Source organism: Tenrec ecaudatus, chromosome 14 (assembly GCF_050624435.1).
Source record: "Tenrec ecaudatus isolate mTenEca1 chromosome 14, mTenEca1.hap1, whole genome shotgun sequence".
NCBI classification, from domain to species: domain Eukaryota; kingdom Metazoa; phylum Chordata; class Mammalia; order Afrosoricida; family Tenrecidae; genus Tenrec; species Tenrec ecaudatus.
In genome coordinates this window covers 33,759,570-33,831,658 of record NC_134543.1, presented here as the reverse complement: position 1 = coordinate 33,831,658, position 72,089 = coordinate 33,759,570, and the positions used below count along the sequence as shown (strand labels likewise).

At 46.1% G+C, this 72,089-nt stretch overlaps 1 protein-coding gene across 1 annotated transcript; it reads left to right on the top strand.

The window, feature by feature from the left end:
* Window positions 1-24,091: 24,091 nt before the first annotated feature.
* On the top strand, window positions 24,092-62,625 carry TTC9 (tetratricopeptide repeat domain 9). The gene is made up of 3 exons (XM_075531521.1): window positions 24,092-24,633; window positions 55,771-55,953; window positions 58,300-62,625. The coding sequence occupies exons 1-3, from the start codon at window positions 24,249-24,251 to the stop codon at window positions 58,377-58,379; spliced, it is 648 nt and encodes a 215-aa protein (XP_075387636.1). The 5' UTR covers window positions 24,092-24,248; the 3' UTR covers window positions 58,380-62,625.
* Window positions 62,626-72,089: the final 9,464 nt, after the last annotated feature.

The window sequence follows — 72,089 nt, the reverse complement described above, 5'->3', positions numbered from 1 at the left end:
TCTTTCTCATTATCTGTGTTTTTGTCTTTATACTGAGATGATTTTAGCCTTGCCACCTTAGTATGATTTTGTTTTTTATTGATTTCTGTTGGGTTTCCAAGCTGTGCAGCACAGGAGGAGCAGATACATAAGGAGAATCACTGATAGAAGCGGGCACAGGAAATGCAGGGGTGGGAGTGGGTGATAGGAGGAAAAGAGGATTTGGGGAGTAAACAATGAGGCGGAAGGAGGGAGGGAACACTCGGACTGATGGTGCCTGCACAACTCATGTGAAAGGCGATTATCCAATATGGGGTGGGGGGATGCTCTAAGATTGATGTGGGGGTGACTGTACCTTGAACGATTGAATTGTATGATGTGTAAATTAAGTGCCAATAAACAGTTGGGGGCGGGGGAGAAGAGTTGTGTGATCTGAAGCACCATGATCAGTTTTCACTTCATTCCTGTATTCATTTTTATGAGCTCCCTATGTCCCCCACCCAACTTCTCCTGCCAGGCCTTCAAGGAACCCATTGATTGATGGTTACTTTCTGGATTTACCTATCTTTGATTTCATATTCGGAAAAACATTTTAAAAAAGAAAAGTAAACAAAACAACAAAGTAAAATAGAGGAAAATCTCAATGGAAAAGAAAAAAAATATTATCAACTAGAACAAAGTTAAAATGGGTCAAAAAGGAGATCAGATGTACCGGCAGCTGCAATAATCCACTTTCCAATGCGTTCTGCAGGATTGCCAGACTGGTCTAGGGTCAGAGGAAAGTCACCAGAGGCTTAATTCCTGTGATTGCCCCTTCACTTCTTACTCCTCCAGTGGAAAGAACCTTTAAGATACTTAGTGGGACAGCCCACTAAGCAGTCTACATAACTTGCCCTCATTTCCACGCTAGCAGAACTCCCGAAAACCCCAATGGTGGAAAAAGCATGGGCTTTGGAGCTCGCAGACCTGTGTCCTGCTTTCAAGCAGTGTGATCTTCAGCAAACTGTCTAAACGCTAAACTCTTCGGGTTTCTTCTTTGTAAACTGAGCATAGTAATCACAGTCTTGGGGCCTTGAAGTGCAGCAGCATTGGGAGACTGGCCTCTCCTAAACAGTGAAACTGCTGGCATTGCTTGGATCAGTGGTTCTCACCCTTCCTGTTGCCACAACCCTTTAAGACCGTTCCTCATGTGCTGGTGACTCCCAGCCATAAAATTATTTTCGTTGCTACTTCATCACTGTCATTTTGCTACTATTATGAATATGCAGGATGTTTTTTCATTGTTACAAATTGAACATAATTAAATCATAGTGATTAATCACAAAACAATATGCAATTATAGATTGTGAAATCTGTGTTTTCCAATGGTCTTAGGCGACCCCTGTGAAGGGTCACCCGCCCCCCCCCAAGGGGTCGCGACCCACAGGTTGAGAACCGCTGGTTTAGATTCAGAGTTTTTATGTACCAGATTCATACTGCAGCCTGACTTCTCAACTAATTAAGAGTTCATCAGACATTTCCATTACTATTTAAATCTCTATCAGCTGAAACCTTGCAGAATACATTCTGATACAGAACACAAATATATCAATGCATAATTTGTTGGTATTAGTATTTTTAAATTATCACTCTCCAGTGTTCTCTTTTATGATTGATGTTTCAAAATCCTGCTACGTAAATTTACTTTGTTCAACTACCTCAGGGACTTCAGTTATGACAAACATGTCTCAAGTACTGATAGGCAGACTCAGGAATCTGTGAGTTATTATCATGAAATTCATGAAGGAAAAAGGCAAAAGATCATAGAGGCAACTCTCACTAACTGTCTGACGAGAAACACCACCCCATTCGCAGGGTAATCACGGTGATACAGACCTTCCACAACTGGAGTGACCACCCCTGGATAAAACACAGCGACTGTCCACCTTTTGTTCATACCAGTAGTACATTTTTAACTCGGTGAAGGTTTACAAAAGTAGATCATTAGTTTTACAGTCAACAATTCATACACATTGGGTTTCAGCTTATTCACCGGCAATCTCCCCAATGTCTCCCACCTTCTGTGCTTTCTGTTTCCATTCTGCCTCCTTTTCTAAACCTTTGAATTTTGCCCCAGGGTAAATGCTGTCACTTTGGTCTTAAATCGTTGGTTATTCTGACCTGAAGGTGACTTGCAGTCCAGGCCTAAACGGCACAGGCCATACCCTCGGGAGTCCTACCAATGTCTACCCAACCAGTAAGCCTGGTCTCCGGCTACTCACATTCTGTTCCACATCCTGCTCCCATTCTGTCTTGGACCTGCGAATGCAACCCTTTTCAGGGTAGTTGGGGATGGTAGTTAGGCATCATCTAGTTCTTTTGGTCTCGAGCCTAGGGAGACTGGGGTTTGCACGGTCCACTAGAACAGTGGATTAAGTGTATTCAAATGACTTTTGATTTTCATTATTCTTTTTTTTAACCTCTGGCTACTTTTGAGCTTTTAAGACCCCAGTCCCCACGCAATGAAGTAGCATGTAGAACACTGTCTTTGTGAGCGATGTTATTTCAATGGAACTTGTTACTGCCTAAGATCATGGCCCTGGTGCCCCAGAAGCAAAGCCCCATTCCCTCCAAGTGTTTGGTTATGTCTAAGGAGGTTTTGTATCTTTGCCCCTGTGTTCTCTATCATATTAATGGATATACTTAGAGCAAAGGTCAATGCATATATACAACTATCCTAGGTCAAATCTATATATATGCATGTGAATACTTCCGCTCTCCCTCAAACCTGTTTAGCCAGATTATTGATCTAAGCGTCTACTTGCAGCTACCATTATTGCAGGATGGCATGCATATCAGTATTTGCCTCGATTGCCTTTAACCCTTGCAGACCCTCCAGTGTCTTGCCTTGCCTCCATCTTTTTGGATCCTTCTGACTTCCCTCTTGTTGTGCAGTGGAAGGTCAACAAAGACGAGGGAGATGCCAACCAGAGGACTGTGACACTGAGCAGTAATTGGGAGGATGGCGCCGGACGGGATAATGTTTCAACCTGTTATGCAGACGTAGGAGTGCTATGAGTTGGGACCACCGCAATCGCACTGAACAAGAACAATATTGGCGTTTCAGCCCCAACTTTTTGAGGAAGCGCGACACTGCCACGCACAGTGGCTGCACCATTTCACGTTCCCACAGTGGAGGAGGGTTCAGCTGTCCACGCCCTCCCCAAGATGTGCTGCTATCTGAGTTTTTGAACATGCTCTCCTCAGTGTCCTCGCCAAGGTCTAACGATCTTGAGCGTTTCCTCATATGATTATTAGCCATAGGAATGTCTTCTTGGGTGAAGTATCTGCTCATGTCCTCTGCCCATTTTTAATTGGGTTATTCATCTTTTTCTTATTAAGGTATTGAAATCTTCTATAAATTTTAGAGTAGTTCCATTTCTGTAGTCATTGCCAAATTTTCCCCTCAGTCTGTGAATTCTATTTTTACTCTTTGGTGAAATCTTTTTATGCACATAAGTGTCTAATTTTTAGGAAGTCCCAGTCATCTATTGTATCTTTGGCTGTGGGTATATGTTTGATAATGTAGTTATTATTCCCCTATTTGGCTCTATTTTTTCCTTGGTGATCTTTATGGTTTTACATTTAGGTCATTAACCCACTCCGAGTTCATTTTTACATCTACTGTGTTTTGTTTCATCTTTCTGAAAGTGGATATCCACTTTTGCCAATACCATTTGTTAAATAGGTTATCTTTTCCCCCATTGAATGTTTCAGCCTCTTGTCAACTGTCAAGTAACTGTGGGTAGGTCGGCTTACCTGTAGCTAGGTGCACAATGATGTTCCATTGGCTTATGCATATACGGTTGTACAAGTACCAGGCTGTTTGACTACTGTGGCTGTGGAATCGGTTTGGAGATCAGGAAGTGGGACGCCTCCTACTTTGTTCTTCTTTCGTAGTGCTCTGATTATCCCGAAGCCCTTATGGCATAGTGGTTGCTCATTAGATCTACAAGGTTAGCAGTTCGAAAGTACTAGCCAACTCCTTGGAAGAAAGACAGCTTTCCTGTCACGCGCCAGGTCTCGCCAGCAAGAAAAGACGCACCACAACAGGATTCTTCCACAAGCATTTAATTTTTCATAATGCGGTAAAAGACCCCGAAACCCCAAACTACTGCTGCTTATATATGCTCTATGGGGACGTGCTGTGCCTTGATTGGTGCATTTGCCAAAACCTCATGCATAGATTGGTGAGTTCGCCAGAACCTTCGTTTGCATACTCCAGGGTGGAGTTATGACTACGTCATCTCAGCATCACGCATGCGCTAAGTGGTTGTTTACCACTTAGCTGGGCCACCGCCCTGACTGCCCGGCGCCATCTAGTAATGGCGGCGAGAGCTGCAGCTACCCACATCACGAGAGCTGTGGCTTCCCACATCTCGCGAGAGCTACGGCTTCCCACACTTTCCACTCCCGTAAAGAGTTCCAGTCTCAGAAACGCACAGGGGCAGTTCTACCCTGTCCTACAGGGTTGCTGAGAGACAGCTTCAACCCGATGGCAGTGAGTTTGATTTTCGTTTTTAAAAGAACAATGGTTGAAGATTGGATGGGGATAAAACTAGCGACAGAATGTTATACTTGTATAAGGTAAATCGTGGAATTTGATGCAATTGGGGAAACCTCCCCCAAATAGCTCTATTTGGGTTGGCATTTGACCAAATCCTGAACAGCTTAGATAAGTAGAAAAGAGATTCAAGTATGTGTCTTTCACGTATGCTTATGACTTTGAGCTGAGGGAAGAGACGAGGGAGCACAGGCCGTCTGTTTAGGGGGTATGCAAGCTCCAGAATGTCTTTGGACAGAAAGCGTTCTTCAATCTTCTCCAACTAAAGCCAAGGCAAACTCACTGCTGTCAAATCGACTCCAAGTCACAGTGGCCCTACAGGACAGGGTAGAACGCCCCCATGGGCTTCTGAGACTAACTCTTCAGGGAGTAGAAAGCTGCACTTTTCTCCCAAGTAGCAGTAGGTGGTTTCAAACTGCTGGCCTTGTGGTTAGCTGCTTAATGGATACCCACTAAGACACTAGGACAAACTTCTACAACCAGTGGGAAGTAAGCCAGGGGGACACAGAAGCAGAACCAGTCCACAACCAGGACAGAATCAGGCCGGAGCCCCATAAAGTCAATAGGCGCAGTGTGCCTTCTGCTGTTGACCACACTGAGTTCTTTTCTCCAAAATACTTGCACATACATCTTTTCAAAGCAACCACCTAGCATAGCTCAGCAATCGTGAGTCCTTCCACTTGTGAAACACGTCCTCAGGGATTTTCTGTTAGGGATACAGGAAGAGGATTTGATGAAGCGGGGACACAGGCCCCACAAGTAGTACTAGCAACCCGCTATGACTAGCTCATCTTTCTCCCTGTTGAGGTCCATGAGGCGGTAATATATCCTAAGGCCACCAACAGATGAGAAATCAAGATTCCACTTTGTTTTCACCCCAATAATGCTCAGTTTGTTTCTTTTTTAAAAAACATTTTATTAGGGACTCATACAACTCTTATCACAATCCATACATACATCAATTGTGTAAAGCGCACCTGTACATTCATTGCCCTCATCATTTTCAAAGCATTTGCTCTGCACCTAAGCCCTTAATGCCCAGTTTCTTAGTGCAGGCCTCGTGCGCCCCCCACTCCCATCCTCTCTCAAACAATCTATGTTAAACTGTGAATTAGGTGGGCGTGTTACAGTTCAGATAATCAATTTTGTATTCACCAGTTTAACTGACATATCAACCCCACCCCCACCCCGTAGCTTACTAAGCTCCCCTCCTTTGAGTGTCCTTCTTCCTGTTGTGTGTTCCCGCCTTCCCAGTGGAGGCCTCTGATGAACACGGGTCAAGGCAGAAAATCTCCTCTCCCACGTCCCTTTATGGCTTCTCCATCTCCACTGCTCCTACCTGAAGCACTAAAATCTATTTGCCTTCTGACCTGCCACATTAGACAAGAAATAGAAGCGGTAAAAACTTTTATTGCCTATGTTTTTAAGGAAGAAAAGACTCGATGGCTGGATCCCAAGAGGCGGTTCTCGCTCAGGTTATTGATTCCTGCTGCGTAAAATAGAAGGGAAAGCTTCAGGGAGGCCCCTAACCCCACTGCTGAAACCATTTCTGGAATCTGACCCATCAAGGGAGCACCTCCTTCTTTCTGGCAGAAGGCAGAGGCGGGATGGGGGTGGGGGGTGGTGTGGGGAGTGGGAGGGATACGGAGCTTCTCTTTCCACTAAACACCATCACCCAAATGTGGGCCTGGGAGCAGCAGCACCTGCAGCAGTGTCATCATGACCGACAGGCACAAGCTTGAGCCCGGCCCAGCACTAACAGGGACAAAGAGCTGCCGTTGATTTTTAATTATTCATGTAACTTTTTTCTTCTGAATTAGGCCAAGACCTACAGAGCAGATCATCAGGGTTTTTAAGGTTTTTGGGGTTTTTTTTACGTTTTATTAGGGGCTCATACAACTCTTACCACAATCCATACATACATCAATTGTGTAAAGCGCATCTGTACGTTCATTGCCCTCATCATTCTCAAAACATTTGCTCTCCACGTAAGCCCTTGGCATCAGGTCTTCTTTTTTTTCCCCCCTCCTTTCCCGCTCCCCCCTCCCTCATGAGCCCTTGATAATTTATAAATTATTATTTTGTCATATCTTGCCCTGTCCGACGTCTCCCTTCACCCCCTTTTCTGTTGTCCGTCCCCCAGGGAGGAGGTCACATGCAGAGCCCTGTAATCGGTTCCCTCTTTCAGACCATCAGTTTTACATGCAAAAACACAGACATTTGATTTCAACTCAAGTGCAGTCCCCTCCAGGTATCATCTCCTATTCTGCTTTCTCACTGCGTTTCCTATTTCTGTTCCTCTTTGTTTGCTAACCCTGTGAACTTTGACCTTGAGTAATGCTGTACTGCTGATCTTCAAGGGTAGGTCATTCTATCACAGTGGTGGCTTCTGTTACCGACGTGAAAGGTGACGAAGGGCCATCGTTCAGGAGGTCTTACTTCTCTCTGACCAGTAAGCCTGGTCTCATGGTTTTGATGTGGTTTTTAATGTTTCTTAAGTAATATTTCTATTTATTAATTAACACATCAGCATTATGCTTATCCTGCAGTTCAAAAAAATCACATAATTAAGCCAACCTGCATCTGATAAACTCTGAAGGATTGCAATTTCTGTTTCTGCAAAATCAAATATCAAGCATGGTCAAGGACCATCAATTCACCTACATCTGTTAACACCCTATACTTCCCCATGTTGCTGTTAGCAGCTACTGAGTCGGCCTGCCAACTCATGGGGAGCCCAGGCACAACAGAAAGAGGCTGGTTACAGGTCAGACTGCGTGAACCACAGGGTTTTCATTGGCTGATTTCTTTCTTCATAACCTGTTGCAGCCTGAAAATTTCGCTGAAACCTATTGAGCTTCATAGCAACATACAAGTGTTCACTGACAGACAGGTGCTGGCTGCACTTGAAGTGCATTGGCCAGGAGTCAAACATTGCCCCTACACTTCTCCTTAGACTTAAAAAAATTATTTCATTTAATTTAACTTTCAATCACCTTATTGGCATATCCTTCATGTATATGTCAATAGTTTAAGCTATTGAATTGTACAACCATGAAGAGCGTTTTCTTCATTCTTATATCCATTGTTACTTGCTCCCCATTTCCCACCAACCTCCTTTGTCATAACCCTAAGGATCTATTAATCTAGTTACTGTCTCTATACATTTACCTATCTTGAGTTTCATGTAAAGAAAGTCACACACAAACCCCATTAGTAACAATAAAATAAAACACAAACTTGAATCTAAAAGAGAGCAGAAAGTAATAAAAACTAGCACAAGTTAAACATGGGTCAAAAAGGACAACAAATGGTAAGATGCTAGATTTTCAGTTAACTATATCTGCAGTAATCCATTTTCCACCCGCTATCTGAAGACAAAATGATTCCTGTATCCAGTCAGTGGTCCGAGGGCGCTCACTGCAGACAATCCACATGGGGACTCTGAAAATGGGTTTGGGGATTTCACTACCACCCATAACCTTCTGCGAACTGGCCTCTCTGGATTTAAACTCAAATACAATTCCCTTTTCTGGTCTTCGATGTTATGATTTCTAGTCCTGTATCAAACAGGCTGGTAGGCTTCTTCCATGGGAACTTAACCGACCTTACTTAAATGGCAGCATCTAATGAATGAGATCTTTTCCAGAGAAGTTGGTGAGGAGAGCTGAATGCCGTCTAGTTCTTCTGGTCTCAGTGTTGTGGAGACTCATGTTTGTGTGGCATGGTCCATTAGTCCATTGGGCTAATAGTTTCTATAGGTCTTTCTATTTTCATTGGTCTTCTCTCCTCTGACCCCGGGGAGATCAATGGTTACACCATAGATGATTGCTCATGGGTATTAAGGATCTAGTTGCCACTCACCCAAGTAGGACATAGAGCATGGTCCTTGTGAACTATGTTTGGGATTATGGTCTTGATCCCCCAGGTCCTCTGAGCCATTTCTCAAGGGGTTTGGGGATAGCTAAGAAGTATTCATAACTTTGCTTCCTGTGGCTTATGCCACATTCATGGGTATATTTGTAACAAAGATAAATACACATATACAAATATTGTCTGTCAAGTCTACGTATATTGCGTTCACACTCCCAGGCTCCCTCCCAAACTTTTCTGCCTCCATGTCCGCCAGATCGTCTCCCATAGATCACCACGATTGCCGGATGGGGTAAACACGAGTGTTTGCCTTTGTGACCTTTATAGCCTTCAAATCATTTTTTTTACCTCTCTCTCTCTTGTTGACTGTTCTCTTCCCCTTCCCCCAAGTTAGCACCTGTCCACCCTCTAGCCTGTGTCTGCCTTTAAAGAGCAGTATTTTAATGAGCTTTCCAGACAACAAGTTAAAGTCTGGGAAGCACTGGGATGCTGACTCATAAATCCGTGCCCCTATTTTCTGTCATTTGAATTTTACTCGGTTCCTAAAATAGTGCTCTGCACCCAAGTGGAAGGCGAATTTTGAGAGTAATGAGGGCAACGAATGTATAAGGGTGCTTTACTCAATTGATGTATGTATGGATTGCGATAAGAGTTGTATGAGCTCCAATAAAATGACTTATTAAAAAATAGTGCTCTGCGTATGACCAATAGTTAATAAAAAGATTTTTGTAATAATCTTATTGGCATGAATTTCTATTCCATTTGAAAGCAGGAGAAACCAGGACACAGTTACCATTGAGTGGCTCAGACAGATGGAAGTAAAGACAAGCAAACAAAACCATTCTAGACAAATCACACAGCTCTGCAGAACAGACAGATGGGCATAGTAAGCCTCCACCCAATCTACACCCCTAGAACTCCCCCTCCCTTTCTCATTCATGGTTTCTTTCATCTGAGCTAGTATTTGAGCTCTTGTGTGGGGTTCTGTGTAGTGGTTACAAGTCAGGCCACCTACCCATAAGGGAAACCACCAACTGCTCAGCAGGACAAGGACGGAGCTTTCTCCCCTAAGTCAGCTCTTTGACTTCATCAGCTCGTCCTTTTGCTTTGGCTCCTCTGTGGTTAAGGCAAGTGTCAGTCTCTTCACATCCAGTCTGATCTTCTCTTTTTCCTACCTTTTTAATGACATTTTGCTTTCTCTCATGAATGGTGTTCTTGATGTCCCCCACAACTCATCAGATCTTCTGTCATTAGTGTTCACTGGATCACATCTGTCTTTGGACTGGTTTTAATGTTCTTCATCTTTATCCTGAACTTACACATGCGTAATTGATCGTCTGTTCTAGCCAAGTCAGCCCAGCACAATTTTAGCTGCCGATATTGAGCTTCTCCATAGTCTCTTCCCACCAATGTAGTCAGTTTGATTTTGGGATATTCTGTTTAGAGAAGTTCACCATCTTCTATAGGTTACCCTCTGTGTTGTTGAAAAAATATATTTGCAATGAAGAAGCTGTTGTTCTTGCAAAAATCATGCAATCTTCAGCTTCGTGGATATGACCAAGACCATGTTTTCCAATAACTGTTTCTTCCTCTTGGTTTCAAACTTTTGCATTCCAATCGCCAATTATTATTAATGCATTTTTATTCCGTGCTTGATCAATTTCAGACTGAAGACATTTAAAGAATTCTTTAATTTCAGAATCACTACTTTTAGTGCTTGATGCATAAATTTGAATAGTAGTTGTATTGATTGGATTTCCTTGTGTGCGTTTAGATGTTATCTTATCACAGACATCATCATACTTCAGAATAGACCTTGAAATGTCCTTTTTGATGATGAATGCAATGCTATTCCTCTTAGTTGTGTCATTCATTGCATAGAAAACTATACCATTTTCTGAGTCAAAAGAGCCATTACCAGGCAACGTCAGCTAACACCCGGAATATAAAGTTTTGTGCATTCCATTTCATTTTTAATGACTTCCAATTTTCCTAGATTCATACTGCATACATTTCAAATTGCAATTTTTAATGATAAAATATACTTAAAAATAATTTTACTAGGGGCTCATACAACTCTTATCACAATCCATACATACATCAATGTGTAAAGCACATTTGTACATTCATTGCCCTCATCGTTCTCAAAACATTTGCTCTCCACTTAAGCCCCTGACATCAGGTCCTCATTTTTTCCCTCCCTCCCCGCTCCCCCTCCCCCCTCTCTCATGAACCCTTGATAATTTCTACATTATTATTTTGTCATATCTTGCCCTGTCTGACGTCTCCCTTCACCCACTTTTCTGTTGTTCGTCCCTCAGGAAGGAGGTCACATGTAGATCCTTGTAGTCGGTTCTCCTTTTCCAACCCACCCTTCCAGTATCGCCACTCACACCACTGGTCCTGAAGGGATCATTGCCCTGGATTCCCAAGTTGAAATTTTAATGGGTATTTGAAACTGTTTTTTGTTTTGTTTTTCATTTGAGTCTTGCTTCATCAGCAAATGAAGGACATTTATGATTTATAGATAGATAGATAGATAGATAGATAGATTTATACATGATCCACGGGTTGGCTACACTATTCAGGAAGTGTAGCTCACAAGTTGAGGCAGAAAACTAGCTAAAGCAGCCACACGATGATCCTATAACCAGAGAGCAAGAATGAGGGTGGCATGCCTTGCCGAATCATTTATCAATTTCAACTCCAATAAACCGCGACCTGATGAATCCCATATGTTCCTATTGGCCCGGTTGGCACAATAAACCTACCTATCGCAGAAACCCACAGGGGTCACCATGAGTCCGCATTGTGGCATGGCAGTGAGTGTGGTTTTTTTTGGTTAAATCACCAGGGTGGTTTTAGCCTTCTGTCATATCACCACCATCTGGGATAAGCTATGGCCATCAGGTTGTTTCTGATTAAGCCAAATTAACAGTAACTTTTCAACTCTTTGATGGTCAAGGTCTAGGTTCTTTGTTTCATGGTTAACAATTTCATACTTTCGCTGCATTAGCCATTTTAATCACACACACCCTCCCCCAAAATATTGATAATATAGATTTTACCATGTTATATCCAGCTACTAAATTAGACAAGCGGAGGGGTGTCTCATTAAAATTCCTCAATGACTTATTTCTTTCACTCTGTCATGGTCCTGACAGTTTTCCTCTTAACTTTATTGCCAGTATCACTAACTTTTTTTGGAGCCATGGTTACATTATTTTATGAAAATAAAGTGGAAAACAAGGCACAGTAATGACTGTTTTAATGTGCTGACATAAGCACTGGGTGTTGTCTGAGCAAGAGTGGCTGAAGCGTCACCTCCCTATGGCCACAGCAAGACTCCATGTGTGACTCGCTCTCCACTTGCATAGGTTTATTTCGAATTGGATTTTCGATTTGACTATCAAGCAAAGTTATGAACAACGAGCAGAGTTTTTATGAAACTGTCTGGGTAGTACAAAATTCAAGCTTGGAGTCATTCAACAACTGAGGTATCACAGTATATCAAAACCGTGTGCATATCTTAGTCCAGTAGGCCTAGCTCTGCCTTTGTGCATGAGTGTCATTGAAACTTTGGCCCTATCTCCAGCCCTCATTGTCTGTGTAAATAGTGTCCAGCCCCTTAAGTTTAGTTTACACAAGTCAACAATCCATGTAGTTCAGTCTAAAAGCTGTCCTATACATGCATCTTTCCTTTTCTGAACAGTATTTTTAATTCTTTATTGCAGTGAATTATCTAATGTGGCTCTTCTCTCCAAAGTCTCTAATTCCCACCAAAAGACGTTTTGCATAAGTCTGGTAAGGTTTGGAAAGCTATTGACAGGATTTACCTGTGAGTAATTGTGAACAGGTTCCCTGGAATGCCATCCTGCTGTGTATCAAACAAGCCTTCTGAGAGGCAGGAGGAGGGACCTCATTACCAGCAAGAGCCTGGAGTGGAGCGTGTCTTCTGGACCCGAGATCCCTGCACAGTGAGCCTCCTGGATCCAGAAGACACTGAGAGGAGCAGCAGCAAAATCTGGAGCCAGACCGTGAAACAGTGATGGACTTCCCAACCCAGAGGTTGCATTGCGGGCTGGGGTGCCTCTGGGCACTTAATTGGGGAAGTTGGACTTTCTGACACGCAGGAACAGAGCTGAGTGTCTCTGGGAACTTAATTCAGGGAGCTGGGTTTGCTGGTCCACAGAGCTTGAGCTGAATGCCTTCTGGATGAGACTTACAGCAGAGTGGTATGCCCCTTTGCACATTTATTAGCAGACCTGAAACTTTGAAACATGACACAATACATATAATTGGTTAAATTAATAATACTAGCAATAGAATTAATATGACCCATGGGGATGACTTATAATATTCCCCAAATAAAATGATAAGGATGTCTCTAAAGTGAGTCAGACACGTGTACAGACAATAGATAGATGAATCAATGTTGTGCTCCCACTTAATTGTAGCCCTAATCGATGAATAATTAATTCTTGCAATATGGCCCTACTGGATTCTTACTCTTATAAAGAGATCACTGAAGATATGGGTGCTATAGCAAAGTGTGGTGAAGAAATCTGGTGGTTTCCAGCCATCAGAAAGCATAGCATCTGAGGTAGCGTCTGAGGTCTCACAGGCTAGTCTTAAAACAAGCAGCCATCTAAAGGAAGTTTCAGGTGAATCCACCAAGAGGAAGCACACCAGCCTGTGTGATCCAAGGATTGTAGATGATAAAGTCAGACCAGAGGAAGGAATGGTGTTGGAATTTAAATTCTGTGTTTGCTGAAGGGTATGGATTACAGAGAATGCCCACAATCCATTTCCAAGGTCCTCACACAGATTAAGACTCCAGGAAACCCTCTCTGACCATAGATTAGGGGTGTGGATAGCCTTGCTGTCAGATGAAAATGGATCAGTGAAGATATATTAGGTTGTTGTTAGATATCCTTGAGTTGGTTACAACTCATTGCAACCCTATGTACAACACAACAAAACACTGCCCAGTCCTTTGTCATCCTCACAATTGCTTGAGTCCATTGATGTAACCACTGTGTCGATCCATCATGTCTAAGACCTTCCTCTTTTCTCTGCTCCACTGCTTTATCAAGATATCCTCCAGGGGACTGGTCTCTCTTGACAACAGTCTTGCCATTCTTACTTCTAAGGACCATTCTGGCTGTACTTCTTTTAAGGTAGATTTGTTTGTTCCTTTGGCAGTCCATGATACTTTTGAGATTCTTCACAGATACCAGAATTCAAATGCACTGATTCTTCTTCAGTCTTCCTTATTCAATGTCCAACTTTCACATGCATATGAGGTGACTGAAAATACCATGGCTTGGGGTTAGGTGTACAGTAGACCTCAAAGTAACCTTTGAAGATGAAGGTTAATATGGTAGTGACATAATTTCATGTCAACTTGAAGATATATCAAAGTGTAGGAAAAATAAAATAAAATAATGAAAGTGTAGAGGTGGTATTCAAACTGTTAGTCAGGTCACAGCCTAACAGTGACTCTTGTGGGCGCTGCCTTCTCATAGGAGGGCCCTGGGAACCTCCTCTTCCATCTCCGGTGAAGACCTTCCTGCTGGCTGACACTGATGGCTGCCAGAGCCACCATCATTGTGTGCACACGGCTTTTTACCCACCAGCCTGTTGATCTTCCTGCAGTTTTCATTGTGAGTCTGAAAAGGGATTTATATACCGTACTAGTATTTGACTTCAGGACTTGGTCTGGACTGGGCTGGGATGTTTTCCTGATATACAATTACTTCTTGATAGAAAGCTCTTTCTTACACATAGATGAGTGTCACTGGATTTCCTTTTTGACTCATTTCCAACTGGCTCTTGTTTTTCACATTTTCTGTTTTATTTTAGATTGGGATTATTTTCTGTTTTATTTTATTATTGATGATTTGTTGTTGTTGTTGTTTTGTATGTTTTTCCATATATGAACACAAGGACAGGTAAATCTACAGAGACAGTAACTGGATTAATAGTTCCTTTGGGTTACGGCAGGGGAGGTTGGGAGGATGTGGCAGGCTAACAATAATACAAGAAGGAAGAAAATGTTCTAAAATTGATTGTGGTGATGATTTCATAACTGTTTTTAGTATGATTAAACCATTGAATTGGATAGTATTCAAATTATGTCAATAAAACTGTTAAAATATATTATTCCTACTTCTTTATTGTAGTAAATTTTCATTTTTTATTTTTAAGTTTAAGAGTTTGCTATTTGGATTCATGGACCTATATATTTATGAATATAGGGATTTGGCATTGGAATTTGATTAGACATTATCTGAGTTTAGTAATATATATAGTTATGAATGAAATTAAATTGAACCACAATTTGATCATTGATAATGAGTAGCTTTTGAAGTTTTGTAATGGGTACCTAAGAATAAAATATACTATTGTATGTATTTTCTCCATATGTTTGAATTTTTTCAGAGTGGTTTAAAAATCAAAATAATATACACTGATATTTTAAACAGTTTGCATTTTGTTTTTTTGCTACATTGAAAAATATATTAATCTTTAAATACTGGCCAGAAGTGAAGAGCAAATAAATGATTTCATTTTTTCCTAATAAATAAGTTCCAGAGATTACACAGATGTCTCTAACAACTTTGAAATATTCATGATGATAAGTTTTCTGTTTCTTTTTAAAAATAATGATGTAAGTAGATTCTTGATTATAGGCAAAATTTTAGGATTTTTTTTTCATTTCAAACCTTTAACATATATTTTTAACTTGCCTGTTGAATATCTGTATCGTACTATTCAAATTGCTTTTCAATATTAATTTGTTCACTCAATCTTTAAAAGAAATAAAATAAAAGTATGTAGAAATGGAAAGCCTTAAGTATTACACAAATGACAACTAAACGTGAAAAATTTTCACGCTCGCTGATATCTAAAGAAATCACACTTAGCTCAATATAGAGTCTTTATGTACCAAGTTTGAAAATATCTTTTAAATGCTAAATTTCAATGCTTTCAAGAATGCTTGGGGAAAGCATAAGTTGATAAAACTTTCCCCAAAGAAAACTGATATCATTCAAAAATTTAAAAAACATGACTTATTTCTTGTAGGGAAAAGTCAGACAAATTTTTAGATATAAGGATAGTTAAGAGCATTGAAGCTAAACCCAGATTGCTTAAAAGTTAAATCCCACCTCTGCTTCTTACTAGCAGTGTGACCTTGGTGAGTGTTTCTGACTCGATGTCCATCATCAGCATAATAGCACCTTCTTCAGCAGGTTGTTATGAGGATTAAATGCATTGGTATCGATAAAGCAAACATAATGCTTAATTCATATAATTATTTTTATTATTTCAGTGTGACTTAAAACAACAACAAAAAATGGAGTTCAAGTTGGCCTGGCCATGGGAAAATATGGGTAAGTACACTATGATATAGACACACAATGAAATATTATGCAGCCATTAACAATAAGGACTTAACATTTTTAACTATTATTATAAATATTCAGCCATTTCTGAAACCCATGGCATTGAAGGGTGAAGGTAGAGCTACATAAAGACATTCAGGGAAAACAAAGTTATGGGAACAGAACACTTACTGAGATGCTTGAACAAACAGATACCATGATGGGAGTGTCATTTGTCTATGCCCAGGAATTTGGAAGACAGATATCTGGACAATTGACTGAAAAACGTTTTTGTTTATGTTCATCCCAAAGAAAGGTGATCCAACAGAATGCAGAAATGGTCAAATAATACAATAAATACCACATAAAAGCAAATTTTGGTCTGAAGGTAATTTTTTAAATAGTTGCCGCAGTATATCAACAAAGACCTGTAAGAAATTTAAGCTGGATCTGAGGGATATCATTACTGATGTCAGATGGATCTTGACTGAAATCAGAGAATACCAGAAAGATATTGTGGCAGTTATATAATCTGTCTACCTGGGAAGAGGTGGAGTCTGGGCTGTCAATCAGGTCACAGCCAATAAGGCCTCTGTGTGGCCATGGCCCTCTCCTGAGGATTCTGGGAACTACTGTCTTCCTCCCTGGAGGCAGAACACACAGATTCTCTGCCTCATCTTCCTGCTGACAAGCCACATGGAGCTATGCTGATGGAGCCAGAGCCCTGGAGCTGGAGGAGCCAGATGGAGACCCATGCCAGCGCTGAGATACTTCCGCTGCCACTGGGTCCACACGATTTTCCCCCCACTGGCCTGTGATCTTCCTGCATTTGGCATCATTACATGGCTGTGTGAGTCTAAAGAGGAATTTATGGACTCGTATCAACATAAGGGGTAATATAGGACTTATGGACTTGATCTGGATTGGGCTGCGGTGTTTTCTTAATGTACTATTGCTCTTTGATCTAAAGTTTTCTCTTATAAACATATGAGTGTCTATGAATTTGTTTCTATAGTCTATCCAGACTAACATAGATATTTACCTGTGTTTTACTGACTGCGCATAAGCACTTGGCTGTGTAGATCATAACAAATGATGGAAATCATTGCAAATAGGAATTCCAGAACGCTTGGTCGTGCACATAAGGAACCTATATATAGAACAAGAGGTGGTCATTAGCACAGAGCAAGGGAATAATGCATGGTCTAAATCAGGAAAACAGTGTCTCCAGGTTTTATCCTTGCCTCTGGCGCTCAGGGTTGCAGGATTCTCATCCATATCTGTTCCGTTGGGTCTCTTGTTGCGTTGTGGTAGGTCTATGTGGCATGTCTGCCTAGTTTGCTACAAATGGACGTTCTCACCAAGGTATCTCCAATCACCTCTGTGTATGTGCATAAGGACATCCAGAGTCTTGGAATGATAGTGTTGGCAAAGTCTTGAAAATGTCATGAACTTCCAGACGAAGTTATTTCCAGGGAAGATGATTCTGGTGGTTCAAGGTCTACACTGTGACAGCTGCACAGCTTTGGAACAGAGGTGCTCAGACTTGAGCATGTACCAGAATTACTCGGAGGGCTTGTTAAAATACAACTTGAAGGACAACAGTCAAAAAGTTCCTGAGTTAGTAGGTCTGGAGTGGGGTCCTAGAAGTTTCATTCCGTTTCCTAGATGGTGCGGACACTGCATGTCTGGGGACCACATTTGAAAATCACTAATTCAGAATAGATTTTTTTCTTAACATCACAAAGAAAGAAGGCACCATTTCCACTGCTTACAAAATTAAATCCAAACTCTTCTTCTAAAGGCTTAGATGAATGGAGACCTTGCCTCGGCTGGGGTCAGTTTGTCAAGATGTGGGGAGAGGGAGAAGACCATTTAGTTGGTGCCATACAAAATTGTTCTGAGCTCACCCTAAATCAACAGATGCTCCTACCAGAGTAATAAGCAAATCTTACTGGAAATTCAAGTCAAGATGAGGGAGGAGGGAAAGGATGTCTTGGAAAAGAGATTACATTCCTGTTAGTTGGAAAATGGGGTGGAACAACCTCCCATCATGGAGAAAATGCTTTGACGAATACTTAAATAGAACCCAGGGGGAGAATATGCCTGGTACTATGTTCTCAATTGGACATTTGACCTTGATGACCCAAGCCATGTGCTATTGACTAGTGGGATTTCAGATTCAGTTTTTTAATCATTTTATTGGGGGCTCATACAACTCTTATCACAATGTATACATACATCAACCGTATAAAGTACATCTGTACATTCATTACCCTCACCATTCTCAAAACACTTGCTTTCCCCCTCCCCGATGAACCCTTGATAATTTATAAATTATAATTTTGTCATATCTTACACTGTCTGACGACTCCCTTCACCCACTTTTCTATTGTCCATCCCCCAGGGAGGAGGTTATATGTAGATCCTTGTAATCGGTTCCCCCTTTCTACCCCACCCTCCCAGTATTACCACTCTCACCACTGGTCCTGAAGGGATCATTCATCCTGGTCTCCCTGTTTCCAGTTCCTATCTGTACCAGGGTACATCCTCTGGTCTAGACAGATTTGTAAGGTAGAATTGGGATCATGATAGTGGGTGGGGAGGAAGCATTTAGGAACTCGAGGAAAGTTGTATGTTTCATCGTTGCTACACTGCACCCTGACTGGCTTGTCTCCTCCCCGCGACGCTTCTGTAAGGGGATGTCTAGTTGCCTATAGATGGACTTTGGGTCCCCACTCCGCACTCCCCCTCATTCACAAAGATATGATTTTTTTGTTCTGATGATGCCTGATACCTAATCTCTTCAACACCTTGTGATCACATAGGCTAGTGTGTTTCTTTCACATGGGCTTTGTTGCTTCTGAGCTAGATGGCCGCTTGTTTACCTTCAAGTCTTTAAGACTCAGATGCTTTATCTTTTGATAGCCAAGCACCATCAGCTTTTTTCACCACATTTGCTTATGCACCCCCTTTGTCTTCAGAGATTATGTCAGGAAGGTGAGCATCATGGAATGCTCACCTTAATAGAATAAAGTATTCTTGTATTGAGGGAGTACTTGAGTGGAGGCCCAATGTCCATCTGCTACTTTAATACTAATCCTATCAATATATGCACATAAATCTATTTCCCCATCCTCACATATATATTTACATGCCTTTATTTAGACCTCTATAAATTCCCTTTGCCGCCTAGCTCTTTCTTCTATTTCCTTTTACTTTTCTCTTGTCTCACTATGATGCTCAGCCTTCATTTGGGTTACAGTAATTCCCCTAGGTTACATTACCCTTGGAAAATGTCCTACCAGGCTTCCTACACCCACCTCACCACCAATTTGGATCACTTGTTGTTCCCTTGTTCCTGGGTTTGTTAACACCACTTCCTTTCCACCCACCTCCCCCTCTCCCATGTCCCCTAGATCTGTCAGTCCTGCTGTTTTCTCCTCCAGATTGTTCATCCAGCTTATTTAGACAGACCTGTGGAGATAATAACATGCACAAAAACAAGACAGAGCAAAACCAAGCCACAAAAGAAAACAAAACATCAACAACAAAAAACGGATGACAAAAACAAAAGACAGAACAACAACAAAAAAGAGAAGCTTATAGTTAGTTCAAGGACTGTTTGTTGGCCTTTAGGAATGTTTTCCAGTCGAATCTGTTGGGGCGCCAAGCCCTGGCCCCAAACTTTATTTTTTGTATTTCCTGGAGACTCCTTTGCTCTGTTCCCCTTGCTGTTCTGTTGCACGCCCTTAGTGTTTTGCCTAGGTGTGCTGGGATCAGATCAGGCGCAATTCCCACACTGTGTCTCCAGTGTTGTCCCCTGTCGGGCTATGGGTCAGTGAGGGATGTCGTGTCAGACTCAGTTCTTTCGAGGCGCACACCATTCTTCACAGGCACACAAGAAAGACTTGATGTGGAAGCCCTGCTAAGTGAACTAAGCTTTCCCTCAAACTCACCTGTAGTCCTTGGTCTTCAGGCTGAAACTCCCTGTGTGAAAAGAAACACACGACTGTTATCCCCAGGTGTAGAACAGGCGATCATTGGACTTTGGTTCAGGTCTCTTGCTTTGAGGGTGCCCAGAGAATGGTGGGCTGGGATTACCATGAACTTACTATTTCAATGCCCTCCTTGCTTTATTCTGAGGAGCCCTAGTGTCGTAGTGGTTATGTGTTGTGCTGCAAACTGCAAGGTCAGTAGTTTGAAACCACCAGTTGCTCTACTAGAGAGAGGTGGGGCTTTCTACTCTCATAAAGAGTTAGGGACTCAGACACTCAAAGGGACAGTCCTACCCTGTCCTACAGAGCTGTCATGAGTCAGCATCTACTGGATGGCCCCGGGTTGGGTTTGATTTATTATGACAAGTATTAATCTGGTGGGCATGGTTCTGCTGCTGTCAATGAATATTACTGAAAATTTAGTCACAGCACTAACCTCCATTGTTTGAGTAGTCTAATCACTTAATAGCTTAATTTGTACAAGTCAATGATTCATGTATCACAGTTTGTGGTTGGCCTTCCTTGTATAATTTCTTATACTAAATTGTGTAAATTCTATACAATTGCTTTAAATTCTACACAATTGGCTAAATTAATGACACTATCAATAAATTACCTTATGCCTCAGGGTAATGATTGATAATGTTCTCTACATAAAATGACAATGATGTCTCAAAGGTGAATCAGAGCTATATAAACCATAGGTATATGCGTGGATTTGGGGCTCAGACTTAATCCTAGCCCAAATAAAACCAATTAGTTCTAGTGCAAGGTTTTGCTTTATGCTCACCTTCATGAAAAGTGAACTTTCTGAAGATATGGGTGCCATAGCAAAGTGCGGGGAAGAAACTCGACGGGGCCTGGGCTACCAGAAAGAATCGTGTCTGGGGTAGTAAAGGCTTGTCTTCAAACAAGCAGCCATCTAAATGAGGTATTGACTAAGTCCACATGAAGGAAGCACATGAAGCTGTACAATTTAAGGATGGTACATAATACAATCTAAATTTCAAGGAGGGAATTGCAACAGATTCAGCCTGTGGTGAATCCCTTTGACCTTAGTTGAAGGCTGTGAATCGCCTGTTATCAGACAGAGGGCATCGTGAACTCAATTACAGCAGATATAGTTATGTCGGAGTTACCAGCCCCTCCCACATCATCACGGGGCCGGTAGGCGCAAATGTATAGCAATAATAAGTACAGATTATAGTAAAGTCATAGAGAGCATGAGAGATGGAAATAATGGAGTCAGACACATTTGATGGTAGCATGTTCATCTCAGCTTCACTTGGTGGTCCACGTGGGGAGAGATCTTTATTGCTAACCCAGGCTTTTATATTCTCTGAGAATGTGCAAACCCCCTAATTACAGGTGAGGACATATGTCACAGGTAAGGGTTGTGCTGTAGGGTAATACAGTAATGGGAGGGGGTGATCTAGGAGTATCCACGCAATAGGAAGTGATGGGATTGGGGGTATACATGTGACAAGATGGGCGGATCTTGGATTCAGGATGGCAGCCTAACTTTGGGTGTTTGAGTTGGTTTGACCTGTTCTCTGGCTCACTGTAGAAACCATTATCAGTAGGGTGTAAATCTACCCTGTAGGGACCAAACTGATGGCTGTAAGCCTTTAGGGAGTAGTAGCCCATTGTCCTTAACAGAAGGGAGTAAGGCCTACTTGTGGTGGGACCAGACTGTAGTCTGACCGCTGACTGCCTTCAGGGAGGTAACTTGACAATCATTTACCATTAGCTGCAAGCAGTGTCCTAAGTCTAACATATATTTGGGGGAGACGACTTGGGAGAAATCTTTGTTTCCCACATAGGTTAAAATGTAATAACTTATCATTTTATCTCCTATTTTTATTAGTTGGGACTTAAAACATATATCATATCATTCTATATTTCAATCATATCAGTTAGAATTGTACAATTGCTACCACAGTTTCCAGACAATCTGTTTCTACACGAACTCCTTGACATCCTCTTTTAACCCCCATCACCACTGTATCCCTTCACTCCCCCAAACCCTATTTTCTACTTGCTGTCCCTGTAGGTTCAGTAATCCTGGGTTTCATACCAGAGGTGACCCCTAAAAAAACAAGCAGAAAAAAAGCTCCGCTGGGCAAAGATTTCATAGTACACATTTTTTTCCCACTAGGCAAGCAGTAAACAACTCGCTCTGAGTTAGTGCACCCAGTGGCGTTGCCTGGGAATATTCTCTTTCGTTATGGTGAAATTTTTTGTAAAGGCAGTTTCACTCAAACCTCGGTTTGTTTGTGTGTGTGTGTGTGTGTGTGTGTGTGATGGCCAATTTAAGAGAACAGTGTGCAGCTGTGAAATTTTGTTTCCCACTTGGGGAAAAAATGCGGCAGAAACCATTGTGACGTTGAACATAACTTACAAGGATAGTGCACTGGGAACACCTCAAGTGTATAAGTAGTTTTCTTGTTTAAAAAAAGGTGAAATGATTGATGACAAATCTCACACTGGACGTCATCAACAGACAAAAATGTCAACTCATAGTGCATTTGGAGTTTGTTTCACTGGTCAAACAGTTAATCAAGCTTTCAATTTACAGGTACTGAAAAGATAGTGGGACAGTGTGTGATCACAAAGGCCTGATTTGTGACAGATTTTGTCAACACGACATTGCACCTGTTCGCGCAACCATCTCAGCGTGCCATTTTTGGGCAAAAAACAGCATACCCCTCTTGCCCCACACACTTTACTCACCTGACCTTGCTCCGTGGGACTTCTTTTTGTTTCCTCGAATGAAGAGGGACAGGAAAGGACAGCGATTTGATGCCATAGAGGAAGTGAAGAAAAAACCCGAGGGAGGTGCTGTCCACCATCCAAGCAGATGGGTTTGAAAAGTGTTGCCAAGAATGGAATCACAGATTCGGAAAATGTATTAAGTGTGATGGAGAGAACTTTGAAGGTGATAGGGTTATTTTGTAAAAATAAATAAATAAATAAATAAAATAAAAATATGCTTTTGTACCCACAGGATTAAAGCACATGCTTGGTTGAATATTTGCAGTATGAGCCCTTAAAGAATAAAAGTAACTGTTGTTGTATGGTGGGGAGAGAGAGAGAGAGAGATAGAGAGAGAGAGAAGCCCCTATGGATCCCAACAGACTATTGTCTGGCATAAGGCTGGAAAATGAGCCGACTGGGTTGGGAGGGCCTCTGTATGCACTCCCTACAACAATCTGCCAAGGATCATGAAGATGGTGCAGTACCCACAATGCTTGCTTCTGTGACACGCAGGGTCACGTGACTCAGGGGTATTGGAAGGTAGCCAATGACCCTGGGTTTACCAACAGCGAAGATCCCCTCCTCCAGTAGGCAGGGAATTTCTTGAGGGTGGCATTTTTGTCAGCCTCAGCCCTAGCAGTCCCTCACCAGGCAGTTGAGACCCGGGTTGAGTGAAGGTCGGGATGAAGGAAAGAGCAGAGAGAAAGAACAGAAACTGTGCGGGCAATCGAAACTAGAAGGCATGCGTGCCCAGGCGGATGACCCACAGTAACAGGTGCTTTCCATCCTTCGAGGTCTGATTCATTCTGCCCAGTCGTGCGTTCAGGAGGTGTGAGCACACGTAGATAGCATCGTGGGGCACAACGCGTGCACTCGCCGTTCTGGGCTCCCTGTGGGTCACCCACGGAGGTGCCTATCTCAGGCCAACCTGGGCCCACCAAAATGGGCCGGAACCCTTAACGTAGGAATGCAGTACCCCGAAGCAGCAGCGTTATTTTAGGTCTTAGCCCCGGGCGTTCCTTGCTCGCTGCCTCACTTTTCAAGTAACCTACTGAGGGCGAGTCTGCGTGCATTTCGTTGCTGCCGCGCCCCTCCTCTTACCGCCCTCCCCCCAACACACGCACACACACACACACACACACGCACGCACACACACACACACACACACACACACACACACACACACACACACACACACTCCGTTTCCCATTGGCGTCTTCCAGACGAGCTGCGTCTCCAAGGGCAGAGCGCGATGTTGTTGGTCGTGAATCCTCCCGTCCTTGGAGAGAACCTAGCCCCTTCCGGGTCAGCACCAGTCCCCCCAATCGGGCTCACGGGGTCCCCCCGATCGTCCGCGCCGAGCGCGCGGGGGCCAGCTCGCCACCGCCCGCGGGTTGCGGGAGGGAGGAGGGCGGGGAGACGGCGGGCGGCGCGGGAGTGGGGGAGGGCGGGGGCGGGCGCAGGGAGGGAGGGGAGGCCATCGGAGCGGGAAGAGCGAGCAGCCGCCCGGAGCCGCCGGGGAGCATGGGCGTGCGGGGCGACCGACGGCCGCGGGGTGCCAGCACCGCAGCCCAGCCCGCGAGGCGCGCCGCCGGCGCCCGCCGCTTTTAAAGCCCGGAGGACGCGGCGGGGCGCGCGGGAGGCGGCCGAATGGAAAGAAAGAGCGCGGCGGCCGCGGCCAAGGGGAACCCGAGTCCTCCCGCGGCGGGGGAGCGGCCGCGGCCGGCGGCGGCGGCGTGCGTCCCGGGCGGCGGCCAGGCTGGGGCGGCGGCCGAGCCCGCCGAGCTCCTCCGGCGCGCGCACGAGTTCAAGAGCCAAGGGGCCCAGTGCTACAAGGACAAGAAATTCCGCGAAGCCATCGGCAAATACCACCGCGCGCTGCTGGAGCTCAAGGGACTGCTGCCGCCCCCCGGGGACCGGGAGCGGGACTCGCACGCGGCCTCCCTGCCCGGGGCCCCCGAACCCGGCCACCTCTCGGCGGAGCAGAGCCAGACGCTGGAAGCCATCGAGATCGACTGCTACAACAGCCTGGCAGGTGAGCCGCGCGCGCGCGCGCCCGCGCCCCCGCGCTCCCGGCCCCTCTGCCTCCCACCCCTGCTTCGGCCGCTCCGAGGGCCCCCGGGAGGGAGGGACGGACGCTCCGCGGTGGAAAGGCGGGAGGGTGGGGGGCGCTTTGGCAAAAGTGTGACTTTTAGGATCTGGCATTCCAAAAGCCGTAGTCATTCCCGCATACTCCGTAAATCTCACTGATCAATACCTGCAAGGGACAGGACCCGGTGGCCTGGCGGCGGCTACTACGGTTACTATTCACCAAGGGGGACCCACAAGCCACAAACGCACCCCGGGCGGATCACCCCCCATCCGCCCCAAGACCTGCGTTTTCCCGCTGGAGGGTCCTGGGGCAGCCCACGCACCTGGCTGTTGGCCAGTGTCTTAGGTACCGGAGCTGCGTCCTCGCTCGCCGCCCCCCGCCCGCCCCGCCCCGAACTGACCGCGTCCGGGCCAGTGGTGTTTCTCTAGGTCCTTTGGCCCCAGTGGCAAGGGGCAGTTTGGCCATGATGTCTTCATCATCTTAAGCAAAATGGATTCCAAAACGCTACTGGGTTCTTTCTGAACCCTGCTGGGGTGGGGTGGGGTGGGGTAGGGGGTACCCAGTGGGCTAGAGCTGGGCTGCAGGGACATTGAAGGTGGAAAACCCTCTCTATGCCATTCTCTCCAGGTGGCTGCTAGGGTTGAGGAAAGGGTGGCCCCATTGGTGGAATAAGAAAGTATACATTCCAGAGGGAGAGTAAGGTCAAAGTTAGGCATATATATATATATATATATATATATATATATATATATATATATATATATATACAGGAAAAGTCTCTAAAGAAGAAAGAATGTGGGTGTTCCCAGGGCCATGTGTGTGTGTGTGTGTGTGTGTGTGTGTGTGACAAGATGGGAGAAGTTGGCAAAAACAATGGCCTTAGATTTGAGATTCACTCTCTCCTCATGTCCTAACACATTTGGTGGGGCTGTGGCACGGTCAAGCTCCTCCGACCAAATTATTAAAAGGCCACTTATCCTAGTCCCTACTTGAAGTTGTCTAAACTGTCCATGAAAGGACGGAGTTGGAACCATGACGGGGTGTGGCGAATGTGCCGGACTCCGGCACTTTGTCAACTGTGAAACTGTTTACAAATGTAAAGGCTTCCTAGTGATGGTGGTAGCAGTAGTCACAATTCTTGAAATGGTGGTGCTGGGAGCAGTGCGAGTAATAACAGCTATAGACAAAGTAGGAGTGCACCCAAGATGTGATACTGAAGTCCTTCACAGGAATCAGCTTGATTCCTTTTATGCAGCAATAGCGTCTCTGGCTTGGACGTTGCTGGCCTATGACTCGTTAAAGGGCACAGTAGCTTTGGGAGGAAGTGCTGTGGATCACTAATGAGGCGACTCTGAGTGGTAATGGGATCTTGTAGTCAGGGCTCTCCATCAATATTCTAGGGCTGCCCCTCACCTCCACGCGTTTGGCCGCCTGCCAGTGCCTAGCACTGCCTGCCCTTCAGCCCAGAAGTGGCATCGCCTCCATCCTGAAACTGAAGATGTGCCCTTGGCCGGGGCAGCTCAGTCAGGACAAGGCGAATCTGGACAGCTCCTCCACTTCTCTTCTTCCTCTTTCCGCTCGCTCTCCTGCCCCCAACACTTCTAGAAAAGAGCGGAGTGTCCAGCGCCTCCCACTTATTAATATTAACGGTAGTGATTTATTATCTTCTGTGACTGAGCAAGACAAGCTACAGACATTGTCCCTTTCTTATCTTCATGAACACTTGATTAAAAATATATATGATCATCATCTTGGCAGAGTAAAAGAAAAACAAGGCTCCGGAGCCATCCCACTCTAAACCGTTCTTGCCATTACGACCCTGACGCAAGGAGGCAGCGTTGCTGGGCCTCTGTCTCCCCTGAGTCCAGTCAGGCGGGCCCTACATCGCTGCTCTTTACTCCTTCCTTTGGGAAGCTCTAAACCCAGGCCTCCGGGAGAAAGAAATGCTGTACCTTGCTACAGGGCTCTGAGAAGACGACTTCCCCAGAGTCTATGTTGCCAAGTTTTACCTAAGGAAGAAAAGCAAGGTAGAGCGATTTCAAGCTGAGCAGCCCATTGTTGCGGTTCAGCTGGAAGGAAGGGTCCACATAGGAGATGCTTGAGGTAGAAGCACAAAGATGTCTGTTGTTTGTTTCCTTTTGGGTAATCTGTAAAACTGGGTACTAGCATCCCAGCAGTCCCAGGTAATAAGAAGGTGTCCTTTTGGTTGGATTCCAAAGGAACAAACACATGCTTGTAATATGTCTTTTTTTTAAAATACCAACAAGCTTAGAGTGGGGTGGAGACCCACTCACCTCACCACCTAAAGAAATCCGTTGTACTATATTCCCTTCCTGTATGCTTTCCTGTGCGTAAGTGTAAACAACATACAAAGCGGGACACAGCCCTGCATCCTGCTTTTATCCCCACTTGGCCTTGTGACAGAAACAGTTTTGCATTTCATTTAAATATTTTCATGGAGATTATTTTCGTTGGGAAGAAAACGTTTCACTGTGTTTATAATTACCATGCGGAAGAACGGGAAGGGCAGAGGATCGGTGCACTGTTGTCAGAGCCCGAACAGCATGAGTGACCTTCCTTCTCCCACGGGCTTGCTAGAAGGAGGGAGACCAGCATCTGCAGGTTTATTCCAGCAGAAAAGTGACTGGACCTTCCATCCAATCAGCCACCAGCTGAGCAGCCTAGTGGCCCCAGGCGCGAGCAAGTCAAAGATAAAGGATTTGATCTCCTTCTATGCGCTTCTGCATCGAGGGAGAGACCTGGAGTTTAGAAGAAAAGATGGACTAGCCCAGAATTACCTGGAGGATTAGGACTGTGTCGCTAAGGTGTCTCGGCTACAAACAAGAGGCTGTTGTGAAGCTTCTGGAGGAAGCGTTGAGAGAATAGCAGGGGACTAGAATGCACTAGGAGCTGTCAGTGCACAATCCATTTAGGTGGCCTGGGACCATCAAAGGGGCAAAGTGTCCATGCTTGTTTCTAGTCTGTGTAGAGTTCCTTCTGACCAGGGAAGACCTGGCCCTGAACTTGATTTTTGCATACCTTATTCTCTAAGAAATTCAAGTAAAGAAATAGAAGCATCCTGTTCCTTTGGAATTTCAAATGACTCATGCAATGATTAGAAGAGACCTTCTGATCCGCCTGGGGAAACTAAGATTCTGATATTTATAACGACCACAGAGGAAGCATGTACGGGATTATTCATCTCTCCGACCTTGAACAAGACACAGGTCCCCTCTTGGTGAGAAGGCCCTTCGCAAAACCCCTTGAAGGGCAGAGACTTTTATTCTCCGTCAGTTCCTATGGGACTGGTGGCTCCAGCCCAGATAGGATCAAAGGTTGCAACACCTAATAATTTTGTTGCTATTTTGAAGTGATGTTTGGTGCTCAATTGTTTGCTACTCACGGTGGTGTGGAGGGTGCGCTGGCAGGTCATGGCATTGGACTTGAAGAGTAGGCGGGTAAGAGTCAGCTTGTGCCTCGCTCCCTGAGACAGACACTCTATGACCTGGAAAACAACCCCTATGGCTTCATTTGCCTCCATTTTCATCCTTTCAGAACTAGGCTTTGGGTTTTTGCTGTTGTTGTTGTTTATAAAGGTGCAAATAGTATCCATAGGCTACAAATGAAGTCCCAGGACAGGAGGCTAGCAGAGAGGGCAAGACCAGTGAAGTCATACTGGGGGAAAAGCTTGGTTTGGGGCTCTGGGGCGCCAGCCTCATCAGTGCATACGGACATGGCTTAACGTAAGTGGGACCAGGGTTGACTAATTTCCCAGGAGTTGTTCAAAACAAAAATGAAAATCAAAAGTCAGGAAAAAAGTATGGAAAGGGGTATTAAAATATATCACCTTTGCCCTTTCTTTGATGGTATCTTTCTTGACTCAGCATGATGTTTTAATTTACTGTTTAATGTAATTCCAAGTTAAAAATTAAAATACTTAAAACAGTGGCATGAGTTTTACCATGCGTATTTCTTTTGGGCAATGTCAGTCTCAAAAGGGAATGCAAGAGTGCTTACTTGAATATGAAATCTTAGAAATTACACAGTTCATCCTTTGTGGCTCATACATGCATTTGCATTTTGTTCGAATGGAACAGTAGAAATGGTAAATGAAACTAATTCAACTGTTTTCTCTCCCCTCTCTGAGCACTTCCTAGGAGCCCTGGACTTTAAGCTTCCTGCAGAGTAAGGGAGCACTTGGAGGAAAATGAGGTAGGGCTTGCCCTCACCTCCTGTCCTCATTCTCAGGGAAGTGGTGAGCTCAGGTGTGGAAGTGGCAGATGTAAAAAGGATAGGAAAAGTTATTTGTTTTTATGAGAACGCTATTACTTTCTACAACTGGCGCAATTTCTGCTTTGTGTGGCTTCTTAAGAGTTCTCAGTAGCAACTCTTGTTCATGTGTAGGTATAACGCCCTGTAGCTGAAACTCACGTCGAATCCCTCTGACCTAGCACGCATTATGAATCCACTGGATTCTGTGCTCGCGGAGCATCATCAGTGCCGTCTACAAATGAGACGGAGTAGGCGTGGGAAACATGCGGGTTACCCTTACATCCTCTGCTCACAGACAGGCTCCATGACCCCATCAGACTTCACTTAGGAAACTCAAGGTCAAAGCTGAAGTGGAGAATTTCAAGAGAGCGACAGCCAGCAAAGCATGGGATGCTTCTTGGTGAGCCTAGAACTCTTTGTCATCCACCTCCTCCATGGGACACCAGAAGACACTGGGTGGCTAAGCTTAAGGTGGACAAAACTGAAGCTAGCTCCCGGGGCAAGTTCCAAGAACAAAGAATACCCAAGCTAGAGGGGTGTGGAGGCAGGGGATGCCCCTTAAAGATGGATAAATTCCAACTGCAAGAACTGAGGAGGAAAGGGGGTCTGGAGCTGAAGACACTTTGGCAGGGGTGGGTGGGTGGGTAAGAATTAGCCAAAAGAGAGAGGGAGAAGAGGGACCTCATGTTAGTGTGTTCACCCAAGATTCAGCCATCGGGACCAGAGAATTTGCGTGGTCAAGCCATGGTCGATTGGAGGCTGTTTCTCAAGCAACACTTGGGCCACAGGGCCCCCAGGGCTCTTACATACATCTTAAAATCATCACTCTAACCTATCCCTCTGTCACCATGTGGGCTTTTCCCTCGGTTTCCTCTTGTGACAGGGACACCATCACTGGACCTCCCCGTTCCCAATATGGCCTCATCTGAACTTAACTAATTATGTTTGCAGGGACCCTATGCCCAAATTAGTCCATTGTGAGGTTCTGGATAGGCATGGGTTTTGAGGGGACATCAGCACTGAGATAATGCTATGTCTCATAGAACCCCAAACCAACAGCTCCCTGATTAAAATATTATATATATATATATATATATATATATTTTTTTTTAATTTAAGGAAACAGGAGCTGTGGTACTAAGGAGAGTTCATTCCTATCAGAAGACACTCCAATCTTTCTACGAAATCTGATAGTAACCATTGTTCTCCCTACAGTATTCTCTAATTCTCTGCTAAGATTCCGTACTACACCCACATACAACTCCTGGACTGTACTTAGAGTGAGCAGGATATGAAGGAAGCATTCGGCTGTAGCTCCAGATCAGGATCAGGAAGCCTGCAGGCAAAACCTGGAAGGCTCCCTGAGGAGGAGAGTGCATTTCTCCCCCTCGCTGCCTCCACCATCAAGCCAGCTAGCCGCCTTCCTTTCTGGGGACTGCCTACTGGATGCCAAGCAGGCTTCCTCTGGGCCCTCTCAGGTCGGGCCTCTTGGTTCCCTTAGTTGAGCCCTCCTCCCAGCTCCCTCTCAGCAGGGGCCACGAATGGATTGATCCCATTTAGTAGGGCACAGTTACTTTATTTGCAAAGTAGGCGATTGTCGCTTCATTTGCATGGAGTATATTTGACCAATCCCTGCAAGGTACAAAATCAGTCACCTGGCAGGTTACTGTAAGCTGTGGAGATTGCAGCCTAGGGCCAGACATTATTACTCCTTTTTTTTTCTTTAACATTTTACTGAGGGCTCTTACAGTTCTTGTAACAATCCATGCTCCTCTTTTTTTTTTTAAAGAAAAATTAATGGTGGCATTATTTGCATAAGGAAATGTTTGATAGTTCCGCCTTCTCGGGTCCTTTCAAATATTTTCCTGGATGTAAAAGAAACCTGCTTATCAACGTAACTTGCAATATCATTGTGTGTCTTGCCTCTGCTGTGCAGTCCATCTTAGACCGTAGTACCCAAGAAGTCCAGAGAAATTGTCCAAGGCCCCACACTTTTCATACGATCCCCTAAGAGGACTTGCCCACCTCTCTATCATGCTTCACTGCCCCACACCACACAGGAGGTTAGATCCTGACTGGTGGGAGGTACTTCAGAGCAGGAGACTGGCCCTTCTGTGCACCTGGCGCATCCTCGTGACAATTTGAATCTGCCGAGGGCCGGGATCCTCTGAATCTGCCAGATCCCTGAATCTAGGGCAGGGCCATTAGGAGTGGATCTAAACTCACTAGGTGGCAGTGAGTTTGCGGGCCGAGAGAGAGCAGAAGCCGAACTGCTCTGGTGTTGAGAAAGGGACCATGTGAAGCAATGAAGCAAACACCAAGGTTCCAGCCAGGCCCAGAGTCTAGGAAAACATCCCCATCGGCCATTCAGACAGAGCAGCCCAGGTTCCAGGAAGCTCTGTTGACATCCATCCGGTCTTGACTAGATGTCCACCGTGGTACTTTCCAACCTCAACCCGAACCCTGTCTCTTCAAAACCTGACCGGGAGGCAGGGCAAACCAATGTTCCGCTTGGCTTCAATGCTGATCTGCCCTGTGAATTTGAACAAGTCCCTTCACCCCGAGCCCTAGTTTCCTCATCTACAAGCTGTGGAGATTGGGACAGAATTCCACCACCACCACCCCCCCCCCCCCGCCACCCCCGTCTTCGGCTTTTCTATCTGGGAGCATACAGATTTGAGGAAGGAAACCAAAGTAAACTGTCTTTTACTGCTACTTACTCAAGGTGACTGCTGACAGATCGTTTAAGCAAGATTTCCAAGACAGCCCTTGCAGTTTTGGGGGTAATGCAAAATAAAGGCCCTCCCAGTCTCCCCGGACAATAGAGGCAGAGATAGGAGAGTAAGAGCTAGAAGTATACACTCTAGCTACTCTGTGTATACCCTATATTGTACAGCTGTGTGTGCGTATGTATGATATGACTAGGAGCATGCGGCATACATGAGAGGAAGTCAACATGTATTGCTCCAGAGTTCTAGTGCACACACAGGATTATTCCAGACAAAATTTGTGGAAACCTATCTCTGAGGAGTGGATGGCTCCAGACAAGTTCTCTCCGTCATACGGGTGCCGTGGTCTTCTTAGTGCAACATCGGACTAAAAGTTCCATCAGCACAGGGATTTTGAAGGGATCTGTGGGGCCAGTTCTACCCAAGAAAGAGAAGGCAGCTCAGATGGTGAGGTGCCTGCTTGGGGCGACTCCCAAGGGGCCATCCGTTTTCTCAGAGGACACGTATGGTCACAGGCTTACTAGGATGCAGTGTTTTTGAAATCAAAAGAGCGTTGGTGCGAAAAGGCCAGGACAGTTGTCCTGAGCACACTTTCCCATCACAACAAGACACCCGCTCGTTCTTCGAGGGCAGCGGGAGCTGTGCTGCGAGAATCTTGTCGGGAAACCTTACCGCATCCATTCAGCAGCCTCGATCTTGTCCCCTTCAGACTTCTTTTTGTTCTCCAAACTCAAAGAACATCTAATAGGGACACTCGTTGCATCCTTTGGGGATGTCAACACGGCTGTTTTCATGTCACGTAGACGTGAAAGCACAGAATTCTTCAGGGAAGGACTAGCGAGAGCGAAACACCGCCTTCCGAAGTGTGTGAGTCTAGATGGAGGAGCTGTCAAGAAACAGTACCTCTACATGTTGATGTTTCAGTTTAATACAGGCGCCTATGATTTTGTAGCTATCTATTTTTTTACTGTCCCTCCTATTTATGTAAGGAGGATATTTGCGGTGATATTTTAAAGGCAACTTTCTTGCCTGCTTTCTGGTCTTTTCTGTAGATTAAATGTCCTATTACCCCAGCTCCCATACTTTATAGGTTATGTAATGTGTGTGTGTGTGTACAAACATATATATCCTCATAAATGGGAAGACATGTACTCTCAGAAAGTTGGCTCCTGGTGGGAAATCCTGGTGACAAGGGGAAATAATACTTTTGAGAAGTAGACTGATGGGGCCAAGAGTTTCAGGGACTAGGTTCTGGCAAAGTTCTAGCATCTTAGAGAGTTGCTACCTTTGCCCAAAAGCTGGAAAGCCTTGCAGAAGTTGGACTAAATACGAGGCTTTCTGGCTGCAGCGCTGGGGCTGCGGCCCATGCTGAGTCAGCGCCGAAGTCTTTTCTCTGCGGGCGCTACCCCCCCAGGTTATGGAGGTCACACCATCATTAGGAACGCGTGAGGATATCAGTGTGCATGCAAGAGCTGCGTTCCTGCGTGCCCATGGGGATGAGGAAGCCGAGAAGGAACACAGCCCGAGACTCCAGAAATCTTAAAGGCAATGTGGTGTAGCAGAGACAGACATTCACTTTGCATGAGAGGATCTAGGTTTGAACCTTGCCTTCCCCACGAACTGACTGCTCTGTGAGCCTCGGCCTGGTCCCATCCTCGATGAACTTCCATGACCATTTCAGGATCGGAGTATATATATATAATATATATTATATATAAAATCAATCTCAGGCTACTGGTAGGAATTGAGGTAAATTATCTATGTCCATGGGCTAGTCCATTGCCTAATAAATGATACTTCTATGCAAATCTGGAGTCCAAGGGCGGTTCAAAAGGTTAATGCGCTCACCTAAAGTTTGGAGGTTCAAAGCCACCCAGAGGCACTTGCATAGAAAACCCTATGGAGCACAATTCTTCTGTAACACACACGGTGTTGTCGTGAGGCAGAATCCAATCAACAGAAGCTTTTCTATGCAAATCTTAAGTACAGTAGGGACCGAGACCAAGCAAGTATGTCAGAAGGGAGGGAATATGGATGCAGCAAAGGAGACTTCCAGGGAGCAGGGGAAGCAGAGGAGCTCACAGGAAAGGACAAAAGAGAGTTCAGAGGAAGCATTTCCATCAGCCCCAGTAGAACAGTGGGTTATGCTTTGGGTTGCTAGCCGCAACGTCAGAAGTTTGAAACCATCAGTGGCTCTTTGGGAGAAACACAAGACTTTCTACTCCTTTAAAGTCTCGGTCTTGGAAACTCACAAGGACAGTTCTACCCTCCCCTATGGGCTTGCTCTGAGTGAGAATTAACTCGATGGGAGTGAGAGCGTGTTGAAGTCACTGCAGAAGGAACCCTGGTGGCGCACTAGTCAAGCGGTCACCTGCCAACCAGAAGTAGGCAGTTCAAACCCACCCCGCAGCTCCCCAGGAGAGAGAGCTAATGACCTGCTCCTGTAAGATTCTAACTGCAACTGAAAAACGACCCTCCCAAATTAGTGCTGTCGGGCCTATTCTGACCCCAGAGACCCCAGAGGACAGAGCAGATGTGTCTGTGGGTTTCTAAGACTGTTCATCTTGATGCTGCCGAAAGGCTCTTTTTTTTTTTTGGCCCTGTGGAGAGGCTGATGGGCTTGATCTGCCGACCTTGTGGTCGGCAGCCCACTGTTTCAATCCATTTTGTCACCAGAACTCCTGCAAAAGATCACAGCTTGGAAAACCCTGTGAGACTGCTCTGCTCTGTCGCTGGGGTTACTGTGCGTCGAAATCCCTTAGATGGCACCTACCTCCGAGAAGTCCACAGGGCAGGGAATGAGGAGTGCTGAGCCACCATCCGGACATGGGGGCATTTCTTAACCTGGGCACGCAGCCCATCAGGCTTCCTCCCAAGGGCAGTTGAGCTGCAACAGGGCCACCAGCCCTCGCCCCAGTGCCCATGCCTTCTTCCATTCTGTCAGGATTCCGGTCAGTGCGAGGACGGAGGCAGACCTCGCTGGGCTGTAGGCAGACAGTCTCTGTCGGAGACTGCACAAGCGATGAAGCCTCATTTAGATGGAGTCTGTGCATTTTCTGCCTTTTCCCGTACACAGCCCAGCAGTGCACTTTGAACTAAGCCAGCAGGGAAAGTACCTGGAGCTCTCTCATAAGTCAGACCACTTCAGAGTCTGACGGCAGCGTATAAGGTCTGCCAGGAAGCGGAGACACACGTGAGGATCCGTGGAGTCCCTCAGCCAGCAAGAGGGCTGACTGGTGGCAAGGGGAAACTGAGGAAGGCTGAGGCTGGTGTGAAGAGGAAACACCCTCAGGGAGGCCCGAGGATGGCAGGCTCCCGTCTGCCCCACCTCCCTTGGTGTGTGTCTGCTGCCAGTGCCAACTTAGTTACTGACCTCTTGGGAGGATGAGGAACCCCCCAATGCTACATGGTCTGACTACAAGGAGGGCCCTCACAGGTGATGTCCGATGTCCCAAGTTGGGTCCTCTTTTAAATGAGCCCGTACAGATGTTCCTTCACCCCAATGCCCAGGGCCCTCATTATCCGAGGTCTCCCCAAGGTAGTGCCCTGTAATGAGTCAGTACCTTCCACTCAGGAAACACCCCAGACCCCTGCTGTCCACTCCTGTTCTCTCCGAAGGGTGCCTGGGTGTTGGTGATACAGATTTTTAAATGGTTTTCTAGTTATGAAAATGAAAACACCATCACCGTAGATGATATGAACGCCGTAGAACACAGGAAATGATAAAGACAAAAATAAAAACCACTTCCAGTCCCTCACCACTTCCAGTCGATTCCTCTTCCGTATGTAAAGAAATATTGACCGGCAGGGAAAGCCACCCCCAGGCACTCCATGTTCCTGCGCCTGAGCCCATTGTTGCAGCCACTCTGTCGGTCCATCTCCATCAGGGCCTCTCTCTTGTCCACTGACCCCTGTCTCACCGAGCATGGTGTCCTTCCCCAGGGACTGGTCTCTCCTGACAACAAGTCCAAAGTACATGAGACAGGCTCACCATCCTTGCCTCTAAGGAGCACTCTGGTCATACTTCTGAGACCGATCCGTTTGTCCTTCTGGCAGTCCATGGTATTTCAGTAGTCTTCACCAGCACCATGATTCAAATGCATTGTTTCCTCTTGGGTCCTCCACAGCCCTCTCGACATTTACCTACCGTATATACTCGAGTAGAAGCCGAGTTTTTCAGCACATTTTTAATGCTGTTTTTGTGGTAAAATTAGGTGCCGTGGCTGATATTCAGGTCGGCTTATACTCGAGTATATGTGGTAATTTGTCTTCTACGGTTCTCTAGTTTCACCTTCCTCCCCTGAAGCAGTCGATTGAGATGGGAAAAGAAAAAAAGAAAATTTCTTCCTTAAGAAGAAATCTCATGTGAGCTATTACAATAAAAATCCCTTTTCCTGTGGGGGGCAAACTGGAAATGGGTAATGGTGATGGTTGCAAAGCATGAAGAATGTACATTACTGAGTGGTACATGAAAAAATTAATGAAATCACAACATTCACAGCATAGCCATAGAACATTCGTTTTTCAAGAGAAAGTTATGCCCTGATGCAAATACATATGTGCACGCACTTCTTTTTTCCACCAGAGTCAAGTTGTGCGCCACCAACTCTTGGGGTGTGCATTTTCCTTCCCCTCAAACTTTCCCTTGAAAACGTTTTTCCACATCATTAAGCTTTCAGTAAAATCTGTAGCACGCTTTTACTAGCTGTATAGCTTCCATTGTTCCAACACCCCATTATATATTCAGCCAATCTCCTCTTGATGGATTTCCCTTTGCTATTATCTGCAGTGCCGACACAGAAAGCTAGTGGTCCTCCTCCTGCAGCAGGTGTGCCTGCTAGCTCATTTGTCCCCATTTGTCCCATAGCTGAGTGGCACCGTGGTGTGTACTGCTGCCACAGGCAAGGGGGTGAGATGAGACGTGAGCGCCACGGATGGCACAGAGGGTGGTCAGGAGAGGAGATTCGAGTGGAGAAGGCAGCCTTCCAGGTTCCATAAGAGAGCAGGATGCGATTTGGGCTTTCTGAGGCGTCCCTGGTGTGGCTCAGGTCCCTACCAATGAACGTGACGTGCATCATTGACAAGAACTGATAATATTACATGAAGAGTTTCTTGTATATACTTATCATCACACCTGGACTGGCCAACTGGGTACCTGCAAAGTTTACTCCCAACGAAAGAAAGGTGTGGTAGTGCTCAATCCACAGCTGCGCTGTCTTTCTGTCATCCCACTGTGACCTTCTCCTTCTCTGTCTACTACACCAGGGGCAAGAATGAACATTTTTCCCAGAGTTGCTTGAAGGTCAGTGAATGGTCACACAGCACACAAAGGTCAGGCATTGGTCTTCGCTCCTAGGCTATGTGTAAAGCACTACCGTAGGCTTGTATGCAGGGATGCAAAGATGCCGTGACAATGCTTGTCTGGAAGGACAAACATCATGTAGGTAACAGCAATGCTGCTAACTCCTGATTTGAGAACGTGGCTGTGGGAAAGAATTTTACTCTTTGTAAAACCAGAAGACTCACTGTGGTTTTGACTTCCAGTGAGGCTATCCAATACGGTCTGCCCGTGAGTACATTACCAGTAGGCAGGTATGGACTACATGTCACAGGCATGAAAAAATAACAATTTCTCAGCAAGTTAGAAATAAAGGGAAATGTCCCGCTCTTGCTGATGCGTATCTAGCTGCAAAACCTCTAACAAACATCGTGCGTAATGATAAAACATGGAATGCCTTCTCCCGAAGATTGGGAACAAGGCAAGGATATCTACTCTCACCCCATTTCACCGTGGTACTGGGAATTCTAGGCACTGAAGAAAAGAACAGAAGGGAAGGGAAGAAAGAGAAGACGAATATACAGATTGGAGAGGAAGGAACACACCTGTCCCTATTTGGAGATAACATCATTATTTATGTAGGAAATATCCAGGAATCTACACACACACACACACACACACACACATCTCCTACAAATAATTAAGTTCAGCAAGGTCACAAGACCAACACAGGAAATCACTCGCTTTCCTATCTATCAGCAGGGAACATGAAGAGCACTGGGGGCCAACAGTGGGATAACTTGTTGGCATGGCACCCTAGCACCCAGGCCTGTGCCATGCCTTATGGATAGTGGTAAATGGCTCACGCCAAACGACTGGTTTGTCCACAAGCACTGGTGTTACCACTCCTTTGAGTGGATTCTGATTCCCTTTCACGGAATATTACCATAAACCTTCAACTTAATAGGATTTTAGACGGACTTTCCACCTTAGCTCTTTCATCTACCATGTTGACAGCTGTACTTGACAACAGAACATGGAATAAGAAGAATACATCATGGAATCCAGAGTTCTGGATCTATGGAGGCTGAATGAAACCCCCAATCAGCTGTCCTAAGATTATCTTTAAACCTGAAACCCAAACTACTCCCTGACGTCTTATTAAAACCAAACAATAACTTCGCTGACCTCCTTCTCTTTAAATGCCTGCCTTCGAGCATTGTGCTCTTTTAAGAGTTAGCTGTATGAGCTAAAGCTGACAATCGCAGCTCAGAAGAGTGGCTAGGAAAGCTAGAGGGTAGTCCGTTTGTGTTAATGGGGGGCAAACAACCCGGTAAGGAAAGTGAGACTGTCCCTCAGCTCCTGATCAGTGTCGCGGACCGACACGTGTAAATACCACTGAACTGGTATGTGTGCTGCTGTGTATATCACCACCACCAACAAAATGAACATTTTTTGAAAATTAACTCAACACTTGAATTGTGTGATTTGTGGATGCTATCTCCATGAAACGGTTTAAAAAGAAAACAAGGAAGACTAGCATGAAAAGAAAAATGGATCCATCGGACTTGACTGACGTTGGAAACCTTTGCCGTGCCAAAGACCACGTGACGAGGATGAAAAGGAGTTGTAGAGTGGGAGAAGACGTTGCAGACCGCGTGCGTATCTGACAGGTGCAGAAGACGTCCTAAGCCCGGCAGGAGAACAGCAGTCCCGTAAGGGGGTGGATGGATGACCAGAGGAGACACTTCACCAAAGAAGATGGACAGATGTCCAACACATGAGTACATGTTCAGCAGACACAAAACTCCCAAGCATTATCACTGCCCATCTATCAGCATGGCTAAAATATAAGATAAATACAACAAGAAACCCATGTAGAAAGGAGGAGGGACCAAGTCATTATGTACATTGCTGGCGGGAATGTAAAATTGTACAGTCACTCTGGAAAACAGCTTGGCAGTTTTCAAACTAGACGTGCAGTTACCTCATTAGCTTAGAGAAATAACAGAATTGCTCACATAAAAATTTTTAAAAAGCACTTACACGTATGCTCATAGCAGCTTGTTTTAAGGGTTGAAAACTGCAAACAGCCCAGTGGCCCTTCAATGTCTATTTGTTTTTTAAAACATGACTGAACCAATGTGGTACATCCATTCCATGGACTAGAACTCAGTAGTCAAAAAGGCTGGACTTTGTGGTGTGCTCAACAACTTGGGTGACTCTTGATGGAATTATGGTGAATTAAAAAAAAATCTATTCCAAAATGTTTCACTCAGTAATCATATTACATTGCTAAAATAACAGACTTTTAGAAATGGGGAACAGGTTAGTGGTTACCAGAGGTTAAGGGAGGCATGAGGTGTGGGTAGGCAGGTGGAAAGTATAGTTATAAATGAAAGAAAAATAAAGCATAAAAAGAAATACGGATAAATTAAGGGTAATAAAGGGTCCTTTTGAAGATGAGACTGTGCTATGTCTTGACTCTAGAGGTGGATACAACAACCTACATGTGTGATAAAATTGCATAGGATACAAACATTAAAAAAAACAATCCCACTACCATTGAGCCAATTTTTGACTCCTGATGACCGCCTAGGGCAGAAAAGAACTGCCGTGGTGCTTTTCCAGCTCTGTAGTTCTTTTCAGGAGAAAGAACCATCTTTTTCCCACAGAGAGGTCGGCGGGTTCCCAGAATCTGTGTAAGTACCCAAGTACCAGCAAAACCAGGAAGTCCGAAATAAGACAGTTGGGTTGTGCCGATGTCAGTATCATGACTGTGTAGTATACAGTGGTTTTATAGCAAAGTCCCCTCCGGAAAACTGTGTGAAGGATACCGGTTTCCCGATGGGTTTTTTTTTTTTACAAACAGGTGAGTTTGGCATTGTCTTGTAAACATTTCAATGAAAAGAAACTATTTCTAGCTTAGTCATGCAAACACCAGCGAAGGTGGGAGAAACCGAGAACATCATTTCAACGGCCTTCCTGGCACCTAACGGCAAGGAGAGCAGTGGATCCCTTCGACTGGCGACACTGCTGGCCTAAGGTTTGCTACAAGAACTGAAGCCAAACTGTGGTGGCAAGGCCGCACTTGGCTTTGTTTGTTGTTCCACTCTGGCTGCTGAGGAGCGAGTGGGGAAAAGAATGTGAGGGGACTGTGAAGTACTTCCACACGAAGGAAGCCTGCTTCGGCACCATCACGATCGCTCTTCAACCAAAGGAGAACCAGCTGTGTAATGATTAAGAGCGCTGTCTTGGGTGCCACGTGGCCGCTGGGTTCAAATCCTGACTCTGACACTGATGGGCTTTCCGATCTTAGGTAAGTCACGGAATTCCCTTGAGCCTCAGTTTTCTCATCCGGAAAATGGGCACACCGTTAGAACCTATGTCATAGGCTCTTTAAAGGACTGTTTCAGTGAGAATTCATGGAATCAAACATACACGGTCCCCGCCGTTTTCAATGGTGCGGTCCAGTGACAAAGCCTGCCTGTTTCACAACGTGTCACCTTGCGCATGCTTTTTAGCCTTGCTGTTTCACCGGCTTGGACTTAGACGCCGTTCCCGGGACATTCCCCACTGTGCCTTAACATTACTGTTGTCAGTTTGATCTCATACAGGTATATCTTAAAAGCAGACAATGCGCAAGGCATACACTCTTTATTAATTGAGAGAAACCCTTGTTTCGTGTGCAAATGACCTCATGAGGTAGTTTGGGTTCAAGGTGAACACTTTGCTTCCCGTTCTTAAAATAGGTTTGGAGGTTCACCTGATTTCAGAGGATACGGTTAAGTGTGGTTTCCCTAAGAACTTGACATAAGTTCCGATCAAGATCCAGCTAGTGGGCCCTTGATCAAAATGTTCAGTAAAAGGATCTGTCCACCATTAATTTCTCCTGTCTCGTGGTGAAGGAACCATTCATTCACCAACCTCATGGGTTTTGCGTTTGTTTTATATGAAGACCTCATGTTTGTGTGTTTGTTTTATATGAAGACCTCGAACCAGTTCATTCTGGTTTGAACCCCAGCTAAGAATTTACATTTCCATCCAGATGTACTGAGTCAGATTAAGCATTTTAACAAGGTCCCTGGGTAGTTCTTGTCAAAATGTGGGCTGCACTCTCTTGTTTTACCGCACTACCTGGTCTTTAGAAAATATTCATTCCAAATGCTAGCAAGTAAGGTCCTGTCTCAGGAGACGGGTAGCCCAACCATAGGATCCCACTGGGGACTTACCGTATATACTCGTGTATGAGCTAAGTTTTTCAGCACAAAAAAAAAAATGTGCTGAAAAACTGGGGTTTGCTTATGCACGGGTCAGTGGTACCCCAGCGAGATGCAACATCTCGCTGCCCACCCCCCCCCAGGTAACGGGATGAGCACCCACTATCTCGTGGGTGATTGCCCCTGACACTGCAGGGCTTTGAATGTTTGTTTACTTACATCTAACCAATCAGAGCCGTCCTATGACGTGTATCTTTGAATAAGCCTTTTAACGACTGTGTGAGAAGGATGTGGCATGAATGGATGTCATCTGGTCAAGCCCGACTAACAAAAGGAGGAAATCTCATGAAGCCTGACAGAGTTAATAGCAAAGTGGGTTCGAGATGCATGGGAAGACATTCCAGAAGACATGGTGTGACGTGCCTTCCACAAATGGAGTATTAGCAATGCTGTGGATGGCAGTGAAGACTGCGCTTTGTATGAAAATGACAGCAGTGATGGTGATGACGGCGATCTCAGTGAGGACAGCATCTATGATGACCTCACACCAGCTGAAGCTCTGCATCGGGATACAGATGAGGATGAGGAATCCAGTTTTGAAGGATTTTAACTCTTTACATTTTAGCTTGGTTGCTGATTGAGCTCAGGGAATAGTACTCTTAAGGTATCGTTGATACCTTATTGTTTTTGTTGAACCTATTTTCCACTTACTGTGCTGGTTTACTAATGTTAAATGACTTGTCCTTTTGTTTTTTATCTAAAATAAATATTTAAATACATTACCCCACTGATGTCTCAACTTTTAGTAATTTTATTTTCATTTGTTTTGATTATTGAAACTCACCAATAGCTTCTGCATTTACCACCCTAGGCTTATACTCGAGTCAATCAGTTTTTCTGGTTTCCCAGGTAATAATTAGGTGCCTCGGCTTATACTCGGGTCAGCTTATATTCGAGTATCTACGGTACTTAAAATGTAGATCCCCGTGCTCAACGCCGGCCCCTAGGAACCTCTGTCACTGGGGATGGAGTCTGAGAATCCCCATGTAAATCGAGTGTCCACGGAAATCTGGGAGAACCCCTGGTCTTTTTCGGGTACTCCCATCTCTGCCATTTAGGGAGCACTGACTTCCTTCATCCTGCCAGAAAGAAGTCAAGGAAAAGGCAGGTGGAAACCACAAGGACCTTCATGTTTGCCAACGTCAGCCTTGAGTGGCCGTAGGAGTTGGAAGAGATTTGATGGCAGTGGTTTCATTTGGTTCCACCTCGAAGCCCAGAATGGTGAGGTCTTTGAACCCAGAACACACAGACAAACGTCAGTCGGGGAATATGATTGTCATCCACAGGCTCGGCGGCATCTGAACGGTGCAACAACTTCTGAAAACACTTCCTCCTCCTGTCATAGGCCCTCTCATCTCCAATTGAGTCAGGAGCCAGGCGTGTTCATGTTCCCGCTGGCACCGATTTTTAGAGTTTCTAGCACGGAATTACCAGGACTCCAGTGGAGCCCAGGGACTTTGGGTCTGTTTCCTACCCATCCACTAAGCTGGCATCCGTTTCCGATGTGCAGCCCGTTCACGGTGCTGGAGGAGACTGAGGGCAGCGGCAGGGAGCACTGGTGTTTTCTGTGTGGAAGGTCAGTGGAGAGGGGAGGAACCCAGTGCTGACTCAGAGGCTGTCGAGCAGAAGGGAGCAGGCCCAGGGGCCCATCCTGGCACTTTTCCCTCATCCCCATTTTGGGCGGTGATGCTGCTTTTGTCATTTTCTGCACATAACACCCCTTCCCCTACACAGGGCCGCTCCCCTTTTGAAAGGAAAACTGGTCCTTAACACCAAGCATCAAACCTACTTTTAGGAAACATTTTGGGTAAATGTGAGTTTTATGTACATCCTACATCATATAAAAGAAACTAGGAGATAAAAAAAATGAGTTGTTTTCTGAACTGTGAATGCAAGAATTTGAGTGGCGGGGGCCGGGGTGGGGGACAATATCAGTACTTTCGGGGAAAAGTGATATTGGATAGGTCGTTGTACTCCTGAATATAGAACTTCATGGAGAAATCACTCCTAACACTTCACTGCACTCTCCAATAACACCTCCGTCGAAAACCAACCGAAAAACCAAACCAAACCCGTTGCCGTCAAGTCCGTTCTGGCGCCTGGAACCCCATGTATTTTCAGAGTACCGGGGCACTCTGCGAGGTTTAGATGGCTGTGATGGTTTAGAATAGATCACCAGACCTTTCTTATGAGGCACCATGGGGTGGATTAGATCTAACAATCTTTTGGTTCCTAGTCGAGCACTTAACCATTCATACCGCCTAGGAACTCTCTCTGGAAAAGAAACCTTGAAACCATCTTCCAAGATGAGTTGTGTGAAGCCAGGCTTGCAGATAGGTTGTTTTTCGGAGCCGTTCGGTCAGCTGCAACTCATGGCGCGCTTTGTCCAACAGAACAAAACGTGGCCCGATCCCGGGCAGTTCTCTCAGCGGTCATTACGCAGCCCCTGTGTCAGTCCATCTTGTCGAGGGTCTTCCTCTTCTGCACTGCCCTCTGCTTTCTTAAGCATGAGGGCCTTCTCCTGATAACTGGCCTCTCCAATAACTTGATCTTACCGTCCTTGCTTCCAACCAGTGTTCTGGCTGTCCTGCCGAGGCAAGAGAACGTTGGTCTTGTGGCACTCCGTGGGACTTTGGTCTTGTGGCACTCCATGTGACTTTGGTCTTGTGGCACTCCGTGGGACTTTGGTCCTGGCACTCCGTGGGACTTTGGTCTGTGGCACTCCATGGGACTTTGGTCTTGTGGCACTCCATGGGACTTTGGTCTTGTGGCACTCCGTGGGACTTTGGTCTGTGGCACTCCATGGGACTTTGGTCTTGTGGCACTCCATGGGACTTTGGTCTGTGGCACTCCGTGGGACTTTGGTCTGTGGCACTCCATGGGACTTTGGTCTTGTGGCACTCCATGGGACTTTGGTCTTGTGGCACTCCGTGGGACTTTGGTCTGTGGCACTCCATGGGACTTTTAGTATTCTTCTCCAGCACCATTCCAAACACACCAATTCTAATTTGCCTTCATTCACAATCCGGCCATCACTGCATGTGGGATGATTAAACATACCGGGGCTGGGTCAGGCGTGTGTCTGTCCTGGGGTTTCGCCTTGGCTCTTTAGCACGTTAACGAGGCTTTTGGCCGCAGATTGGCCCAGGGCAGTACATCCTTTGATTTCCTAACTGCTGCTTAGTGAGTGTTGACTGGGGGGGTAAGTAGAGTAATATAAAGTACAATCCTTAACAACGTCAATCTTTTCTGCTTATCATGATGTTGTCTATTGGTCCACGGGTGAGGTCTTTGCTTTCTTTACATGGAATTGTCATCCACACTGAAGGCTGCAGGCTTTGGTTTTCATCAGTAAGTCTTTCAAGGCCTCCTTGTTTTCCGCAGGCAAGGTTGTGCCGTCTGCACCGCAAAGCTTTTTAGGGTGCCTTCCTCCCATCTTCATGCCCATTCCCCTTCCTGCGGGCCAGCCTCTCCACGTATTGTTCCATGTACATGGACAGCCTTGACATACACATCTCTTGATTTTAACCTTGTCTGTTCAAAGGGCTGCCTCTCGGTCTGTGTAGTTTCCACATGCGCACAATCAAGTGCTTTTCAGCGGTGTCCACAGTTGGTTGGGATCCACGGGTCAAATGCGTTGGCAGAGACAATAAAGCACAGGGAAACCTCCTTCTCGTAGTCTGTGCTTTGAGAAAAGACCCGTCTGACATCAGCAGTAATACCCCTTGTTCCGTGTCCTCTTCTGAATCCAGCTCGAATTTCTGGCACATTACTGTTGCATCTGTTTTGACATTCTATTCAGCAAAATTTTACTTGTATGTGATTCCTAATGATATTATTATTTGATCATTTTGGTCAGGTAGCCGTCCACAGGATTTCTTAGCATCCGTAGACCAGGGAGTGCTTCCAGTGATGCCTCATTCTTTGAAAGAGTTCTACTGGTATCCCGTCAATTCCTGGAGCTTTGGTTTTCCCTAATGGCTTCAGTGCAGCTTGGACTTCTTCCTTCAATACGATTGGTTCTCGATCATATGCTACCCCTTCCGATTGATGAATAATGACGAATTCTTCCTCTTACAATGACTGTGTATTTTTTCATCTTCTTCTGAGACTTCCTGTGTCATTCAATATTTGCCCAAGGAAACCTTTGGCATTACAACTCAAGGCTTGAATTTATTTTTTTTCTTTCAGCTTGATATACACTGAGCATGCCTTTCATTTTGGATTTTTAAATCCAGGTCTTTGTACGTTTTTCATGCTTTGTCTTCTTGAACTACCCTTTGAAATGTTCTGTTTTACTTGACCGTTTCTTCCATTTGCTTAAGTTACCCTGTGTTCAAGAGCATGTTTCCGAGTCTCTTCTGACTTCCCTTTGGTCTTGTCTTCCTTTCTTGTCTGTAAGTGAACTTCTACTTTCTTCCTGTATGATATTCTTGCTGTCATCCCACAGCTCATCTGGTCTTCAGTCATTAGCATCCAATATGTCAAATATATTCTTGAGAGAGATGAACTAAAAATTTATAATTTAGCTCTTGTTTTAATAATCTTCAGCTTCAACCTGAACTTGCACAGGAGCAATTGATGGTCAGTTTCACTGGCAGCCCCTGGCCTCATTTCATCCAATGATACTGCCCTTCTCCATCTCTCTTCCCACAGATATAGTCAATTTGGTTCCTGTTTATTCCATCTGGTGAGATCCAAAGGTACAGCCATCCTTTATGTACAGTGACGAAGTCATTGGTCTTGCAGAATTCTCTCATGTGCTCTCCAGCTTCGGTTCCATCCCCGAGATTATATTTTCCAACTACTAATCCTTCCTCTTTGATTCCAACTTTGGCATTCCCATCCCCAATCATGATCAATGCACTTTGATTACAGGTCTCATCAATTTCAGACTAGATAAGCTAGTAGAATACTTCAATGTCTTCATTATTGGCTTTAGTGATTGGTGCATACATTTGAATAACAGTCGGATTAACTGGTCTTCCTTGCAGATCTGTCGCTATTACCCTTTGCCAGACAGCCTTGTTATTCAAGATGGTTCTTGGAATATATGGGAGTCGCTGGCACGGTGTAAGATGTACAACATACATAAATTACCTCCTTTAATCATCACGTGGGCTCTTACAACATGAGTATTGTCTTTATTTAACACATGGGAAAGAGGAGGCCCAAAGAGATGAAGTAACTTGCCCAAGGGCCAACGATGGTAAGTGATGGAGTTCAGATGATAGGCCAGTATAATGTCTGCAGGTCCAACCTTGAACTTCAGCCAGAACATCCCAGAACTGGCACAACTCACATGTGCCTGTCCAATTTGGCTCTGGCCTGCCCTTGTTGTCAAACGTCTTCAGTATTAGTTACCACTGTGCAGAAGCCCAAGCCCCTCCGACCTGACCTTTATGCCACTGCTCCTTGAAAGAAATGTGAAAACAAGTCCAATCATTTAACTTGGGGGAAGTACATGCACCACTCTCTATGCAGTGCAGTAGCCCCTTCCTGGGTCCACCTCCCAAAGAGATGGCCAGAGGGAGCCCAGCCAGGTTCACAGAGTGGATTCCTTCTATTGCCGGTCTCCAGGTGGATCTGTCCATCCTCTCACCCACCTCCTGCTTCTGTTCAGCAAGTAAAGACAAACAGAAGTGAAGCAACTCTAAGAAGAAGCCAGTGGTTACAAGAACGTGTTCTGTCTCTCATCTGGTTTCCCTTCATCTCATGCCAATGGGTGGCATTTTGCCCAGGCAGTCATTACGCCCTGCATGCCCCAGGAGAAACAAAAACAAAAACAGGTGCCAGAGCTGGGAGGCAAGGAGAACCTGAGGTCTCTTGGCCTGGGATCTCAATATGGGTCCTGCTCTGGGGGGCACTGAACTGATGCTTTCCCCATGTAGGTGCAAGAAGGTACAATGGGGCTCCTTAGGGGACTGGTTCTCTCCTTTTTTCTGACTGAACCCCTTTTTTCATGGAGCTGTTGGAAAGCTGGATAGCTCTTCTTATCCAATTGTCCTCCATCAGCTGTGGAGAAGAAATCTCCACATGGGAGATGTGCAGCACCCATATTGTCCTCCAAATTTCACTCTTTCTTGTGAATCACATGGCCTACTGCCATCACCAAAGCAGACTCCCAGAAGCCGGTTTCTCTTCTAATGCTTTCTGTAAAGTGTAGAGAAAAGCTTGTCTTCATTCTCCACAGCAGGGCGGATGCCACCATAGCACGTGTCCAGACTCCAGAAGACCAGCAAGCTAAGAAGGGGATAACATTCCATTCAAAGGCGCTTCTAAATATGAGCGTCTCCGACCCCAGGTGTCTACTGTAGAGGTTTCTGTCACCACATGCCTGTATCCTTGAATCCGAATACACCCTCAGAGGCCAGGCCAGACAGGAACGAGGTCCTCCATCCATTCGATCTAAGACCCTGCTTTTCTGATTCAACAGCTTCCTCTCCTACGGATGATTGGCAGCCTCAGAACCTTACCTTAAGAAAAACCATGTCAGAACACCCAGACTCTATGCTAAAAAAGAAAAACGCAAATTGCTATCAGAGCAACTCTGACTCATGGCATAACAACATGATATGCTGCCTGGTCCTACCCGAGCTTCATGATGGCTATATCCACCCAGCTGGCGAGGAATGATTGTTTTGTACAAGTTATCTCACTGTTATTAGCAGAAAGAACGGAATTATTTTTGAAAAGTAATCAGTGAGACGATTGCATCCTCCTATTTAGTGGCAAATGTTTGCATTCATAGGCTGTTCTATTTAAACAGATGGCAGAGATTCTTGGGTAAGATTCAGGCCCTCATTTTACAGACGAGAAACACAGACCCAGGGAGGAAAATTGTTTTGAAAAATTTTTTGTTGTTTGTATTGAGACAGCAAAACACACACCACACGTCAGCAGTTTCTGCATGTACAGCTCAGGGACATAAATTATATATTTTTGAGTTATAAAATTGTCTTTGCCCTCCTTTTCCCAATTGCTTTCCCCATTAACACGAAGGTACTTCCCTACTCTTCTTATCTGATTTTCCAAGATACTGCTGTGAATTTGGTCCCATGTTGGTAATACTTTGAGAGTCTCATGCTCAAAGCAGATGTTTGTTGTTGTTTTAAGGAATCCTTGTGGTGTAATGGGTTCCCCCTTGGGCTGCTAACCACAAGATCAGCCCTTTGAACTCAGCAGCCACTTCCTGGGATCTCTGGGGGCAGAGTGGGTTATGCATCAGACTGCTAACTGCAAAGCCAGCCGTTCAAAACCAGCAGCCACTCTGGCAGAAAGATGAGGCTTTCCACTCTCGAAAATCGTGACCGCCCCAGAAAGCTACTGGGGCAGCAGTTCCACCCCTAGCCCTGAGCCTCACTGAGTCAGAATCAACTCAATGGAAGTGAGGTTTCAGCTTCTTTGTGTCAAGAAGGCTTCAGGACATAGTTTTGTCCACAGTTTCAAGATTGTCTCAGGTTCATCTAGCTTCTGTGACTCCAGAACTGTAGAATCTATGAGAATTCAAAATTGTATTTTACATTTCATTTATGATGACTTCCAATTTTCCTAGATTCATACATTGAACATTCCATATGTATATATTTTTTCAGCTGTCCTCATTTTGAGTCCTTTCACCGTCCTTATTCATCCTGTCTACTGAGCAAACAACTGGAAAAGCTGAAGAAGAATGTGGCATCAGGGTTGGAGGAAGACTTATCAACAACCTTCAATATTCAGGTGACACAATCTTGCTCGCTGAAAACAAGAAGGACTTGAAGCACTTGCTGGTGAAGATCAAGGTATGCGGACTTCAGTATGGGTAGCAACCCAGTGCAAAGAAAGCCAGATTTCTCACAACTGAACCAGTAGACGACACCACGGAAAACAGAGGAACTATTGAAGTTGTCAAGGATTGGATTTTTCTTGGATCATCAATCAAGCTTCATGGAAGCAGCAGTGAGGAAATCAAATGGTATCTTGCATTGAGCAAATCTGCTGCACATGCCCTCTTCAGAGTGTTGAAGAGCAAGGATGTCATTTTGAGGACTAAGGTGCTCCTGACCCAACTCACAGTATTTTTAATTGCTTTATATGCATGGGAAAGTTGGGCAATGAGTAAAGAAGACAAAAGAAGAATTGATGCATTTGAATTATGGTATTGGTGAATAATATTGAAAGTACCACAGACTGTCAAAAGAACAAACAAATCTGTCTTGGAAGAAATAGAACCAGACTACTCCCAGACGTGAAGATGCTGAGATTCGGTATCATGGTCTTGGACATGTTAGCAGGGGAGACCAGGCCCTGGACACCACGCTTAGAAAAGCAGTACGTCAGCAGAAAACAGTCAGACCTCTAACAAGGTGGACTGACACAGTGGCTACAACAATGGGCTCAAGCCTCCCAACAGATGTGAAGATCGTGTAGGACCCGGCAGGGTTTTGTTCTGTTATACGTAGGCGTCACTGTGAGTCAGAGCCAACTCAAGGTCTCTAACAACGACAACATGCACCAAATATTTTTGTTTTGTTAACGTATCCGATATAAAATGTAAATGGTTTACTGTGTTTTTGTTTGTGTATGTGTGTTCCTCGTATCATGTTAGGTGCAGGTATGACTTTATGGTGATCTCTGGAAGTTGTGAATGGTTTGAGGAGAATCATACAGGTGCCAAGTGACAAGGGGGAGACTGCGATACTTAAGGTTTTCTGTCAACTTTGCTGGGCTGGAATTCTCAGCGGCTTAGTAATTAAGAAGTAGTAATCCCCCATGATGAGATCTCTTTGCAGTGGGGCCTGCTTCCAATATAAGTGAAAGCTGTGGAAAGGTTTCATTGCTTTTTTGGGGGTCTGGATCCTTCATCTAGCTTGTCATCTGCTCTTTTCAAGCCTACCGTTTTAGCTGCCAATCTTGGATTCATTGTTCTTTGCAGCTAGAAGCTCTCTGTCCGACCTTCCAATCTTGGTTCCATCAACCCCAGCAACTACATGAGGCAAGGGATGCTTCCAACTTGACACCTGACCCCAAACTTGGAACTTGCCTGCTTCTACAACTGTGTAGATACAAGCCTCTCTGTATATATACGTACGTACACTTCAAGGGTTTTGTTTCTCCGTAGATCTCCGGCTATACAAATATGCATCTCTTCCAGGCAGTTAGCCAAGTAACTGCCTTCTAAATTTGCTGGCATAGACAAATGCATGATTCCAGTGCTTCACCAGCCTTGTTTTTGGTTAATGCTTTCAGTGCAGCTTGAACTTCTTCCTTCTGCACCATCGGTTCTTGCTCATATGCTACTTCCTGAAATGGTGGAATGTCCACCAGTTCATTTTCGTGTTCAGTGACTCTGTGTATTCTTTCCTTCATCTTTGGATGCTTCTTCTACCATTCAAAATATTCCCCATAAAATCTTTCGGGACTGCAACTCGAGGCTTGAAATGTTTGAGTTCTTTCAAATAGGCCGAGCAGGTTCTTTCTGTTCGCTTTTCTGACTAGGCCGCTGCACATTTCATTATAATCTTTTACTTCATGTTTTCAGCTGTCCTTTGGGATGTTCTGTTCAGCTCTCTCACGTCATCATTTCCTCTGTGTGCCGTAGCTACCCTACCAAGAAGAGCAAGTTTCAAAGTCTCTCCTGGCATCCACGTTGGCCTTTTCTTTCTTCCCTGTCTTTATTAACGACCTTGGCTGTCTTCATGAGTATGTTCTTGATGTCACCCCACAGCTCACGGGGTCTCTGTCATTAGTGCTCAGTGAGTCAAATCTGATCTTGAGACTTTCTCAAAATTCAGGTGGGATAGACTCAAGGTTGTATTTTGGCTCTCGTGGACTGGTTTTCAATTTCTTCAGCTTTATCCTGAACTTACATAGGAAAAATTGATGGTCTGTTCCACAGTCAGCCCCTGGCCTAGCTTTATCCTCTAGTACGTCTTCCCACAGATGTAGTCAGTTTGATTTCTGTGTACTCCATCTGAGGAAGTCCGTGTGTATAGGCTTTTGTCTTGTTGAGGAAAGGTATTTTCTATGAGCAGTTTGTTGGTCTTGCAAGATTCTACCATGTGATCTCAGGCTTCCTTTCTATCTCTAAGGCCATATTTTCCAACTTCTGGCCCTTCCTCTTTGATTCCAACTTTTCCATTCCAATTGCTATTAATTATCAATGCATCTTGATAGCATGCTTGATGAACTTCTGACTGAAAACAGTAAAATTCTTCAGTTTCTTCATCACTAGCACTAGTGGTTGATGCGAAGAATACTTGTAGTGGTTGGATTTCTTGAAAATGGATAGATATAATCCTATCACAGGCCACATTGTACTTCCAGATAGATCTGGAAATGCCCTTTTTGTTGATGAATGCAAGGATGATGAAATGCAACCACCTAAAGCAAGTATTTAAAAATCAGCTGCAGGTACAAGGAAGATCACTTCTCACTCATCTCTTCTGCCACCTTTGCCCCTTAAGAGCTCTGGCCTGGTACCCTTGACTCCTTTCCTTGATTTGACCTCCCTGACCAGTACTTTCAGGAGAGTAACCCAGTTTGACCCAACCTCATTTTAGATTTCTTCCTCTTCTGACCTCTCTACCTCATGTCAGCAAGGATGCTACACCCTATAATCATCCACTCACCAGCCTTGAATTTGTGGTACCTAGCCAGTCACTATGAATCAGAATTGGCTCAGGGGAAGTTTTCCCAGCTCCCACTGCATCTGAAGGGGAATGTGAAACGTTTTCATCATCTGAGTTCCAGAAATTGCTTACTATTGTCCCGTTTACTCTTGGGCATAGTCACTCAGTTGCTAACGGAAAGGTTGGCCGCCTTGGCTCTACTTTGAAGCTCCCAGGAGGAAAGGCCCAGCCAGCCACTTCTGACGTTGAAAATCCTGTGGAGCCCAGTCTCACGCAGACACACACACACACACACACACACACACACACACACACACACACATGGGGCTGCATGAGGGAGGCCCGACTCAACAGCACCGAGTGCCTGCCTGCTCTTGGGTGGGGAGCGTGTCAACAGCACCCAGTGCCTGCCTGCTCTTGGGTGGGGAGCGTTTCCATTTCCAGGCTTCATTGCTTCCTTGCAGCAGCCCCATTCTTAGACATTCCAAACCTGTTTGTAGAAGAAACAAAGGTCCATTTCCCAACCTGGTTGGTCAGGAAACAGAAGCGTCCGTCTGAAAGTGGAAGGCTGACAGGAAGGGGGCTGCTGCCTCGCCAGCTCAGGAGGATGGTATCCAGGGCACGTGGCAGCTACAGACAGGAAAGCCTTTAGCTCTGGGAGTAGATGTTGGAGACCAGCCCCACACAGGTAGCACCCAAGGATGTTCAGTAAGAAGCCCTTCACAGACACGCCACCCATCCAAAACCCACAGCGGGGGAGGAGGAAACGGGGAGGGGCTTGTGGCATCAGCTCTGTGGGATCCCAGGGTTCCCGCACAGCGTGAACCACAAGGCCCTCCACCACCACCACCACTCCCTCCAAAGTCTACATCCCTCACTGCAGGTTCTTTCCTCACAAAACGGAGGCTGCCTCTTGCCAGCCTGAGGCTGCCCATGACTGTTGGCTTCCTGCCCATTGGCCAGTGAAACCTGATGGGTCAGTTTGCTGAGCTGGGCTGATTCTCTTTCACTTCCTGGTTCTCACACCTTCAGCCCTGAGAGATTACTCTGGCTCACCTTCTCACCCACAAAAGGCTGTTTTTGTTTGGCTACCCAAAGCGGGCAGTGAAAAGTCTCATCTCTTAAAAAGAACTCAGCAATTCAGATGTCTATGGACTTTTTAAAAGTGTCAAAACAAGCAAACAAACAACGCCCCCCCCCCCAACTAGAGTGACATTAGATCCCCTTTAAGATGAAGGTCAGAGGAAGGAGGGGAGGGAGGGGCAGCACTAGGCTAGAGGGCTGACAGGCATTCACTTGGGTGAAAGAGGAGATAGTGTTGTATAAGAAGAGTCTTTAAAAAGAGGCAGGACAAGCAATCGGGAGGCTTGAGAAATAGTTTAAGTTGTTGATTACAGAATTAATTATCTGAAATGTAACCTCCCCACCAATTCACAATCAAAAGTTAAAAAAAAAATTAAGCTCAGTTTACTGGCTCTCCAAGGAGGGACCGGGGCGACCCCTTCATGGATGCGCCGTAGAGATGCTTTTGAACGAGAACGGTGGCGGTGGCGCAGCACTGTGGGCGCACTGAACACTGATCTGTGCACCTCAAGATGCTCCCAGTGGTTAGTTTTACACCCTGGGGAATTTCCCCACCCTAAAAAGGCAATCTATCATTTTTGAAACATTGATTCGATGATGATCTGGGCTGTAAATGATCACCTAATTAAATCTATGTATACTTAATATAAATTCAATCATATATATATATGAGATTAAAATCCATGTAGGCCTCCATCTAAAGATAGTACTTCCGAGGAGAGAGAAATCTGTGCATAGGGACAGAACAAAGGCATCTTCTCCACCCATCCAGCCAGAGCAGCTAGGTGAGGCGGGAAGCAACAGTTTGGCACCGAAATCCCTGCCCTGTTCTCTTTGGAGAGGCAGACAGATGCCTCTCCCCCACCCCCACCCCCTTTTGGTTTTGGTAATTCTTCCAAAGTGTATGACACACCTCTTTGTGTCATATGCCTGGGAAATCAGTAGTGAATGAGTGAATGGAGGAAGAAGTGGCTCAGAAGGGCAGGGATCCAGACATAAGCTTTTATTTTCCAGGGTTGGCCCTTCCCAGGCTGGAGTGGATGAGCGATAGCTTTAAGGGGAGCGAGTTCCCTCGGGGATTGCTGTTTTATGGAATGGAAAGGGGTCCCCACCAGAGGAACCCACCAGCTGAACTTTTCCCTCTGGCCCAGGATGCCCAGGCCTCTGCAGGAGGCTGATCGCTGGTCCATCAGAAGGCTCCTGCAGAGACAAACATGACAGAAGCGGAAAGGGAACCCGAAGGAAATTGGAAGCAAATGTCGCTGTCGTGGCAACGAGAGCAGTGCTGTGAATGCCTGCTAGGCTACAGCGGCACAGAAGCCCTCTCTGGCCTCCTGCCTACCGGCGGATTGCCAGGCCAAGGCTTCTTGCCTGGACGCACAGGTCAGATAGGCTTCCACCGTCCATCTTTATTCGGACACCAACCTTCCCACCCTGACACCCTACTTTTCTGCTGATCACAATTGGTTGCAATGGCTACACCAAACTCCCAGACAACAGTCGTTCGTGATGGAGGGAGTTTCTTACCACAAGCCAGCATCGGAACGCACTTCGGATACAGTAGTTGGTCCGTCGAAGCACCTCTCCTCAGCCAATAGCCAAGGGTCTCTCTTTGAACCTCAACACGGTCCTCTGGCACGTGCCTCTGTGGGCCAGGAAGCCAGCCCACGGCCCTGCCTCACAGTCTCGTAGTCTTGGCACGGCTCCTCTGTTCTAGCTCATCGTCTCCTTGCCTCGGCTTTGCCTTGGCCTCTGCCTCCTTTGCTCCATCCCATGTCTCCCTGCTGCGGCCTCTGGTCCCAGCCTCCACCTCTAGTCCCTCTTCTTCCTTGAGGGTCCTGGGAGGTCTCTCTCTCTTCCTGCTTATGAGATGGCTGATGCTGACAGCCAGTGGAGTGGAAACCGAAAGTGATCAATGTCCTCTATTAGTGTCACGCACACCCTGTTTGCATGGTCCCACTCAGTCATGTGGTGGAAGTTACAGAGACACGAACCAAAAAGCCATATTAAGAAATTTCACCTCACCACACTAGGTGAAGTTCTTTCTAGCCATTATTTCATATAATCCCCTCAACAACTCTGTAAGGAAGAAGTTAGATTCTGGAGCCAGGCGGCTGTTATCTCAATCCCAGACTTGCCTCTTTCCAATGATGCCAACTTGGGGGATTACCTTGGGCCTCAGTAATAATTGTACCTGGGTCATCATGTTCCGAGACTGACATCAGGCACTGAATGCAGAGCAGTGAGACCAGCATCTGACACAAGGTTAACGTCATGTGTTTGAGTCAGCCCCTGGCTCCTGGACAACCATGCACAATAGGACCAAACACTACCCGTCCCCGTGAATGGCTACTGATTGGACCATGGGGATCGTCAGGTTTGCAGTGGTTGGTCTGCAGTAGCTTTCTTCCTAGCCTAGACGTCAGCGACCCTGCAGGCTGCTCAGCAGCATAGCCTTACACAGACCTCCCTTGACCTTGGCCTTGGGGTGCTTTGGCTGAGGACTGAACCCACGTCTCCCACCAGGAAGATGAGAATTCTACCACTGAGCCTCCGCTTCCCCTTCAACTAGCATCAACCATGTTGATTTATCAGAATTTCCCCCTTAAAGCTCAGCCCGGCTGAGTCCCTGACTCAGGGTCGCATGGCTTGTTCATGACGGCAGTGGCCTTGGGACCTGGAATCCTTTGATAACAAGCCGTGTGGTCTAAACCATCACCCCACATTGCTAACCCTTCTCCCGGTGAAAGAATGAAGGCGCTCCCCTCAGCACCTTGTCCCCTTTGTGTTGACGGCTGTCCCCGTTCCTCTCCCTCCTTCCGCAGCCTGCCTGCTCCAGGCTGAGCTCGTGAACTACGAGCGGGTCAAAGAATATTGCCTCAAAGTCCTGAAGAAGGAAGGGGAGAACTTCAAGGCTCTTTACCGGTCAGGCGTGGCCTTCTACCACCTTGGGGACTATGACAAAGCACTCTATTACCTGAAAGAAGCAAGGACCCGGCAGCCAACAGGTAAGGCAGCCATTGCTGTCTTCTTCTCCCCCGCTCCAACGTCTCACCCGGGGCTTCTCATCAGGGTGGCTGGGGTCCACGGGTTGGGGGGGGGGCAGAGAGGGTGGCACAGGCATCTCGAGTGAGGGCCACACACACCCATGCAGCTGCTTGAGGTCTGAGTTACAAGGAGCATGGTGCTGCTTCTCTTCAAGTGGAGGGCACAATACTTTGTCTTTTCCAACCAGAGTCAAGCAGTAAGTACGCATGGAATTCTCCCTCTGCATTCGGCAAGTCTTGTTTGGCATAGCAGGAATATATATGAGGATGCTGGTCTCTGCCCTCCACGAGCTATGAGAAGCCTTGATCTCGACCCTCCATCAGCTCACACTTCTGTTAAGCCAGTATTTCCAGGTAGCATGCTGACCTCTCTGGTCCTACTCTGTTCCTTCAAAAACCAAACCAAAATAAGCACTCACTGCTATTGAGTTGATGCTGCCTCAGAGCCACCCTATAGGACAGGGTCCAAGTGCTCCTGTAGGTTTCCAAGACTGTCGCTCCTTACAGGAGTAGAAAGCCTGGCTTTCTCCCACAGGACAGCTGATGGCTTCGAACTGCTGACCTTGTGGTTAGCAGCCCAGCATCTGACCACTATCTCACCAGGGCTCTATTTTCCATAGAGCACGTATCTTCTATACCCTTCACTTAAACCCAATCCACCATCTCACCCACTCATTCATTCTTATATTTATTGAACGGTGAGCCTGGCACTACTCGGGTGCTCGGTGTGCGGCAGGGGACAGAAGATAGTCGCTGTCCCTCTAGAAGTTTATGCTCTACCGGGAGAAAGTGGAAATAAACAGATGGATACGTAAACAGGTAATATTCAGGAACGATCAGTGCTATGAAAGGGCTGGTGACATGCTTGCAGAAGGATGACCGCCTGGTTTGGAAACCGACGGCAGCAGCCATTGTACAATTCTGCTCGACATGATTGAACTACGGGATGTTATCTGTTTTCATGACCAATTAAAAGTAAATTTTTACAAAAGGATTACCGCCTAGAACACCCAGGAGGCATGCCCTTGGAGCATGGCCCTGAGCCAGAACTGACCCGGACAGAGCGGTGAGTGCTCTAGAGCGGAGGACGCCGAGTGGAAGGACAGAGTGGGCGGTGGCCCAGCTCTCTGAGGAGTTAAGGGAGCGTTTAAACAACAACTGTGACTAGATACGAGTGCTGTTCTTTCTTTTTAAAATACAATTTTCCTTCTACCAAATTCCTGTCAGAACGATGGGATCCGTTAGCACACAGCCTATCCGTTTGCTTTCCCTTTCTTAAGGCCGTGGTTGGCTTTGTTGAAGTGAGTTGGCGGTTTGCTTTCTCGTCTACATCCCACTCCGTCAACTCTGAGGCCCGAGACCCGGGTGCACCGGACACCGTGTTTCTGAGCCCCTGCTCGTGACAGCACTGTCCTGGGCGCCGTACCAAGCCCTTCCGAGCATTTCTGTACAGCGTTCCTGCCTGTAAGCACCCCAGGCAGCCCTCGAAGGCCTGTGTCCTGCTCTGTGCAGGGCCGTGGCAGCCTTTCAGAATCATCCCATGCTGGTCCTTAAAGGGCTTGAATTGGGAGCCATGCCTCGGTCCGGGGTCAGAGGTTTTCTGACTCCGTGAGGACAAAAATGAGACAGCGGAGCATTTTAAAGTCTTCAAGTAAAAAAAAGACAAGTCGGGCGAGGAGGTATTGATCCTCGTGGCAGGCACTTTTGTTCGTGTCTGCCTTGGTCCTGGCGGCAGCTTTTGGAGGAAGGGATGATTTATTACCCTTGGGGGAGGCAGGCTGGCAGGCAGGCATCAATCCTTGGTCCTGTTTCCCAATCTCCAAAGCTCAGCGTTCCTTTTGGCCATGGAGAAGAAACAGATGCGTGCCTTGTGGGGTCGCAAGGAGGATGCCACGCCACAGATAATGAAGGTAGCTAAACCTACCCCCAAGCGAACACTTGAAGCGGAGGCTGTTTCTTAACAGACAGAACAGCAGGCTCTGGGGTGAAGCTGGTCACCTGCCTGAGGTTAAGCTCCAGGTACGCCGACTCAGGGATGGCTGGGGATGCTCCTGCACCCGATTTGCCTTCAGAAACTCACCCTCATTGCTGCCTCTTGGGTCACAGTGGTCAGTGCCACATTTGCCGAGGGGAGGCGGTTAAACGAGAAGGTCGACATTCTGGTTCCTTGTCCACAGGCAGAAGCACTCTGGTGAAGGGGGTCTGGCTGGCCCGTTATTTGCACGCGCGGTTCTAGCCGGCTTCTCTGTAGACGTGCTTCTTCCCCGCTCATCAGAAGTGGCCTGAAAGATGTTTCTTTCCCCACAGACACCAACGTGATTCGGTATATCCAGCTGACAGAAATGAAGCTCAGCAGGTGCTCCCAGAGAGAAAGAGAAGCCATGTAATCAGACGCCTCTACAGAGCTGCGCACACGTGTGACCTGCAACTTCCACACCCCCGTGGAGAGCCCCCTCCCTGGGTCTGCCCTGCTCTCCCCACCTCTACCCGTGCCCCTCTCCTTCCTCCACTGCCCTTCGGCTCTTCGTCTCTTCCTTACGTGAAAGGAGAGAGAATCCCTTTCTTTAGCAGATCAGTCACATAGCTGGAAAGGAGTCTCACAGATCGGGAGTGGTGTTGGGCCTTTGAGCTAGGCCAGTGCTGCTGACAGAGGCAGGGCCTGGCACATAGACCGTCTCAGAAGGCAGCAGGCCCCGAGACCACCGGCTCAGTCTTTCTATCCCCTCCTGACAGATGAGAGCATCTCAAGCCAACGGTGGCATGTCCAGAGAGGAGGCAAACACCAGAAGCATTGGTGAAGCCAACCTAAGACTCAGAATTTATGCATTGGAGTCCCTCTTAGTAACCTCAGCTCCGGCCTCCCTCCCTCCCTTACTGTCTTGGCTTGTAAACTTTCTTCTCCCCCCCTCCCCCCCAGAGATCCAAGACTTGGCCAGGGTTCACATGCCACCAAAGCCCACTCTCAGTGGCCTCCGGCGACCGCACATACCACGCGCCTCTCCTCCCACCCAGCCGGCAGCTGAGCAGCAAAAGGACAGGAGGAAGTGGGCCAGGGCTGGAGCAGGGCACACCATGCAGATGGCGGGGAGGGGAGGAGAGATGACACCGAGTGGACAGAGCACTGTTTAGATTAGGGACTTGAGTTGGGGACTGATAACTTGTAAACAAAAATACACAGGCATTAGTTCCTGTCATTTCTGTTGGAAGCAGCTCAGTCTCTCACTTTAACTCCCCCGTCTAGCCCTCCGCTCGAGCTGGTTACGGCCAAGCAGATGGAGCTGCACATGTAGCACTTAGCTGTTTGTCTGGTGGCAAGTAACCTTGGCGGCAGCCCTCGCCAGTCTGGAGTGGGCTGCGACTGCGGAGATGCCCGGTGGCTTGACTTGGCCGACCCTTCTTGTTAGTTGCCGCGGACTCGCTTGGGATCCTGGTAACCCCGTGTGTGGAGCGTGTAGCATAGATCGGCTCCATTAGATTTTCACGCTGGTGACCTTTAGGAAGCAGACTGCCAGGCCTGCCTTCTGAGGCGGCCACAGTGGGTTCTAACCACTAACCTGTAGGCTGGTCGCTGAGTGCTCCCCACAGGAGCAAAGCAGCCACTCTGGGCAGGTGAGCGGGAGACTTGGACAGCCTCCTTTTGATGGTCCGATCCGAGCTCAGCATCCAGCGTGTAGAATGTGTTCAACAAATACTGGTTGGATGAAGCAACTTGTGATCGCAGACGGGCTCTCCTGCCTTAAACTGATTTCCTTCCAGCCCCGTCTCCTGTTAGCCATGCTCGCTCCTCTGTGCCATGCCGCTGCAGTCTAACACGCAGCGTTGTCGGAGGGCTTCCTGTTCGCCCATCAGAGGGCAGGATGCTTGGGGCAGCCGATGCAGCCCCAACCCCCAAGGTGAGAGACGAACTGAGAAATAGGCCCATGCGATTATTACCAAGGGCACCTTTAATTTATATGATGCTTTAAACTTTTCAATGCACTTTCGTGTATTTTTTTTCATGTAACTAGTGGAAGAGACGATGTTGCGTAACTAAAATATATGCAGATGCAATAATTTCATCGTTGGCATTTATTAAATGCACTATCCGCATATCCTCACCCACATAACCGCATTTCTCTCTCATCCTTACCCTGCGCGATTCTATTCCCACAGTATGAATAAGAAAATCGACACCCAGAAATAGGCACTGTTCTGTGGCGGCGTCCACTAAGTGGTAGAGCGAGGAAGGGGACTCCCTGACTCGAGAGCCCTAGCTAGCCCTTCTCTCTCCCCGAGTTGCCGCTGCACAAAGTCTTAAGTGGGGCAGTTCCAGCCATTCCAAAGCAGGACGATGTCCAAGAAGATGACCAGCCATGAGCATTTTAGCATCGATACAGGGGCTGACGCTTGCCGTCATCCTCACGCAGAAAACGGTCCTGAGATAAGACGCCCTAGCGATCAGAGCAGTGGTCGGCCAGGGAAAGACAGCTGGGACCCAACACGTACTTTTGCGGTTGGTTTGTCCGACTTGCTGATGGGCCAGCATGATCCGCTCAACCCACGTAGCATCCTTCACTCCAGCCTCCGCATCAGGGGAGAGTCACAATTAGAGACCAAAAGGACACAGCAAGGTAATTAAGGGTTCTCGGTTGTAATCAGTGGTTCTGCCTCGGCAGGACCCTCTCGCTGCCCAGGGGCCCACATTACATTCACTTGATGACTCAAGCGCTTTCAGTGGGGGCTGCAGGAAGGTACTGGAACTACTCGGGGGTCCACAGTGGCATGTCTATAGGTCACCTTCTAGGAAAGGGACAAAGAGGTTCCAGCTACTGCATTCTCTACCATGTCCTTTTCTCGGACCTCTCTCTCCAAAATGACTTCACAAGACTCCGTTTGGTCCCACCCTGAGAGCGTAGCAGAGGCCTGTGTGGGAAATGTCTCGCCTTAGACCTCCTACCCAGAAAGCGAGTCGACGGAGTGCATGTTTGCATCTAGCCTTTACATTCTAAAGGATGAAGGAGGTCAGAAGGGTCTCCCATAGCCTATTCCAATGGACACGCTCTTCCTTTGGTCTTCAGGACTTCAGGAAAGACGTGGAGGAACTATCCCCAACAAGAAGCGATGTCTTACCCAAAGGAGTAAGGTGGGGGTAGGGCTGAACACATGGGAATAAGATTATTGCAGCCCCGTGGCGAAAGGAACTCAGAGAGGAAAAAAATGTACAGTCCACCTGCTTTTCTGACGACTTCGATGTACATGCTTAAGGAACTCTGTCCACTGCCCCGTAGTTCCATGATGCAGACCATCAAAGCTGCCTGGGGTATTGAGGGGGGATGTGGAGGGGTGGGGCGACTGAACTAGCTATACATTTGCTCAACAGAAGCTGCGGAGAACTTTTAAGCAAAATCTAGCCTTTCACCTCACCCAGTCTTCAGCCTCCTTCTCCCCACCCACCCCTCTCCAAAAGGACTGTCAGTGAATCACACACTGTGTTGGACGACATCACTGCTGCGCTGCACCTGCGATACAAAAAATCCTGGCCTGACCTGTGCTGCGATCTGCTTGGATGTTTAGGATACTCTTGGGTTGAAGGGTTTTACTTTAACGATGAAAGCATCAAACATCTATTGCCGGGGTTTGATTGTTTGTTGTTTTTAATTGAAGGTAAAACTCTTCCCATTATTGTACCACTCAAGATAAGCATTGTGATCCTTTCCATTGTACCTGTTGGTTTCCTCAGATACAAATGCCCACCTACACAGACACATAGTTTTGTTTCCTTTAAACAAAAGTGGAATCACACTGTTTCCTCTTTAGGAACCTGCCTTTCAAAAGGGGTTTTGATAGTTTAGCATCTATAATGCATACACAGATTAAAATTCAAAAAGTAGACTCTACAGTAAGAACATCTCCCTCCTGCCCTGTTAGTATGTCTACCAGCCACCCAGCTTCCCTCCGGTTACCTGTACATCCTTCCAGAGATGCTTACGCATTTCCAAATACGTATGCATAGATACTCTCTTACCACACACAAACAGCAGCATGTTGGGCACATGCTTTCCCATTTGTGTGACTTCACTTAACGTATTATGAGCATTTTTTGCATGTCTCTCCAACTTCCTCAAGAGTATCCTCAGCATATGGATAGACCCTCACTTTGTAACCAAGTGCCCTAATCATGAGTTCATTTGGTCCCTTTTTTTTAGTGTAAATAATGTTGCCGCTTACCCTCTTCTACCAAGATACATGCACACAAACATCTGTGGTGATTTCCTTAGAGTAAAATCCAAGAAAGGAAATGTCCTGGCTGTAAGGAATACTTCTACAGGTTCCCAGTGGCCGCCCGGAAAGCCCTCTGCCGGGGCAGTTCCAGGAGTGCCCAGCGCTGCAGCCTCACGAACACCGGGTGTCAGCCACTATCCAAGCTCATCAGCTCGATGGGCAGAATCACCTCATTTCCCTTTTATTATCGGTGCATAACGGTTTCGTATGCGTACTGACCATTTGTACTTCTTCCTTTGTGAATTCTGAGATTGGTATGTTTATCTTTACTATTAATAAGGAATTTTATTCATATTGTGTCCAAAAATGCTGCAGATATGCTGTCTAAGTGCTTTGCTTTCAAATTTTGCTTATGGTGCTTTTTGACATACATAAATTCTTGATCTGGAATTAATGTGTCCCTTTGTTGCCAGCTTGCCCCTCCTTACCGTTCATCCTCTCATTTCCATTCGAATGAGCCTTCAAAAACACAATCTGATCCTGCCCCTCACTGCCCTCTGTGACTCCTGTCACTCTGTATGGCTCCTGTCATTCCTGTCACTCTGTATGGCTCCGCATCACTTTTCAGATAAACTCCCTAGCCTGGCATGTGAGCTTCCTCCAGCCACTTCCGCGGGCTCACCTCCTATCTCTCCCCGAGTACCCCTGCAATCGACAACTGCACGGTTTCTTGGGCCTCCTTGAGCCCGTCCAGCTCAGCCCCTGAGCCATTCCCCTCCCTCTTCAGCCCTTCCTTTGCCTTGCTGGAGTCGCTTGACTTGGGTACCACCCCTGGAAACATGCGTGAGCCCATCCGTCATCTGCACTCCAGGGCCTTCCTCTGCCAAGCCTTTCCCACAAGGCATTACCATGTCCTATTTACATTTCAGAAGTCCTTGAGTAGCACAAATGGCTAAGCCCACAATCTTCCCAGATGTGCCTGGGGAGACAGGCCTTCTGGAAAGTCAGAGACATCGAAAGCCCCATGGACTACAGCTTGACTCTGATACATGGGGTTTCGCCACGCGTTAGAACAGCATCTGCATTTCGGTGTCCCTCTCCAGCTGTAAATTTCTCCAGGAGCTGCTGTGGTCGGTTCATCTTTGCAGCCAGGACACCTAGCCCAATATCTAGTCAGGACAAGAAACCCCATGCCCCTGAGTTGATTCTGACTCAAAGCAACCACATAGAACTTCCCCTTTGTGTTTCCAAAGCTATATATCTGCCTGGGATATATTGAGAGCCTCATCTTCCTCTCAAGGGTCAACTGGTGGGTTCAAACTCCTGACTTGGCAGTTAGCAACCCAGTAAGTAACCCCTCTGTGCCAGCAGGGCACCTGCTTAGTAGGTACTCACTAAAGGATTAAGCATAGCGCCTGGGCTGACTATCAAATTCAGTGGCAATTCCTTGAGAAATGTTACTTCTGAGAGTTGAACAAGAAATCCAAGGAGAGTCAGATCAGGAGGGAACCCCCCCCCCCCCCCCCACCACACACACACACACATGTTCCAATGCTATATTCTTCCCCAAACAGACCATCAAAATCATATGAGAGCTTTATAGAACTACATCATCTCAGACTCTACTTCAGAACCACGGAATCAGACTGATGGGGATAGGGTTCCAGGTGGAGTTGTGTTGGAATGTCTTAGGATTCTGACGGGCAGCCAAATTAAGCCACCGTGGCTGTAGTCCTAGCAGCAGGCTTCCCCTTTTTAAATCATGCAACCCTTTAGAATAAATGGAGGGAGTTGGAATCCCCATTCTGACATCTACTGACTATGGCTTTTGGGGAGTCGCTTAACACTTTTTGAGTCTCATTTTCTTTATCCGCGTGGGTTTAATGTTCTGTCGCAAAGGCTGTTGGAAGAATTTTTTAAAATCATTGTCTCATAGCTCAGTGGCCCATCACAAAATAAGCACACCATGAACATTTCCCCTCCCCTGCCTCACTGTCTCATCTCTAGAAAATGACTATGGACTGTCGGTACCTGCATGCTCGCCTTCCACATTCCCATGACCTGCACTCCAAAAAGAAGGGCCTTTCCAGCGGGTACCTGGGTTCCTCTCTGATCCTGAAATGCAAGCCCTTGCCGATTTAGGAGGCGGGAAATTCCATGTCCCATCCCACGTGGAAGATAGCACATCCATCAAGGAAAAGCATTCTGGTGGTCGTTTTTAATGATTTGTTTTCCCAAACCATGTTCTAGCTACATCTGAAAACCACCATCATTTTTTCTACTGCTAGTCTACCCAGAAGACGGCACCACTGAGCTGCGAGGAGAGCTGGTTGTCAAGGGAGAGAGTGGCCACTGCCCGCCCCCCTTCCACCACCCCTGCTGTCCCTGTCCCATGCCTCAAGGCAGGGCAGACAAGACTGGCTGTGCGGTCAGAAGAGCCGACTGAAATGCCATCGTTCCCTGCTTCCACCAGCTGTGTGCCTTCACCACCGGCCCAGCTTGGGGACCCGAGACGGCAAAAATACTTTCGGCCCATCAGGCATGGCAGAGCTCAAATGACCAAGTCAGCAAGAAAAGGCCCTCTCTAAATGGACTGAAATGGGATTCTATTAAAAACCACACGCAGCGAGGTCCTTGGCTATTAATATTTGCTTAGAATGGTGGAGGGGGGAGGGAGGCAGAGGCCCCTGCCAGAGGTTGGGGATCGCAGCTGTTCTGCTGAAGTGTTTGTCTGGAAGGGAGCCTACATTTGAAATGAAGCCCTGCCCTGTTTACCAGGTCTCACGGAAGATTGGAGTTAGAAGGAGCCAGTTGGCACTTCCACAGTTCCACCCTCTCCTCTTACAGATGAGGATGGCAGTCCAGAGAAGTCAGGTGACTTGTACAAGGTCATCCGATGAGTCAGTAGCAAAGCCAACTAGTGGGTCAACGTTCTGATACCCACGCCATAGGGTTGGTTCTGACTCAGAGCAACTCTATAAGGCAGCGGTTCTCAACCTGTGGGCCATGACCCTTTCACAGGGGGGTTGAAGGACCCTTTCACAGGGCTCGATTCATTACAGTAGTCAAATTACAGTGATGAAGTAGCAATGAAAATATTGTTATGGTTTAGGGGCCACCACTACATGAGGAACTGTATTAAAGGGTCGAGAACCACTGCTCTAAGGGGTTTCTAAGGCTGTCATTCTTTAGGGGAGCAGGTAGCCTCGTCTTTCTTCCCAGGAGCAGATGGTAGGTATGAACCCACGGCCTTGTGGTTAGCAGTCTAATGCATATCCGACAGTGTCAATTCACAGAGAAGACTTTCCTGACAAAACCTGATACTCTTAAAAGTCACTTTTCTTTAAGTGAAGAAGATCCACACTAACGTCATCTAAGTAGCCTAAAGAAGGAAGGAGGACTGTCCTCCCTCCTTGCCCTCCCTCCCTCCCTCCACCAATGCATCACCCCAGGCAATGCAGGAGACATCCCATGTTAGCAAACTTTCTTTTTCACTGCTCAACAAGCTTAGCGTCTGTGGTGTCAAAAGGTAAATAAATGATCCCGCTTCAGTTCTGGGAAGGGAATGTCACACAAACAGCAGGGGCATGCGCAACGTCTGCAATCCGAGATAAGTTTCTTGAGGGGCTGCCGACTGCAGAACTGAGCCCCAGACAGGCTTGCTGTATGTCGGAATCAGCTCTATGGCAGTTGGCATGTCGGTGGTGGTGTGTCAGAAAACTGACTCACTAATTGTGTGTCTTCGTGACTTGCCCCTTGTACGACCTTGTACCAGCCATTTGGCTGTCTGGACTAGACTCAAGTAACTGAAGAGCAGTGCTGTTGGGAAGTACAGCCACCAAGGCCTGAGACGTGTCCTCAAACTGCAGCGCGCGGGCCACATGCCACCGGCTGAGGACATTTATCCAGTCCACCGGGTGTATTTGCCCTGTTTGGTTTTTAACTTCAAAATAAGATATGTGCAGTGTGCATAGGAATTTGTTCATAGCTTTTTTTAAAAAAAAAAACAACTATAGTCCGGCCCTCCAACGGGTCTGAGGGACAATGAACTGGCCCCATTTAAAAAGTTTGAGGCCCCTTGGCCTGAGAGGAAAGGGCCGTGCCGCCTTCCTGGGAATGCCAGTTGCTGGCCATGGCTGGGAGTGGTGCAGGTGAGCAAACGCAGGCCAGGTGAGCAAGCGCCAGTGCACTATCCTTTCTTTTCCTGGACACACCACTGGGCAAGGTTTGACACAGTCAGCATGAGCTGTTTTTCCTGATCCTTTCCTGTTTTATTCATGCCTGGGCTCAGACAATATCACTTGTATTCCCCATGTGTGCCCAGGAGCTGAGAAATATCTGCAGGTTATATCTCCTTAAATCCCCTCCAGTAGAGCATGGACAAGGTTATACATGTTTTCTCAGACTAGAGTCAGAAGCTCTTCAAGACTCGTGCTTTTTATGATAGAGAAAAATTCAACACAAATGTAGCTCCAGAGGTGTGAAGCCACCAACACTCCCGACTCACTCAGGATAAGGCCTTTTGTTGAATGTGCTTTTCAGCTCTTTATTCAAGAACAGCGCTAGCCACTGAAAATACAATACAAGCCATCTATGTAATTTAAAACTTTTATTCGCCACGATTTAAAAGAAAACAAACAGGTAAAGTTTATTTCAATAGTATGTTTTAACTGAAATTTAATGAAGACAAAAAACCCACGGACAATAATAGTATAAAAGTAATAAAATACATAGGAATAAGTTTAATAAGAGTGTAAACCTCTGAACTACAAAACACGGTTGGAAAAGGTTAAAGACCCAAGGAAAGGAAGAGCTATTTCCTGCTCGTGGATCAGAAGACTTACTGGTTTTTGTTTGTTTGTTTGTTTAATCGTATTATTGGAGGCTCTTACAACTCTTGTTACAAACCATACATCAATTGTATCTGACATATTTGTACATATAGCCCATCGTTCTTTTCTAGACATTTACAAAACTTACTGTTAAGGTGGCGATACTAAATTAAGCAACACATTTCATGTAATCCCTTTCAAATTCCTTCTGACTCCTGATGAAATTGACAGACTCCCAAATTCATATGGAATTCTAAAAGACCCACAGTAGTCAAAACAACCTTGAAAAGTAAAAATTCTTCAAGTACAGGACTCATACTTTCTGATTTCAAAACTTACCACAAAACTACAAAAATCCAGATAATGTGGGACTAGCAGAAAGACAGACATATAGATCAATGGGATAACATTGGTGAGAAATTGAAAATGGAGGACGGGGCTGTGCACCGGCCAGAGGAAGGCCAGGGCAGCACCGAGGCCCCTCCTGTTGGTCCTGAGTCTTTCGGCACCAAGATGAGAGGTTGGCGAGGGAGGTGTGGAACAGAGATAGAATTTAGCCAGGAATGTGAGTTGAGAAAGATTGTAGTGGGGCAGGGAAAGAACTCCCGGGAGGGAAGGGAGAGCAGAGAAAGTTGGGGCATCTTGAGCCCCCGGGCAGGTTCTGAGACCCAACGAGTTAGGTCAGGGAAATCGCTCCTGGCTGTGAGGTGGTGGGACATACATAGGGCTTGAGCCAAGGCTGTATGTGCTGATGAGGGGAAGGAGGGCCTTCTGGTGCAGCAGCTGCAGGGTCTGAGTCAGGATGTGGTCTCTGAGTAAGTCATCCTGGAACACTGAGGGAAGGGTGTGTACAGACCCGGCCCAGAGAGATAAGCTCCTTGGAACGCTGGAGGCAGGGACAGCACAGGCCAGCTCTGGGCTTGAGAAGCGGGAGGTGGAGGGGGGGGGGGAGGCTGCACAATCCAGCAGGCCATCTTTCAGGAGAGCTAGAGCAGGTGACTGCATTGTCCACACCCAGCCCAAACAATTGGGAGCTCAAAAATAAACCTATATTTACAGCAACCAGTTCAAGAATAGGCTTTTCAACAAATGGAGCTCAGACAACTGGGTTGCTATTAATTTACACTCAAGTTGATTCTGACTCAAGTGACCCCGTGTCTGCAGAATACACCTGCTCCATAGATAACTGCAAAGTAGTGACGCTGAGCCTTACATCATACACAAAAGTAACTCAAAGTACACAGAACCTACTGCAAGAGCTACAACTATAAAATTCCACAACAGTGGATTAGACAATAGTTTCTTTTTTAAACATCATTTTATCGGGGGCTCTTACATCTTTTATAACAATCCATACATCAATTGTATCAAGTATATGTGTACATATGTTGCCATCATTATTTTCTAAACTTTCACATTCTATTTGAGCCCTTGGTATCAGCTCCTCTTTTACCCACACCCACCCCCTGCCCCCTTCATGTCTCCTTGATAAATTATAAATTATTATTATTTTCATATCTTACACCGACCGCAGGCTCCCTTCCCCCGCGGTTTCTTCTCTCCCTACCTTCCCCCTACCTTCTTGGTAGGACTACTCCCATTTCTGTTCCTGAGGGGTTTACCTGACCTGCATTTTGTGTGTCCTTAGCTCTTACCTGTACCTGTGTACAGGTAAACCTGTACATGCTCTGGCCTAGCCACAGTGAAAGACCAGACTGGAGTCCTGATAGAGGAGGATGAGGAAGCCTCAAGGAACCAGAGGAATATTGTGTGCTTCATCAGTGCTGTACTTCACCCTGGTTGACTTATCCCTTCCTTTCGACCCTTCTGTGAAGGGATGTCCCATTGTCTACCGATGGGCTTCAAGTCTCTTCTCTAACCCCTCTCATTCTCAACAATATGGTTGTTTGTTTGTGGTCTTCTGAAGCCTGCTACCTGATCCCGTCAACACCTCATAATTGCACAGGCTGGTGTGCTTCTTCCATGTGGACTTTGTTGCTTCTCTGTTAGATGGCTGCTTGTTAACTTCAAGCTTTTAAGGCCCCAGGTGCTATATCTTTTGATAGCCAGGCACCATCCACTTTCTTCACCACATTTGCTTGTGCACCAATTTTATCTTCAAAGATCATGCCGGGAGGGTGAACATCACAGAATGCTAGGTTGTTAGAACAAAGTGTTCTTGCATTGAGGGAGGGCTTGAGCAGAGGCCCAAGTCTGTCTGCTTCCTCAATGTACTGTCATATAAATATATGTACCTATGTCAATACCTCTATTTTTGAATTAATATATTTACATAAATGCATACCTATGTTTATACCTCTATCCTTAGTGTTGCTTCCTAGATCTTTCCTCTGCTTCCTTTACCTTCTTCCTGCCCCACCATCACATTTGCCCTTCTTCTGCCTCTTTGTAATTCCTCTCAGATAGATTGCTGTTGCTCCAACACCCCAGGCTCTCTACGTCATCCTTGTTATATTTAATTCCCTAGTTGTTCCCCTGTCTATCATGTTGTTTGCTCCCCACTTCCTTCCCCTGCCTCCCCCTCCTCCTCCAGAACCACTGGTCTTGTTGCTTCCTAGTCGGGCTTCCTTCCCATGCCTATCTTACATAGATAGGCAAACCAACAATGATGTAGAGAATACAAAAAGAAAACAAAAATCTGAATGAAAGGAGAAAAAAAATAAAAGCAACAGAAGAAAAAGTAAAACAAAACTATTAAAATAAAAAATGTTGCACTTCAAAAGACACTATGAATTAAGAATGGGTAAATCTGCTTCATTCGATCTCTTTAATGTGTTGAAGAGAAAGGATGTCACTTTGGGGATGAGCATAGCGCAAGCCATCACATGTCTAATGCACGTGAGCGCTGGGAAATGAGCAGGGAAGACTGCGGAAAATGGACACATTTGAGTTAGGGGGCTGTCATAGAATATTGAAAACACTATGAATTGCCAGGAGAACAAGCACATTTGTCTTGGGAAACAGAAACAGGGATGGGGAGCCTTCATCTCACATATTTTGTGCAGGTTCTTAGGAGAATCCAGCCATGGAAAAGGACATCTTGCTTGGCCAAATAGAAGGCATCAAAAAAGAGGAATACCCTTGGCAAGGTTGATCGACACAGTGGCTAGCACAACAACAGTAGTGAGGATGTTTCAAGATTGGGAAATCTTTCTTCTGTTGTACATGGTGTTGCTAAGGGTCAGACCAACTGAATGTCAACTAACAACAAGGGCCAAGTGGATGATGTATCTGTGGACTGATGGTTAATGGGTATAGAATTTCTTTTTAGGGTAATGAAAATATTACAAATTATGACAATGGATACATATCTGTGAATATATGAAAAAGTCACCCAAGGGAATATCTTGCTGTTGGTGGTGTTGTTGTTAGGTGTCATGGAGTCAGTTTCAACCCAGAGGGACCCTGTGTACAACAGACCTAAACACTGCCCAGTCCTGTGCCAGCCTCGCACTGTTCTTAAGTTTGAGACCATCTACGTATTCACTGTGTCACCAGCCTTCTTCTTTTTCGCTGCCCCTGTACTTCACCAAGCATGATGTCCTTCTCTCCTGACAACATGTCCAATATACATGAGATGAAGTGTCACCATCCTTGCCCCTAAAGAGCATTCTGGCTGTACTTCTTCCAAGACAGATCTGTTTGTTCTTTTGGTTGTCCATGGCACCTCCACTATTGTTCACCGGCACCATAATTCAAATGCATCCACTCTTTTTTTGATCGTCCTTATCAGTGCCCCACTTTCAAATGCATCTGAAGCGATGGAAAATGCCCTGGCTTGGGTCAGGTGCTCCTTAGCCCTCAAAGTCACCTCCTTGCTTTTCAACACCCTAAAGAAGTTCTGTTCAGCAGATTTACCCAGTGCAATGACTGTGCCATTTGGTCTCTTGATTGCAGCTTCCATGAGCATTGATTATGGATTCATACAAGACAATATCCTTGATAACTTAAATCATTCCTCTGTTTTTCATGATGTTACCTGTTGGCCAGTTGTGAGGATCTTGGTTTTCGTTACATTGAGTTGTAATCAATATTGAAGGCTGAAATCCTTGATTTTTGTTAGCAAGTACTTCCAGGTCCCCTTACTTTCAGCAAGCAAGGTTATGCATCTGCACATCACACGTTATTAAGAAGCCTTCCTCCAATCCTGATGCTATATTATTCTTCATATAATCCAGATTCTCTGATTCTTTGCTCAGCATACAGATAAAATAAATACTGTGAGAGGATGCAACCCTGATGTATACTTTTCTTGATTTTAAAAACGGCTTCATATATATATAATCCACATGAGTACAATGAAGTATTCTGGGTTTCTCATTCTTGTCAAGACTATCTGTAGTATGTTATGGTCCACAGAATCAAATGCATTAGCATAGTCAGTAAAACACAAGTAAATATCTCTCTAGTATTCTCTGCTTTCAGCCAAGATCCATTTGACATCAAACAATCTGTATGAGGAAGCAATGGGACTGAAGTTTCCAGGGCAGGGTCGGGGGGGGGGGTGTGGAACATGAGAAAGGGAGAGGCAGGGGAAAGGAAGTGGGTGTTAACTAACCCAGGGACAAGGGAACAACAAGCGACCTAAAATCAATGGCAAGGAGGGTGTAGGAGGCCTGGTAGGGCTTGATCAAGGGCAATGTAACTGAGAGGAATTATTGAAACCTGAATGAAGGGCTGAACATGATAGTGGGACAAGAAGAAAGTAAAAGGAAATAGAAGAAAGAACTAGGAGGCAAAGGACTTTTATAGAGGTCTAAATACAGGCATGTACATATGTAAATATATTTACATACAATTATGGGGAAATAGATCTAGGTACATATATTTATTGGTTTAGTATTAAGGTAGCATACATTGGGCCTTTACTCAAGTACTCCCTCAATGCAAGAACACTTTGTTCTATTAACCTGGCATTCCAGGATGCTCACCTTCCTGACAGGATTGCTGAAGACAAAGTGGGTACATAAGCAAATGTGGTAAAGAAAGCTGATGGTGCCTGGCTATCAAAATATATAGCATCTGCGGTCTTAAAGGCTTGAA

Bases quoted from the DNA above. Each gene is read 5' to 3' on its own strand.
- TTC9 (XM_075531521.1), top strand. From the start codon at position 24,249: ATGGAAAGAAAGAGCGCGGCGGCCGCGGCCAAGGGGAACCCGAGTCCT. The intron at 24,634-55,770 runs GTGAGCCGCGCG...CTCCTTCCGCAG, and splicing joins CTGCTACAACAGCCTGGCAG to CCTGCCTGCTCCAGGCTGAG. The intron at 55,954-58,299 runs GTAAGGCAGCCA...CTTTCCCCACAG, and splicing joins AAGGACCCGGCAGCCAACAG to ACACCAACGTGATTCGGTAT.